Source organism: Pinus tabuliformis, chromosome 5_1 (assembly GCF_031772625.1).
Source record: "Pinus tabuliformis cultivar Carrire ecotype Pingquan chromosome 5_1, CPIR1, whole genome shotgun sequence".
Lineage (NCBI taxonomy): Eukaryota > Viridiplantae > Streptophyta > Pinopsida > Pinales > Pinaceae > Pinus > Pinus tabuliformis.
In genome coordinates, this window is record NC_142305.1 from 701,509,182 (window position 1) to 701,581,270 (window position 72,089).

The window sequence follows — 72,089 nt, forward strand, 5'->3', positions numbered from 1 at the left end:
AGTATGTTGAAGGCAAAGCATTTGCCAAATGATTATTGGGCTAAAGTTGTCACTTGTGCAACATATATCTTGAATAGGTGTCCAATCAAAAGCATCCAGAACGTGGTTCTTGAAGAGGCATGGAGTGGAAGAAAGCATAATATCACTCACATGAATGTCTTTGGTTGTGTGGGATATGCACATGTCCCGGACGAGTTGAGGAAGAAGTTGGACAGCAAGGGGGAGAAATGTATATTTTTTTGATACAGTGAGCAATCCAAGGCATACAAACTCTACAATCCATTAACAAGGAAAGTAATAATCAATATAGATGTGCAGTTCATAGAAGAGGAAGCATGGGATTGAATTTTAGAGAAGACAGTCAATGTGAAAGCATGTATACCACATGAGGACAAAGAGGAATTGACAACAACAAACAATTCCTCAATCTACTCCTATTCAAGCGCAACAAAGTAGGCAGCAAGCAACACCATCAACAAATAATAGGACAACATCACGCAGTCAAGCAAGTGCTTCTCCAACCACGCCGCAAAGCACAACACCAAGTGACATGTCAAGCCCATCTTCAGTAAGCACAATAAGACCAAAATTCAGAAACTGAAATGAAATTTATGAGCAAGATGATGTTGATAGTAGCGTTGGTCTGAATTCATTATTCGCTTTGTTTTGTCATGTAGATGACCCAATCCACTATGAAGATGTAGTCAAAGGAGAAAACTGGGTTGCGGCAATGGAGGAATAAATAGAAGCAATAAAAATGAACGACGGATGGGAGTTAGTGGACTTGCCACTAGGAAAACATGTCATTGGAGTGAAGTGGGTCTAAAATACCAACAGTAATGTCGACGGTAAGATTGAAAGGGACAAAGCAAGGCTAGTTGTCAAAGGATACAAGTAGCAGCATGGAAGAGATTATTTAGGGACATTTGCATTAGACGCGAGGATGGAGACAGTGCATATAGTTGTGGTGATTGTCGCGCGACATAAATGGAAAGTGTATCAAATGGACATAACCAACGTTCTTGAATGGAGTGCTGAAAGAGGAAGTGAATGTTACACAACCGCATGGTTATGAAGTATAGGCCAAAAAGACAAATTGTATCGGTTGAGGAAAGCTCTTTATGGGCTGAAGCAAGCACTGCGTGCATGGTACAACAGGATAGATGCTTACTTGTTGGACAATGGTTTTGAAAAATGTGATGGTGAGCCTACTCTCTACATCAAAGAGAATGATGGTAAAATTCTCATTGTTGTCTTATATGTAGATGATTTAATTTTTACAGGCAGTGATGATTTCCTCATCGCTGATTTCAAACAAGTCATGAAGAATGAATTTGAAATGACTCACTTGGGGTTATTAAGATATTTTTTGGGCATAGAAATGAAGCAAATAGAAAATGGCATGTTATCTCTCAAGAAAAGTATATGGCGGATATTTTGGAGAGGTTTAAAATGCAGAACAACAAGCTCGCACCAACTCCAACTATCATGGGGTTGAAGTTGAGCAAAGAAGATTGCATCAATTCGACATTATACAAAAGTATGATAGGTAGCTTGATGTATTTGACCACCACTAGGCTGGATATAGTGTATGCAGTGAGCTTGATGTTGAGATTCATGGAGAGACCCAAGGAGACACATTGGCAAGTAGCGAAAATAATTCTGAGGTATGTCAATGGGACAAAACAGTATGGCGTTTTGTACACCGAAACAGAAGATTTCAGGTTGGTTGGTTACACCGATAGTGATTGGGTAGGAAATGTCGATGACAAAAAGAGCACGTCAGGATATATTTTTCATTTAGGTAATGGAGCCATTTCATGGGCTTCCAAGAAGTAGCCAATAGTTTCATTGTCAACAGGAGAAGTTGAATATGTCGCCGCAGGTGTAGCACCCTGTCAAGCGCTTTGGACGAGACAGATGTTGAGGGATCTTTTCCACGACCAAGAGGGAACGACAACTATTTTCTCCAACAATACATCTGCAATTTCATTGTCAAAGAATTCGGTCTTTCACAAGAGGACCAAGCATATTGATACTAAATATTATTTTATTAGAGAGTTGATTAACAATGATGAAATTGTGTTGCAGCACTACAGGTCACAAGAACAGTTTGTTGATATTTTCATAAAGCCATTGGCACGTGAAATTTTGTTTATCTCAGAGATTGTTTGGGAATTGTGAATGGCGACAATTGTTATTGAGGGGGAGTGTTGGAAATATTAATTCCAACCACCGCCTTAAACACACTAACAACCACCATGTTTGCCCAGTTAACTACTGCATGGTTGTGATTTTGTTTGCAAGCTAAAGGATTGAAGTCAGAGGAGAAATACAGCCCTGACCATTCCGCAACACAACTAGAGGAGTTCAGGCATTTAATAAATTTTGGTAAATAGATATGGGCAAACATTTACTCTGCTATAGTAGAAGTACAATACAACCCTCACCATTCGGCAACACAGCTAGAGGAGTTCAAACATTTAATAAATTTTGGTAAATAGATATGGGCAAACATTTACTCGGCGACTGTTTCCCACACTCCACAACACGTGCAAGTTCAGAAAATCATTTACTATGTAAAATCACCCATGTTGGGTATTAAATGTTTTCTCTATGATGTAATTAATGTCAAATTTGTATGTTAATATAAATATACATTTACTTCGCAACTATTGTCCACACTCCACAACACCTGCAAGTTTAGAAAATCATTTACTATGTAAAATTGCCCTTGTTGGGTATTAAATATTTTCTATGTCATGTAATTAATGTCAAATTTGAATGTTAAAATAAATATGGTTGTAAAAGTCACATGTTGGGCAAGTTAGATAGCGAAAGTTTGTGAGGTAGTGAGGAGAAAATCGTGGAGGAAATATTGGTGGGGTGTGAAAACCAATTTTACCGAGTTTTACAGAACTTACTCTGCAACCAAGTAATGAGTAAATCTCACTGAGTTTGTTGTGCTTTTCACTTGGAGTGATTTCTTTATGTTTTGACATATAATATAAAGTGTAGTCAGTTGCGTTATGGTTTTAATCTTATGCAAGTAAATTTCCACCTCTTTGTGTAGTTACGTTATCCTGGCCAACCCAAGATTTAGGTTTCAACCACTAAAGTTAAGCTTACCCATTTCTGAGTTCCTTTGCCCTCGTAATTTTTTTCTTACAATACCGTTATTGACAATATTGTTTAAAATACCAAAATATATAGTGCAAATTATTGAATTACTGGACTGTCAACTCACCGATCATTGTCAACTCAGGGATCGTGGTTTGTAAAATGAAAGATCAAGCCCTCTGTCTCAAAACCACTCTGGAGCTTCGCCCAGAGGTAATTTCCTGGAATCTTAGGTAATTTCATTTATTCTCTCGGATGTGGTTTAAAGCCTCGGATCTTTTTCTTCGAGGATTGTTCTCCACTCTATGATGAAATGTAAACCTGCTGTGGTACCATGTAAAGGATATACACACAATTAGAGATATGAATGAAATTGATTGGAAACGCACTCATCATTAAATAGATTTTTCACGTAGATCATAAATGTTCCAAAATCATTTAAGAGTGATCACTTCTAAAAATATCTAATATTTAGATACATTTTTAAAAATTTCTAAACTGACAATATCAATTAAGATAAGACGAGAGATTAATTTAATATAAACTTACAATATCGACTAAGATGAAAAGAGACATTAATTTTAACATGCCTGTCTCGAGCTGGAGTATAGAGATCAATTTCCATAGCTACACATTAGAGTAGTGCAAATTGAGATGGAGTTGAAAGCTAGTCGGCTTAACTGAGAACCTAGAGCCAAGAAGAACTCATTGTTTTAAATGAAAGGAATAAGCCTAGCAAAGTTTTCTCATCAATAACACTGAAGCGTAAGAAAACAACTTGTAGGTATCTTTCAGGTGATCGAGGTTGTACATTGATGAAACAGAACGATCCACTGATTGTTGATAGCTCTATGAAAACTTACAAAAATGTTTTTCATTCTGCAAACGCGGGGGACAAAACGATGGCGACAAAGCAGAGAGCCTAGATGAAGTGAGTGTTGTGACCCGTGGAAGGGAGGTTTTCTCAAATCCGGGCCGTGACACCTGGAATAACTGTTGTTAGTGTAGACCAGTGTTCTTGAAATGACTGGCTAGCCGCAATTCCGCAGTAAAATGGCAGTGGCTCAAACTGAAAGATATATAAGCTACAAACCCCTAAACATGGTTCCCTTATGGCACGTGATAGACTTCTGCTTGAGGTATCAAAGTGTCTGCAAAAAGAATTGTAGTGTACCAAGGATAGAGATTATCTGCAGGAACTGAAATTACATTTTGCGTATACCTTGTGTAAAACAGACGTATTATCGTGGGATCTAAAGATCTAAGTGTGTTGATAACCAATTATAAGAAAACTAAAAACTCCATTCTTAACTGTTTATCAAAAACAAATTTCAATCCGTAAATCTTTTAACCAAAAAAATACATAAGAGAAAATATCCGCGCAGAACTGAATCTGATTTGCTATACCACAAAAGGATTTTGTGATCTCATATCATATAGATTCATAACTGTAGGAATTTACAGGGTAAGTTCCTCAGAAAGAACACCAAAAGGACACCGCTCACAACCAGATCACAGATCAACACACCAGTATTTTTGACGTCGTTAAAACCCTCAAAGAGGGAAACAGTCCACGGCCTGCGCCAACGTGGCTACTACAGGCAATTTATTAATCAAAGAATGAAAATTTACATAAGCTTCTCTCATGCACGGATTCCCCGAACAATGACCCTCCATGCGCTTTAAATAGAACTCATGGACCAATCGGGTGTCAAGCCACGGATCAAGTGTTGGTAATACCGAGGAGAGAGTGAACCGTCGGATCACTACATATCGTGACCATCGGATTGTAAGTTACAAAATGTACAACGGTAAAGAAACACACTTTACCTAACTCTATACCTAACTCTATACTAGACCAAGTTGAACTTAACTATATCCTATGTGTCGGAATATCCTAACATCCCCCCTTAAGAACAACTTGGGATAGGATTGAAGGATTTACAAATATGACACAATAGGAGAAGGAAGGAGGCACTAGAGCCTATCCCCCCTTAGTGACAACTTCCTGAACTCCAAGCATATATCGAAGTTTAGTGAACTTCGCCTCTGTGAGAGCCTTTGTGAAGATGTCTGCAACCTGATCATCTGTTGAACAATATTGCACTTCAAGAACATGGTCATGAATGAGCTTTCTGAAGAAGTGCATGTGTAGTTCAATGTGTTTTCTGTGCTGATGCTAGACTGGATCTTTGCATAGCTGAATGGCACTTTGATTATCACACCAAAGTGTGGTTGAATGCTGCTTCTCAAAGCCAAACTCTGATAGGATCTGACGAAGCCACAAGGCTTCCTTACTGGCTTCCACGACACCACGATACTCTGCTTCTGCTGACGAAAGAGAAATGGCAGCCTGTTTCTTACAAGCCCATGTAATAGGTCCTAAACCAAGAGTGAAGACATAACCGGCAGTAGACTTCCGATCATCAGGGTCACCAGCCCAATCAGAATCAGTGAAACCAACTAATAGAGGAGCTGCTTTGGCACTGTAATGAATCCCAAACTGTACTGTACCTCGAACATAACGAAGTATTCTTTTAGCTGCTTTCCAATGACTTTCACCGGGGTTTTGCATAAAACAAGCAACAAGGCCAACAACAAAGGAAAGGTCAGGACGAGTATGGGTTAAATACAAAAGTTTTCCTACAAGTTGACGGTATAAGGTAGCATCAACTTCAGAAGAAGTACAAGAGACTGAAAGTTTGACTCCAGACTCAAAGGGAGAAGGGGCTGGCTTACAGTCTTCCATGTGAAAATGACGAAGAATATCACAAGCATACTTGGACTGGGAAAGGGAAATACCCTCCTTGGATTGCAAGACTTGAAGACCAAGAAAATAGTGTAAGTGTCCTAAGTCTGTCATTTCAAATTTCTTTTTAAGGTTGGACTTCACATGGTTTATAAGGTTGGGATCACTGCCAGTAAGAATAAGATCATCAACATAAAGAACAAGGATGATAAGAGAGTTGCCCACTTTCTTGGTGTAGACAGTATTGTCAGAATAACACCTAGAAAAGCCAGATTCTAAAAGAAAGCTATCCATTTTGGCATACCACGCCCGAGGAGCTTGCTTGAGACCATAAAGAGATTTCTTAAGTCGACATACAAGGCTGGAGTCTGTTTGGATGAAGCTAATGGGTTGTTCCATATAGATTTCTTCATGCAAGTCCCCATGCAAGAAGGCAGATTTAACATCCATCTGATGGACTTCCCATTTTAAAGAGGCAGCAAGGGAAAGAACAAGGTGGATAGAGTTCATTTTGGCAACAGGGGAGAAGGTTTCAGTGTAGTCAATGCCTTCAACCTGTGAAAAGCCCTTAGCAACAAGACGAGCTTTATGTTTATCAACTTTCCCATCTGGTCCATACTTGGTTTTGTAAACCCATTTACATCTAACAAGTTTGTGTCCCTTTGGTAGAGGAACAAGATCCCATGTATCATTTGTCAACAATGAATGATATTCTTCATTCATAGCTGCTTCCCAATGTGGATGGCCTGAAGCTTCTGCAAAAGTTTCCAGATCATGATTTACTGGAGCTTGAGCCAGTAAAGAAGAGGCTCTTTCAAACTGAGAACGTGTACGTCGCTAATCTATAGGATCACCGGCAAGATCACCTACTGCATCCCGAGTAGCATGAACCCATCTTGGAAGTTGAGGATCCTGAGAAGGTGGGGGAGGATTGTCATCCTCACTTTCATCATCTGAAGAAGAAATGTTTTCAAAAGTAGAAGAGATAGGAAGAGGTGGCACATCCGCCGGACTAGGCTCGCAGGCCGATTTATTTTCATCAAATTTTACATCTCTTCTAATGATAACATTCTTGGACTTAAATGGAATAAGTCGATAACCTTTTACATCTTCAGAATATCCAACAAAAGTACATTTCTCACTCTTAGGTTCTAAAGCTTTATGCTTTTCATCAGGAATATGGGCCCATGCTTCACTTCCAAAAACACGAAAGTGACTTACATCTGGTTTAATGGAACTCCAAGCTTCTTCTGGAGTCATATTCTTTAGAACCTTAGTAGGAGTGCGATTGATTATATAATTTGCACAATTAATTGCTTCGGCCCAAAAACTAAGACTGAGTCCTTTAGATTGCAGCATACAATTAGCCATTTCCTTTAAGGTGCGATTTTTCCCTTCAGCTACACCATTTTGTTGTGGAGTGTATGGAACAGTATGTTGCATTTGAATTCCATTTTCGATGCAAAAGTTGATGAATGTGTTTTTAACATATTCTCCACCATTATCAGTTCTTAACTTAAGAATTTGATGTCCAGATTGTTTTTCAACAAAGGCTTTGAAGGCCAAAAATGTGTTAAATACTTCGCTCTTGAGTTTTAAGAAGTATACCCAAGTGCGTCTGGAGAAATCATCAATGAAAGTTAAGAAATACTTGCAGCCAGAGAATGAAGCAACAGGAAGTGGACCACATAAATCACTGTGCACAAGCTGTAAAGGGGCTGAGGCGTGCCAAGAGGCACGTTTTTCAAAACTGTCCCAATGATGTTTTCCGAGTACACATCCGGAACAAACACCATCTCTGCAAGATACCATAGGAAGACCTGTCATCATATTTTCTTTACATAGATGCTGAAGGGAGCGATAGTTTAAGTGACCAAATCGCTCATGCCAAAGTTTGCTCACTTCATCATTATGAGCAACAAATACTGAGGGAAGATTTGATGACCCAAAGTTGTGAAACTTATACAACCTTGTGGAATCATCAGCAATACTAGTAGCTAGAATCTGTTTAGGATCTCTTAGATCCTTGATTACAACATCATGAGGTGAAAATTCAACAATTTTACCTTCACCTGAATGAGTTATCTGATATACAGATAGAAGGTTGCAGGATAAGGTTGGAACACATAATACATCATTAAACTGACCATTGTCTAGATGAACAGTTCCAGTCCCTACAACATTAAGATATCTATCATCACCAACATATATATTTTTGGTGTTACAATCGTTTAAAGAAGAAAACATGGCTTTGTTTTTGGCCATGTGATAAGAGGCTCCAGAATCAATGAGCCACTCACAAGAATGAGAAGAGGAAGATACATTTAATGCATAACCAGACTGAGATGATTGACAACGACATGCAGAAAGTGCCATTCCTGAAGATGAAGTTGAAGAATGCTCCACATGGATGTTATGTTTCTTCATTGCGGCTTCCAAGGCTTCCATCTTCTTAAAGCATTTAGATTCTAAGTGGCCATCTTGATTACAAAAGTTACAATGTCTATCAGTCTTCTTCCATTTGTTTTTATTGGTCCTATCATTTTGCTGAAATGATCTTTCATTTTGAGGCTGAGTTTGCTTAGGACCCTTGTTTGGTTTAGGACCATTCTTTTTAGGATATGACTTCTTAGGATTCTTTGAATTTGGTTGCTGTTGGGCGGCTAACGCTTTCTTGGAAGAGTTTCCAAGATTAAGAAGACTAAGGTGTAAGAGTTTTTCTTGTTCTCTTATTAAAGAATCACAAAAAGAGTCAAAGGAAGGGGCCTTGTAGTCTTTTCCTTGACAAATGAAAGCTTCCCTCATAGAATGGAAGGTGGAAACAAATACAGAGTAGGCTGGTCCCAACTTAGTAAGGATGGAATAAATAAGGTTACTATCTTCTTTCTTAACCTTAACACCTTCCAAGAGATATCTAAAGGTCTTGAATTTGGACAAGAAATCTTCAATGCAAGAAAAATTATTAGGATCCAATGTAAGCAACTCATTTTCAAGTTGATGGGCTCTAATTTCATTTTTAATCCCAAAAACTTTAGTGAGTTGTTTCAATGCTTCATGAGGAGTCTCAAGTTCTGCAATATGGAATCTAAGATCAGGAGAAATAGACATCCCTATCAAACCACGTGCTTGATCTTGTCTATTTTCCCATTTTGCAGCCTTGTCTTCATCTTTGGGTTTCTTCTCTTGGTCTGTGGCTATTCTGTAGAGACCTTTACTTCTAAGTAAATCTTCCATGTAGGCTATCCATTGGAAGTAGTTAGTGCTGTCAAGAATGACTTGGCATGGACTTTCCATTTTTTTTTAAAAACTGAAGCTGAAGATGCTGAAAGCAAGTGTTCCAATGGATAGATCTCGAAAAATTAGGCGGTTTTAAAAAAAAACGGCTCTGAAAAAGGCTTCCGGATGAAGAAGTTATGGCTTTTTGAAAAAAATTGTTGAAGTTGCCGGCAAAGTGCGCGAATGTGCGGAAATGAAAAAATCAGCCCCCACAAAATGGAGACTTGAACCCAAGACCTCTACTGTCTTAAAATAGCTTTGAACCAATTGATCTATACAAAAAATTTGAGAGAGAGAGAGAGAGAGAGAGAGAGGGGGGGGGGCCTTGGTTTGTGTGCTTGCCTTGAGAAAGCTCTTTTTCCCTACAAAACACAAAACACAAAACCCAACACGGACATGCAAAGAAAACGAACCTTATGGCTCGAAGTTAGCTTTAGCCAAAAAATTAGATATTTTAAAAAATGAACCTTGCAGCCCAAAGTTAGCTTTGGCCGAAAAACTAAATATTTTTCTCAATGTTTCTGATTTTCCGAGATCACACTAAGGTGCAGGGAAAAGAGCATACGCATGAGAAAAATCCTTCCTTTCTGTTTCTGATTTGCCCAAATCGCACAGAGTCGCAGGGCAAAGAGCATACGAAGAAATGAAAGGTATAGATCCGATTAAAAAAAAACTAAATAAACCGAAACCGAAATAAGCAGAGAGAAAATAACAGTAAACTGCAAATAAACACTGTATACCTCCAGATCTTAAAAAAGACGCAGCTAGGGTTACCGGAAACCTTTTCGCGTGAAACGAAAGGGGTTCCTCACTGGAACAGATGCTCTGAACACAACAGAGCAGTCCTCTCGGCCCGAAAGCAGTCAGAAACAGCAGATCTAGGAAACAGCAGTCGGATGCAGTTCTACCGGCTTCAGATTTGGATCACCAACGGACGCGGCCCTCAAATAGCTCTGATACCATGTAGGAATTTACAAGGTAAGTTCCTCAGAAAGAACACCAAAAGGACACCGCTCACAACCAGATCACATATCAACACACCAGTATTTTTGACGTTGTTAAAACCCTCAAAGAGGGAAACAGTCCACGGCCTGCGCCAACGTGGCTACTACAGGCAATTTATTAATCAAAGAATGAAAATTTACATAAGCTTCTCTCATGCACGGATTCCCCGAACAATGACCCTCCATGCGCTTTAAATAGAACTCATGGACCAATCGGGTGTCAAGCCACGGATCAAGTGTCGGTAATACCGAGGAGAGAGTGAACCGTCGGATCACTACATATTGTGACCGTCGGATTGTAAGTTACAAAATGTACAACGGTAAAGGAGCACACTTTACCTAACTCTATACCTAACTCTATACTAGACCAAGTTGAGCTTAACTATATCCTATGTGTCGGAATATCCTAACAATAACCGGATCATGAAACATTATATCTATTACAATGACAGAGTATTAGTAAATTCAGCATAAATATAAGTAACTAAGATAATGAACCAAAAATCAGGACTGAACACTTCTTAAGGTGTTCCATAAACAAGCAAGTCATCCATATATGGTCTGTGATAATATTGAAAATGATCATTACCTGAAGTCTCACTGATTATCCAGAGGTCCTAATCCAACGCCAAGCCTTTTTAAGAAAGTTGGTCTACTTCATGATTTCTTTCTCTGTAAACATGTGAGGATAAATGAGATTCGATGAGAATAATTCTCTATGTTAGGACGAAGCAAGATATTGTCACAAATCTAAACACTGGTGAGACTCCTTGCAAATTTATTCCAAACACCAAAACTCCACATACCGGAGTTGATGATGAGACTTGCCTTTTTATTGCTTGTATCTTCCTACTTCTTTAGTTCAAAACAAGCATAAAATCCACAAAGACATTTTAATGATCACCTCCCTTTTCTCTGGCTAAAAATTACGCGAGATTATTTGTATCTGCTCCCAACCCCTTTTTTACTCTGAAACTGAGAGGAGAAGAATGAAGCCTCCTCCACAAACAAGACCGTCTTGTTGAGAGGAACCGTCAAAATACCCAAGGGATACATTGAACCACCTCTTCCTGAATCACTGTTCTGATGGGTAGCTCATCTTTGGATTGAGGGAAGTGTGCTAAAATACCTAACCTTCCCATGCAATTCTTTCTTCATGGATCTGCTAGATATGACGTCAAAAAGACCAGCGAATTTCCATGATCTCTTTCGTGTAATTTGCTTCCATGAAATAGACCAGCAAAATTCGGACTTTTATCCTGTAATTTGCTGGACTGAAGCAAAATTGCTTATGCTATTCGTTTAGCGAGAGGCCTTTGTCAATATTTGCGTTTGTTTCATCAATGTATAACCTCGATCACAACGTATCCACAACCGTAAGAATAAATTAACTGAATAGACAAAATTAGAAACTGAAAGAAATAATTAACTATGCAAATATTGATGCTTATTTCCAGTAATGAATCTTCATCAAAATGTAGGCTTCTTGTAACACACCATCCTTGGCGCCATATTTTCTATTACACATTACATAACGTATAAAAATAACTCACTATCATTCTTTTTACTAAATTTCATTAAAACTAATTTTAAAACGTTGATAAGGCTTTGCCCTTCCTTGATAAGGAATTCAAAACCCTTTGCCTATCCTTGATAAGCAATTTAGGTGACATGGTGAATGCAGTGACTATAAACTCGAAGGCATTAAACCACATTAGGCTTCGGCAATTCTTAAAAATTATTTCAATTTAATAATAATAATAATATTTCTAAATCAGAAAATATTAAATTAAAGAAAATAATAAATAAATAAATTTATAAAAATATTATTTAATAAATAATAATTCAAAGGGAAAAGTTTTTTTCGACCAATATTCAATAAAATAATATTATAATTTGTAACATAAATATTATGAAAATGATAAATTTTAATTTGAATATATATATATATATATATATATATATAAACTTATTGATATATTCTATCACATTATATGTGGAACTAATATTAAATATATTAAATCTAGTGGAAAACCATTAAAAATATATGGTCAATTTTTTTGGCAATTCAATTCTATTTTATTGCAAATAAGCTTAATTGTAGTTAATCTATGTGATTTTATTTTTATAATTTTTAATTATTTCATTAAATTCAAAAAAAATTAGTAATCCTAACAAAGGCATGAGTCAATATACCAAACAAAAATTTTAAGATGACTTTTACTAATAATGACTACTTTAATCCAACAACTTTATATATATACAGTATATATATGTATATAATGATTTACTAAAAATAAATGAAATTATACAACAATACTATAAATAAAAAATATCTTAAAAAAATAATGCAAAGTTTATAAATAACACAAAAACCTCTATGGTTTTTCCTTTTTAAAAATATTTTCAAATTTCATATTTAATAAAATATTAAATATGGAAATGTGAGACATTTTAAAATTTTAATAATAATAATTTTTTTTTTTTTTTTCTTTATCTTTTTATTATGTAAAAATATATTTAAATTTTTAATATTGAATAAATTTAAAATTATATTTTTAATTCAATTTCCCTAACCTTCCTTGGAAACTTATATTCATCTCTTCCTTAAGAAAACGGCCACATCAAACTTCCGACACATGAACCCCCTCCCCAGCATTTCTGAGGATTAAATCATTACTACATCATTTCTAAGAATTCTTTTATCAAATCATTACTACGCCACTTCGCGACAGCAAATATAGTTTATGCAGAACCATCTTTACAAACCGATATTAAAAAGTAAATATCCTTGCACACAGAAAAAGGAATTATATGAATCATTGGCTGAGTATATTGCGTAAAAATTAAAAAGTATATACAACTTTCTCACTCCAACATCATGAATCCGTTAAAACTCGTAATATTTTGAGCAGAGCTTGCACGCACTCTCGTTGGCCACAGTAAACTAAAACTATACTGAATCATGATGTTAAGTGCTGGTTACCTCGGCACACGTATGAAGGAAAGTTGCCATAGAGGTTTTCGCATAATGAAACATTTTCTTATGCTATAGCTTCCTTTAACATTTTACTATCAAAAGTTTCAGCTTTAACGTTTTACTATCAAAAATTTCTTTGAAGTCTTACTAACCCATACCTTGTGTTTAACAAGAATATAAGCGAGCGAATAAGGATAAAGTATGCGTTTCGATGAAAGTTGACCTTTTTTCCTTACCACAATATTATTTTTTTGGAATGTAATTTCAACTGCAGCACCAGTTGAAAAGAAATCGAACAATCCCAGCAGTCCATCTGTTTTTATTCCAACGGGTATTATTTGTTTCTTATTCACCCCACCGCCATAAGTGTCTTTTCGCCCTTTACCTGTTTGTATTCCCAAAGGAGGAGGAAGATCAGATCCGGGCTCTGTGCCATAACTGCTCACCAAACAGCATTAAAGAAGAAGCAAAAAAAAACTGCGTTGCTGTAACACGAGTTACAGCAAAGTGATTTTTTCTGTTTTCGCTGTATTGAAACAGAGTATTATTTTGATCAGTTTTTGATCCTGAGGAAAAGTAGAGTATTATTTTATGCTCTGGTCTTGTGTTTTTGAATTATCAGAAATCCCGAAAACAGAGTATTACTCTCTGTTCATATTTCTTTGTTTCAGAATTTATCAAAAAATTCTCAACAGTGGAAACAGAGGATTTTTTCCACTGTATTTTGTTTGGAATAACCAGAAATTCCCGACATGGTATCAGAGCTAGTCCAGGCTCTTTGAAGACATCAAAGAAGCTGAAAGAAGATTTCTTGCTGCAGCAAATTATCCAGCAGAGCGAAAACGCTGTCAAGGTAATTTTCAGATTAGTTTTTTGTGTAGCTGCTGAAAACAGTTAAGTGAATTTTTTTTTACACAGTCAAGTATTGAAAGAATGGCCAGCACCAGCGTGGGTATGTTTAATACTCAACTCCCACTATTAAATGAGAAAAATTATGACTATTGGGCAATAGTTATGAGAGTTTTTCTTTTCTCAGAAGATTTATGGGAATTTGTTGAAGATGGTTTTGAAAAACCAGCAAATGATGATGAGCTTAATAGCTTAACTCAGGCAGAGAAAGAGTTGTTGAAGAACTATAAGAAGAAGGATGCTTTGGCCCTCTACTTCTTGTATCGAGCAGTGAATGAAAGTGTTTTTCCACCGATAGCAGCAGCCAAGACATCGAGAGTAGCATGGCAAACTCTCAAGACAGCCTATCAAGGCATGGAGAAAGTGAAGACAGTAAAACCTCAATTCATTGAGGAGGAAGCTTGTGATAAAAGCTTAGAGAAAACAGTGAATGATAAAAACTGTTTGTCTCGTGGTGAAGGTGATGAGGAGATGGCTGAAGTACATCCCCAAATAGCGGCGCCAACACAAGGGCAGCAAGTCGTACCCTTGAGGAGAAATGAATTTGCTTCTCCAAGCACACCACAAGAAGCAACAAATGAAGGTACAAATTCTTTGTTTGCTTTATCTAGTCATGTTGATGACCCTGTTTATTTAGAAGATGGAGTTCAAGATAGGAAATGGATAGAACCCATGAATGGGAGAAAGGAATTGAAGTTCCTTGAAGATCTATTTAAAGAATATGGAGTTCGATATGTAACTCTTGCCAAGATGGCTGAGATGGGCTTCACTGCCAAAACCCTTGTCAATATGACAGAGATTGAAGATTTGATGATGACCTTGGAAGAACTGTATCATATGAATCTTCCTATAGGGGAGATATATGGAATTAAATCTGTCATAAGAGCAGAGAAGGAGCAGGTCACTGATATTCTGACCAAACCATTGGATCAGAAAAATTTCGAATTTTTGATGAAGTGTCTGGGTATGACTGATAACCCAGCAGTTGAAATTAAAGGGGAGTGTTGGAATGTAATTTCAACTACAGCAACAGTTGAAAAGAAATCACACTTTCACCTGCAAACAATCCGAGCAGTCCATCTGTTTTTATTCCAACGGGTATTATTTGTTTCGGCTTATTCGCACCACCGCCATAAGTGTCTTTTCGCCCTTTACCTGTTTGTATTCCCAAAGGAGGAGGAAGATCAGATCCGGGCTCTGCGCCATAACTGCTCACCAAACAGCATTAAAGAAGAAGCATGGCCGAGAAGGAAAGTACCAGCCTTGAGCTAGCCGCAGCATTTATCAGTCTTGGGTTTCCACATAACCGACTCAAGAAGCACAGCAGAATGTCAGAAAGATCAGATTTTATTCATTATGAGCAGCAGAGTACAACAGAAACTTCATCAGCAAGTTAAAGCGGTGATGACCCTTTCCCGCACTATAAAATGCAGACACAACAGTGAAGAAAGAACATAGAAGCAGAAACAGAAATAGAAATAGAAACAAGGGAAATATATAGAGAGTAGATGAGAGCACGCAACAGCGTGAAGAAAAATATTTCCAGAACAGTGAAATGCACAGCAGTGCAGATTTGAATGTTTTTTGTTTTAAGATTGTTTGCTGTGAGACAGAGATGCTGAAACAACAGTGCTGAGACAGCGGTGCTGAGAGAAAGAGTTCTTGAGACAACAGTGCTGAGACAGCTGTATATGCAGCAGCATAAATGTATTGAAAGTTTTACACACGACAGTGTAAAATATCAGGCAGACACAACAATGTCAATTTGGACAGATTGAAGTGCCTCTGAAGCAGGCATGTTGGAATTCCTCTGTTAAGAGGTAAATGTTATTTGTGTGGAATAGAAGTGTTCCTTTGGTGAATCCCTATGTCAAGAGGAAGATGCTTTTCAGCATAGATCGGTGAATCCCTCTGTTGAGAGGAAGATGCTCTTTAGCATAGATTGGTGAAGTTTTTTAACAACAACTCATAAATCTCTCTGTGTGAGAAGAAGACAAATTTGTATCAGTTGATTTACTGTTTATAAATAGAAGTTCCTTTTTGTGTGTTGCTGTTACACCGTAAGTCGAAAAATACTTGACGTCAAAAATCTCCGTTGCTGTTACACCGTAACTCAAAAATACTTGACGTTAAAAATTTACGTTGCTGCAACACCACGAACAGCGTTGCTGCAACACAAGTTACAGCAACTGAAAAAAAACTGCGTTGCTGCAACACCAGTTATAGCAAAGCGATTTTTTCTGTTTTCGCTGTATTGAAACAGAGTATTATTTTGATCAGTTTTTGATCCTAAGTAGAGTATTATTTTATGCTCTGGTCTTGTGTTTTTGAATTATCAGAAATCTTGAAAACAGAGTATTACTCTCTGTTCATATTTCTTTGTTTCGGAATTTATCAGAAAATTCTCAACAGTGGAAACAGAGGATTTTTTCTATTGTATTTTGTTTGGAATAACCAGAAATTCCCGACATATTTATGGAATTTAAAAATTTATATATATGGCCCTTCTTCTGCGGCTTTTCTTCTGTGGTGAGCGTGACTGTGACCCTTTTGTTTTTTTTGTGGCCAGCATGACTGCAGCCCTCTGCGGCCAAAGGGAAATAACTCTTTAACATTTCTTCTTTTCATAGTTATTACTGCGGCGATCTAGGGTTTCTTCTGCGGCCAGCGTGAGTAATCTGCATCCCTTCTGTTTCTTCTGCAGCCAGAGGGTTTCTTCTGCGGCCTTCTGGCGAGATCTTTGGCCAGTGGATTGCATATTCCAGATTTACAGATCTGAGACATAGATTTGAACAGCCTGTGTGGCTCCCTTTTATAAAATTCTTCAGAAACATTTTTATACTCAGCAAGAGAGCATTCTCTAGATGGCTCTGGGGGGCAAGCTCCTACCCATATCATCAGTGAAGCCCCAGCTCCCACTATCCAGGTGGACCAGGCCTCACTCGATGAGGCTTTGAAGTTTTATGAAAGTGCCATAATCTGCCGATTCAATGGTTTTTGGCCATCGCTGATAGCTCTCCACAATTGGATCTCGGAGGTATGGAAACATGTCATTCCTAATGCAATTAATATCTACCCCTGTGCTAGGGGTTTCTTTATAATAGATTTTGAAAACCCTGAAAGCAGACAATGTATTCTAGATTCCGGCCCTTGGTTTTGGGAAAACTTAGGCCTATTCATAAAGCCATGGAACCCATCATTCGATCCCTCAACAACAGTCATAACCTCAGCACCAGTTTGGGTGAGATTGCCAAACCTACCCTTGCATCTCTGGAATTCCTCATCGCTAAAATCCATTGGAAATGCAATTGAGAAATTTTACTGCAGGTGCCCAAAAATAGAGGAATATGTCAGAACCACCTATGCACGCATCTATGTGGAAATGGACTTCAGCGCCAGATTCCCAGCTGAAATACACCTAACAAGTAAAGACTATGTGTGGAACCAGAAACTCAATTATGAAAGTGTCCTCTTTAGATGTCGATTCTGCTTTGAGACAAGTCATCTAGCCAAAAATTGCCCAAAAGCCTCCCAGAAAAATTTTGCTAGAAAAAATCACCACAGATCTACATGGTGGGAAGGAGCACAAAAAGAACACTACACTATCATCAAAGAAGAATACTCTCAAGAAAACTCTAAATCACAAGAAATCGGGCAAGAAAGAAATAACTCTCAAGACAAGCAGGGAGAAAGCCCTTCCCAACAACAAAAAAGTGAACTCGACAACACGTCAAGCATCAATAGTTATGAGCATTCGAATACCGCAGAAAATAAATCTTCATTTTGTAGCAAAGCAAATCTCCTAGACCAAACTTCTTTTTCGACTATCTTCAAAAGGACGAACACAATACATCACGAAGCTAAGACACTAATGTCCCAAGAACCAAAAGAGATGAAGGAGATGCAAGATAAAGGAAGTTGGAAGACTGTAGAGAAAAAAAGGAAATCTACAACACCAATCTCGCCAAGAAATACAAGGAGCCAAACAATTAAAAACTAAGAAAATTATAGGTCCAATAGACCAATTTGGTCTTAGTGGACGTTAACCACCACCACCACCACCACCATCATCATAATATAATATATTTTTTAAGTTAAATTAAATCAATGAATTAGTTTATAATATTAATTTCAATGAATTAGTTTATGTATTAATGTTTATGATATTTCACTTTCCCTATAGAAACCAAATATTATTTATGGTAAAAACAAAAAAGATTCTTAGGATTTTTTAGTTTCTAGAGTTTTATTAGGCTTCTTTTTAGGGCTTTTACCATCTAGGTTTAACTTGAGTTTTCATGTATACATTAAGGGGAGAAAGTAATGTAATATTATTGTTAAGCAAGGGGTAGTCAAGAATCCACAAAAAAAACACTCATGATGAAGAAGCAAATTCCAAAGGTAAAGAACTAGCATCTAAGGAATCATATGTATCATTTGGAAAGGTAAATTTTTAGGGTTTGTTTAAGAGATCCACATGCAAGATGAAGATTTACAAAAAAAATCATGCATTCTATAAGCAACAATTACCTCTAAATACAAAATTGTCTCAACAAGAGTATCTGCAAATGTGCAATGTGTGCTAGATCATGTGGTCATTGGCAAATATGGCATTTGGCCAATAGAGCTGGTTTTGGAGGCTTGGATTTGGAAGAACTCTCAACGAAAAGGTTAGATCTTAACTAGGATCAAAAGTATTTTTTATAGCTATTTCCAACATGTCCTCTAAGATGGCTCCTACTTTTTTAAAACTATTGGCTTATACATTAATTTCTTGGTAAAAAAATTTTGTCTAGATAATGACTTTTTAGCAACTCAAGTATAGTTGTCATTTTACTATCTTCCCCAAGAGTTCTGGGATCAAATGACATTGAACAAACTATTACCATTAATATCGAAGGGATTATGTCATTGACACATACACACACATGCACATATATATAGGTGTCAAAGTATATTAAAAGAAAGGTTCTCATGGAAAAGGTGAAGTCAAAATAAAATGTGAAATGGTGGTTTTGTTTTAGAGGCTGCAACACCCTAAAAATTTTTGGCCCGTACTAAAATTTCGGAGCCTACAGTGGATCCTGTGATCAAACATTCCTTAGTCACTTATTGGTAAGCTAATGACCTCAAACTCCCCTTTTCGATCTTAAGAGTTGTTCACGTTTTTATCTTTCTACAGTATGTGTCATCTTTGGGGGATGGTGATTCTCACTTGTTATGCAAAGAGAAGTTTGTTTTCTTCAAGGGAAAATATGCCCAGCCTCCCTTAGCATTCAAAACTGCACAGTGGTTTCCTCCAGTGTCCTTCCCTCAACCGGAACCCACTGTCTCTAGAAATTGTGCAGTTTTGTCCCTTAACTGCCTAGTTTTCCTTGCATCTTGACACTCCACAGATGTGTCCTCCCATGACCTCATCTTGCAATAGTACCTTGCATCCTAGAACTACGTAGTTTTGTCCCTCAGCTACTCAGTTTTCTCTGCATCCTCAAACTGTGCAGATGTGTCCTCCCAGGGCCTCATCCTACAACAGTGTCTTGCATCCTAAAACTGTGTAGTTTTGTCCCTTAGTTGCTCAGTGTACGTTTCCTAACGAAACTACGCAAATGTGTCTCTTAGTGATCACAAGAAGGATGATATGCTAGAGGACTCTCAAGGAGATGAAGAAGAAGATAAGCAGACCAAGGAACCCACCGTATGATAGAAGATCCGGACCACATGAAGACTCCATCTGATGCACAACCCTTGGAGGGTAGGTAAGAAAAACAAAGCACATATTTTCAAATACACCTCTTAGTGTAACTTGAAGGTTTGCTTATCATTGTCATATCATTTTATCTTTAATGATGTGCATGTTGCAACATCAAGCCATTCAGAGGAGAAGACAAAGCACACCTGAGAGTACAACCATCACTTGGCAGCGTAGCAGCTTGACATGGACACCACAACTAACCAGTACATGTCAGCAGTGTCGTGTCAAGTTGTGTCATGAGTTGTCAAGGCCACATCATCACTGTGGGCCACATCTGTTGTAGCTAAATGTAATGTAAAGTGAAAGTCCAATGGACGCACACAAGAAGTTGAAGAGTCATAAGAAGCTCAATGGTCATGAGGGTAGTCCAAGAGTCACAAGGGTCAAACATCACCCTTGGCTATATATACCTCTCCCATTGTATGAGCAAGGAATTTTCACCTTGGCTCCTCCCACATAGCCTAGAGAGTAGACAATCAGTTCTTTGAGGAGCGAGGAGTGGCTCCAATGTCCCACTGCTTGGGCTAGTGATGCATGGTGTACATATGTGTCTTGGGACTTTTTCTTAATTGAGAAGTCTATTAAGGCCAACACATTGTTGTGCATGTTTTGTAGATGTGCGTAAGACTATTCTTTCAACATTTGTAATGCATGCTTGTTTCACCTGTACTAAGATAGTTGAACTACTTCGATTGTTTTAGTACTTACATTGTTGGGAATGTGCTATATTGGTTATCACTGTTGTCTCATCCATGTGGACTATTCCACGGGATATTAGGCAAACCACCTTTGTGTATTGGTTATCACCATTGTCACATCCTTGTGGACTACTCTACGGGATACTTGACAGACCATGTTTGTTTTCTAGTTATAAAGACCATCACATCCGTGTGGACTACTCCACTGGTTGGTGTATGTGTTGTTCCCTTCACTTCGGTTTTAACGATCGTCACATCCATGAGGACTACTCCATCGGGTGGTGTACGTGTTGTCCCTTGCACTCTAGTTTTAATGACTCCCACATCCGCTGTGGAATATTTTGCTAGATGTCGAACAGACCTTTCTGGTTCGCGCATGTCTCTTCCTAGGTGGTACTAATACCTCTCACGTAGAGGCTCAATTTACTCTCCCCCTTTGCAGTAAGAGAACCGAGACACAAGTTACATTACACACTCACCAGGCACACTTACCTTGTTGTTTGAAGATACCAACGTAATTCTCTCATGTTCTGACAGCTAGAACCAAGACATATCTCTAAGTATATGGCAACTATTCCTTTATACCAGATTAGATTCCTACACCAAATGGTGTGAGCTCTAGTTGGGACTTCACACCGGGGAGATCTCCTAAATGTTGGCGGGTCCAACACTGTCAACATTTTTTGTGCTAGAAGGAGGGCCAGATGACAGGCTGCAACCGCAGAGTTTGGTTTGAATCTCTTATTTTACAATGGCTCTTCCTGAAATCATAATCCCGAGATGTTTTCAAAAGAGCTTAATTGTACCATCCCTGCAGAACTCATTCATGACCTGTCTGAACTTAAGTTCGATGGCAAGGGTGTATCAAATTTTCATGAACATCTCTTTTAATTTATCCATCTCTATTTGTGTAACAAAGTAGAGTCCAAAGATGTCATGGCTAGATTACTCACCCTCACATTCTAAGGTCATGTTAAGAAATGGTGTCATACATTACCCGTTGCTTCTATCCATTCGCTCGCTCAGCTTCCTAAGATGTTGTGTAAATATTTCAATAAGTAAAACCACCAAGATGTATATAAAGGAATTTGTCGTTTAATAATGGAGCCTGATGAATCAGTTGAGGACTTTGCTGAGTGGTTCCTTCACCTCTGTTGCAAAATTCCTAACCAATTTTTGAACTTGGATTTCATGAGACAAGAGTTCAAATGCTTGGTTCATGTTTCCCAATACGGTGAACCTCTTGATTTCTCTTCTTCCCCAACTCTTATGTATCATGAGGCACCTCAGACTACAGAGGGGCAACTGACCACCCCATTTGTTCCTTTTCCTCCTCCTTTTCCGGTCCCGATGTGGCTGCCCCCTTGCTATGATCATGAAGCTGAGAAATCTATGCATGAAGTCTCGGGAACGTCTTCTCATCCATCTCCCGCTTTAGTGAAGGATGTTCTGGAATGGCTTAGGAAGACTACAGCGAAGACTCACTCATCCATTTCGCAAGAGGATGTCATTGTGCATAAATAAAGTCTTGAATCTGATCTTCATCTCTACCATCATCTATCATCTACAAGCCATGACTCCTTATACCATGACTCACTTGATCAATTTGCTTCACCAGTGTCATAGCACCATTTACCACCCTTGGTATTTGTGATGCTTAGTTTATGGCCTAGGGCAAACCCTCCTTCTAGACCTGGTCCAAATATTTTAAAAATAGTGTTTTATTCCCTGTATGCTACTTTGTCCTGAGATAAAAGTGTGTACAAGTGGGTTAGTCAATACCCAACCTGCGTATATGTGTTAAAACACTTAAAAAATTAAATTTCCTTAATTGTGGGTGGAGTTCACGGGTTTTACCTATTGATTACTTCCTAGTGCCCGTGGCCAACTATTTCCCAACTAAAAAACTAATTGGGAGAAGAATAAATAGACTTCTATGGGAAGAACCTAAGGAGGGGAAGAGATAGAGTTATTATATTGAGATTATCCCTGACTAAGTCTGAAGTATCCCTGTGCTTCTTGCATTTCCCCAAGTTTCAGGAAACCCTTGTTCCCTTGATGATAGATATTCTCCCTCTTGCTTGAGATATCATGGTATTGGTTATGGAAGGAGGTTGTTGAAGAGTGGAATTGGACGGACATAGAGGACAGTTCCGCTTGGCGCCGGAAGAAGAAGAAGACTCAGGTGAATTCTCTCCGTGTTATTTATAGTTAACTGCAATAAAATAAATGTTGTCTTATTTCAAAAAATAACTTTGTTTATGCATCAAATCGTGTTGTACTTCATGTATGAATGTTACTTTGATGTATAACTAATCATTATTTTATATGATATAAAGTTAAAATTTTGTGAATATGCTTTACCTATATACTGCTATTTATGTTCAAATTGAATGATTTTCAGGTCTGAAGAACATCGGGAGTTGCAAAGTGATCCAGGTGGATATTGGTGGCCACCTGCCAAGTCCACCTCGACACCCACCATTGTCTTTCTCAGCATTTTCAGTTTCCTTAATTGTAGCACAACTTACTATTTTTAGCTGTTTTTCAGGTCCTGAACTTCCGGAGCCGTTTTGAGGCCCTAAACGACGTTTTTTGGGGAATCCAGGGGCAACATGGGTCCATGGGATGGACCGATGTTTCCCATCCCAACAACGATAGTGCTCGGATAGATCTTTCTAATGAGCTATTGTACGCGTCAAACGGAGATCATATGCCAAAGTTACGACCCCGGGAAGTTGGTGTATCAATTTACCCCAAACGGGGCCCACAGTTTGGCGTTTCATCTCCTAGGGTTAGGTTTTGGAATGTTAAGGGTTTTTCCATTGTTTCTCAACAATAAATAGGCCTTCAGGCCTCATTGTAAGACAGTTCAGAGGGATGTAGCCATCACATCTCTTCTCAGAGATAAGCTACCATCGCCCTAGCTGGTTTATTTCCATTTCTGGTTGTAAGCATATTTCAGTATTTTCCATTAATGAAATGAAGTATTATTTCCGCTGCATCTTTGTGTATATGGTTATCTTTGTAATTTGTTGCGTTCCTGTTTAAATCCGGATCAGTGGTATCAGAGCGGTCTACTTTTTCTCTATTTTTCTTTGCATGTCCCCAACAAGGTCGGGATATAAGGAGTTAGGGCTTGAACTGGTTGAACCTTTGCAAGACCAGCCTCGCAAATCCCGACGGCCTCCCATGGCAGACGAGAAGAAAGACGAGGGGGCAGGAGATCCCATCAAAATCTTGCTCGAAGAAGCCCTCGAGCGACAACGGAACGCGATGATGGACAGCTTTGCCCAGATCCTTCAGCGGCTACCCAGAAGCGGCGCATCGGCTTCCAGCAGCTCCTCTGGAAACGCCACACCCTTTAAGGTACAAGTTAATTTTGAAATCCCCATATTCGAGGGTCAGATAGATGCCGATGCCATAGATAAATGGTTAAATCTGCTAGAGGGTTATTTTTCTGTTCATGAATTTTCGAGTCGGGAAAAGATTGTTTTTGCTCTTCTCAAAGCAGCCTCCCACGTCAAGGACTGGTGGGAAACCTGCTGCGAGCAGAAGGATGAAAGTACTGGCTCACTATTTTCAGCCGCACCCACCTGGGATTCGTTCCGGGATGCCATCAAGGAGCAGTACTACCCTGTCGGAAGCTATGAGGATGAATACATAAAGTGGACCACGATGCGGCAGGGAAGGGACCAAGACGTGCCGTAGTTCACCAATTTTTTCCATACCCTTCGCACAAAGTTGGGTATCAAGGATTCGGAGCAACATTTGATACTCAAATACCGTGGCTGCCTGCACAAGTACATCCAGGAAGAAATACAATTCCTAAACATCCCCTCGCTTGGCGCAGCATACCGATATGCCGTCAAGGTCGAGCAGAAGTTTAAACAAAAGAAGCGAGACTTTGGATCTGCGAATCCAAAGCAGGGGAAAGGTGCCCCTAAACCACAGAACAAAGGACAGAGCCAAGGCGGGACAGCCCAAGACAACCAGCCGAAGCTGCAAGCAAAGAACAACGCCGCGAAGCCGAGAAAGGACACTGGAAAATGGTGCGATTTCCATAAGAGCTCCACTCACAACACAAGTGAGTGTCGGGCCAAGCAGTCACTGGTGGCAGAGCTAAAGGTTTCAGAATCAGATGCATGTTCCGACTCTGAGTCAGAACCCGATAAGGGGTATGAAAAAGGGAAGCAGATCATTGATGCGGATCCCAGCGCCACTATTGCTACCGCAAAGATCCAGAAAAATGAACCCGAAGATCCAGAGGAGGAGGAGCATCTCTTCCACTCCCAGATGTGGGTAAAGGGCTCCCCGATACAGTTCATTGTTGATAGCGGGAGTCAAAAGAACCTCATTTCGGCAGAGGTCGTGAAGCGGTTGGGCTTACCGACCACAGCACGTCCACAACCATACACCATTGGGTGGCTTCACCAAGGACGAGATCTTCGCGTGAGCCAGCAGTGTCGCCTTCCATACAACATCAATCCCTTCACGGATGAGGTATTGTGTGACATTGCTCCCCTTGAAGTTTGTGATGTATTACTAGGACAACCATACTTGTGGAAGCGACATGCTGTGTATGAATCAAGGCCCCATGCTGTTATTATTACATTGGGAAATAAGTTGTTCAGGATACCAGAGGTAGCACCACCTGCCGCCATCTCTTTGATTACTGCAAAACAATGCAGTAAGATCATTTCCAAAACCAGGAAATTTGTTTTCCTGATGATACGCCCTCAAGGGAAGAAGAAGACAGTGGCCGCGGCCTCCAAACGGGGTCCCTCGGCACGACAGCTACAGATGGACAAGATTGTGGAGGAGTACGAAGACATCTTCACCTCCCCGGCAGGGGTTCCTCTGCACTGTCAAGTCAAGCACTCCATCGATCTGACCCCAAGTGCGCCGCTACCCAATGGACCAATTTATCGGCGCTCCGTTCTGGAGAACAATGAAATCAAGAGGCAGATTCAGGAGCTCCTGCAGAAAGGTCACATCCGTCAGAGTTCATCGCCCTGTGCGAGCCCGATCGTGTTGGTACAAAAGAAGGATGGGACGTGGAGACTCTGTATTGACTATCGGGCGCTGAACAAGATCGCTATCCGTAATAGGTACCCGATCCCGCGGATTGATGACCTCCTAGACCAACTAAAGGGGGTGAAATATTTCAGCAGGATCGATCTGAAGTCAGGATATCACCAGGTACCAATCGAACCCTCAGATGTGTGGAAGACTGCCTTCAAATCCAAGGAGGGCCTCTTCGAATGGTTGGTCATGCCTTTCGGATTGACGAATGCTCCTGCAACCTTTATGAGGCTAATGGATGACATCTTGCGGCCATTCACCAACTCCTTTGTAGTAGTATACTTGGATGACATTCTGATCTTCAGCCAGAGTTGGGAAGAGCACCTCCACCACATCCGACAGGTTCTCCAAACACTACGGCAACACAAGCTATGTGCCAATTTGGAGAAATGCACTTTTGGCATGACCGAGGTTCAGTATCTGGGATACATCATTGATGAACAGGGGGTGCATGTCGATCCAGCCAAGGTCCAAATCATTCGGGATTGGCCCTCTCCAACCACTCTAACAGAGCTCCGCAGCTTTCTAGGTCTTGCCAACTTCTACCGCAGGTTTGTGCTGGGGTTTTCTCATATTTCTTGGCCCTTGAGTCAAGTCACCAAGGGAGGGGCGAAAGCAAAATTCTTTTGGTCTGAATCTCAACAAAAGGCATTCAGGGAGTTGAAGGATCACCTCTGCACGGCACCAGTGCTCGCGTTACCAGATTTACAACAACCATTTGAGGTCGAGACAGATGCCTCTGACTATGCTATTGGGGCAGTCCTTACTCAACATGGACATCCAGTGGCATATCACAGTGAAACGCTTTCAGACACAGTCCGGAAGTACCCCACTTATGATAAAGAGATGTATTCCATTGTACAGGCCTGCCGACAATGGAAGCATTACATTTTGGGGAAGGAAACGGTCATCCACACAGACCACCGACCCCTGTAGTTCATACAGACCCAAGGGAAATTGCAGAATGATCGCCATCAGAAGTGGTCTACATACCTGCAACAGTTTCACTTGAATATCAAGTATAGAAAGGGTAGCACCAATAATTTTGCAGATTGCCTCAGTCGACCACCGATCATGGCGCTGACCACCGTGCTCAACTCTTATGGGCACGAGACTTCTGATTGGCCACTTCTCTACAAAAGCGACCCAGAATTCGGCCACACATACCAGACACTCTTGGAGGGTCAGCATGTTGCAGATTTTCACCTCCAGGATGCCCTATTATGCCACCTCGGTCACCTTTGTGTTCCTTCAAGCGAGCGTGCCAAGATGATTTGGGAAGCACACTACAGTCGGCCTGCTGGGCATTTCGGGGTTGAGAAAACAGTGGCAGTACTGCAAAATTATTTCTATTGGCCGAATCTTCGACAGGATGTTGGGAAGTACATCCGATCATGTACTGCCTGTGTCATTTCCAAACCGACCATTAAGAAGCAAGGCCTCTATACCCCGTTGCCTACCCCTAGTCGACCTTGGGAATCCATCTCCATGGATTACATGTCAGGCCTTCCTTCCACTAAGCATGGAAATGACTGTGTTTTTGTGGTCGTTGACAGGTTCTCGAAGATGGCCATTATGGTGGCCTGCAAGAAGAATATCACAGCAGAAGCCACTGCTAAACTCTTCTTTGAACGAGTGTGGGTGCACTTTGGGATCCCACAGTCTATCATCTCAGATCGGGGCAGTCGGTTTCTCAGCACATTTTGGTCCAGTCTCTGGTCAATGCTGGACACCAAACTCACGAAGTCCACAGCCTTCCATCCTCAAACTGATGGCCAGACAGAGGTTGTCAATAGGATGATTGTGCACATTCTGCGCATGTATAACTCAAAGCATCCACGCACATGGGACGAGAGCCTCCCCTATGTTCAGCACAGCTACAACCGAGCTTTTCATAGCTCCACTGGCCATAGCCCTTTTCAGGTGGGTTTGGGATTCCAGCCACTATGCCCCATTGATGTGGCCATGCCACTTGCAGCTACTCACATGAATTCAGCTCATGTCCAATCTGAAACAGATAAGGCCACCAGCTTCATTGAGCGCATCCAACATATTCGCCAGCAGGTCCATGACATTCTTGAGAAATCAAATGCCAAGTACAAGCAGCGACATGATCAACATCGGGTGCCACACAAGTTTCAGGTGGGCGACAAAGTCTGGTTGCATTTGCAAAAGGAACGCCTTACTGGAGCCTATCGGAAATTGAGACCACTCCGATATGGTCCTTACACCATTACTAAGGCTCTGGGAGACAATGCATTTGAGCTCAGCATTCCCCCATTCCTTGGCCTGCACCCAGTGTTCAATGTGGACCCCTTCGGCCATACTTTCCACCATTGCTAGACACATCCGACATTGCAGAACAGCTCAAACCCACAGAATTAAATCCAGATTGCATGGAACAAGCTACAACTGATCGAATCATGGACACACAGATCAAGAACACTCGCCAACAGAATATCCAACTGTATTGAGTTGTCAAAGCAGGCCAACTCCTTCAGTAGGGCAAGTGGCTCACCAGGGAACAAGTTCAGCAGAAGTTTCCTCATCTCATGGAGGAGCTCAACGCAATGGGGACCATTGCTTCCTAAGGGGGGAGGAATGATCCAGGTGGATATTGGTGGCCACCTGCCAAGTCCACCTGGACCCCCACCATTGTATTTCTCAGCATTTTCAGTTTCCTTAATTGTAGCACAACTTACTATTTTTAGCAGTTTTTCGGGTCCTGAACTTCCGGAGCAGTTTTGAGGCCCTAAACGACGTTTTTTGGGGAATCCGGGGGCAACATGGGTCCATGGAATGGACCGATGGATGTTTCCCATTCCAACAACGATAGTGCTCGGATAGATCTTTCTAATGAGCTATTGTACGCGTCAAACGGAGATCATATGCCAAAGTTACGACCCCGGGAAGTTGGTGTACCAATTTACCCCAAACGGGGCCCACAGTTTGGCGTTTCATCTCCTAGGGTTAGGTTTTGGAATGTTAAGGGTTTTTCCATTGTTTCTCAACAATAAATAGGCCTTCAAGCCTCATTTTAAGACAATTCAGAGGCATCCATCACATCTCTTCTCAGAGATAAGCTACCATCGCCCTAGCTGGTTTATTTCCATTTCTGGTTGTAAGCATATTTCAGTATTTTCCATTAATAAAATGAAGTATTATTTCCGCTGCATCTTTGTGTATATGGTTATCTCTGTAATTTGTTGCGTTCCTGTTTAAATCCAGATCACAAAGGGTCTGAACCCTACGGGACCTACTCGAATGAAGGACATCCGGGTACGGTCGCTCTTGCATAGTTTGTTTATATAAGAATTTTGCTTGAGTTGTATGAGTGTTTATTACTGTAGTTTTCTCTTGCTCTGTTGGGGTTCCAACTCAAAGACCTAGGGTACCTATTCCCGTAATAGAATTGGCGACTCCACTGGGGATAACAATCTTGTTATTCCTAGTTTGGGTTGTTCAGTGTCAATCAGGGCTTAGTCTTTGGTTTGCTTTCTATACAATCTTATTTGTTCCAGTAGAGTCTCAGACATTAAGTCTGATCTTTTTGATCTGGCTTTTCTTTTTATTTTTCTTGCAAAGCTTTGTATACGCACTTTACTCTGTTTACAGTAGCATACACAAGCTTGTTTCTGTGAAGAGGACTCATGTATACACGAGTTTCCTTTATTAGAAGTGCATGTACATGCCTCTATGCTTGAACACAGTCGTGTATACAAATTTTTGCATTGTTTTTTCAAATCACTTTGCCTAGAAAGATTTGTTGCTTGGTCTGTTTAGTCTCTGAGTGGTAAATTTCTATCTGAAGAATTTCATTATTTTGCGAGTTTACTATTTTTAAGTCTCTTCCGCATTGAAAAGATTTGGCCTAGGTTTTCTTTTGAGTGAGTTTATGCTTTGTTTTTTTGTTAAGTTATGGTATGTTCTATGCTTATAACAGTTTACTTCTTTTTCTTATTATATTCCACATATTAGAAATCACATCTACATAAAGTAAAGTGCAGATAGAACATTAAATGATTGATAGAAAACAAGCCAATACAAGAGACACAAGATGTGGCGGCTAGCCAGAGACAAACCCCACAATGTGTGTAGAAACCCTTTGATCAAATCTTATTTTATCTTCAATAATTCAGCAGAGAGAACTAGTACAATAAATCTGAATCATATCAATAGTAGCAAACCCTAGATCAACAACATTAGCATTAGCACCTTATTTATCAAACTAGGGCAGACGATATCTCACAAACCGACCGTCGGATTGACTTCATTCCACCACCAAAAGTTACGGCTTCCAGAGGAGGTTTAGATAAACCTACAGTGTAGTGAAGATGAGGATATCTTCTAGGAGATGAAGGTCAATCTTTATTTCTGCAGTTGTAGCTTCAATTTTAGCAGTTTCTGGCTTCAAACTACAGCAGTCGATATCTTGCAAACCGTTCGTCAGATTGACTTCATTCCACCACCAAAAGTTGCTGCTTTCAGAGAAGGTTCAAATGAACCTATAGCATAGTTCAGATGAGGCGATCTTCTAGGCCATGTAGGTCAATCTTTACTTCTACAATTGCAGCTTCAGTTTCAGCAATTTCCGGCTTCAAACTATGCCAGTTGTTACCCTGTAAACCGTTCATCGGATTGACTTCATTCCACCACCAAAAGTTGCGGATTCCAATGGAGATTCAGATGAAACTACAAAATGGTTCATATGAGGAGATATTCTAGGTCACGTAGGTCAATCTTTAGATCTGTAGTTGCAACTTCAGGTTCAACAGCTTCTGGCTTCACATGTGTGAGAGAGAGACCCATTTCTGCGCAGTAGAGAAGAGACTCATTTCTGTGTAGTAGAGAGAGAGAGAGATGTGATGAGAAGAGAGAGTGAAAATGAGGAAAGGTCCTCTTATATTTATACACAACGTTGGTGTTTGAATAGATGTGAATGTTGGGCTTCTGAGCCTACATGAGTTGTAGGTCGGCTTGATAATAATTCCACAATTAAAATAAATTCATACCTCCATGAACACTTATCGGAATCGGATTATCTTTATATCAATCCTACACCTCTCGATGAGGGGAATCTAATAAAAATATTATCAGCCATGAATAAGATGACCCACATGAAGTTTTTCCCTGGTTTCCAATTTTAACACTCCCTCTCAACCAGGGAGAACTTCATCTGCAATCTGTCTATCGGTCTTTACTATTCATCCATCAAATGGACTACCCTATATAGCCTGACCCTTGCCCTGCTCTGCTCTATTCTGCCTATTTTGCTTTGTCTTGTTTTGCCCTATACTGATCGGTATTATTTTGCTCTGTTCTGCTCTGCTCTTACATTGTTCTGTTCTGCTCTACTTTTGTCCGAATTATGAAGAAGAAGAAATGATCGAGGATGTATCATACTGACTCAAAATTAGTCTCAGAGTATGTACGACTGGTCCCAGACCAGTCTCAACCAACCCAAAGTCAGCGTCATAGTGAGTACAACTCCACTAGTCCTGGACCAATATCATCCTCCACTGACTCAAAGTCAGTCTCAGAGTGCGTACCACTAGTCCTAGACCAGTCTCAGCCGACCTGAAGTCAGCTTCATAGTAAGTACCACTCCTATCACTAGTCCCAGACCAGTATCGCAGTCTAAGAGAGTGTACCACTAGTCCTAGACTAGTCTCAACCGACCCGAAGTTAGCGTCATAGTATGTACCACTCTCACTGGTCCCAGACTAGTACTACACTGAGACGAAGTCAGTCTCGGAGTATGTACCACTAGTCCGAGACCAGTCTCAACCGACCCGAAGTCAACATCATAGTATGGTACAACTCCTACCACTAGTCACAGACCAGTATCATTGATCCCAGATCAATGGAGGTCATCCTAGTGTAGGGAGTATGGTAGATACAACGATGCATCCATCGGTACTACTATGGTCCCTAACTTCATTTCCCTACTCATTGATCAGATGAGAGGTACTTCCCATGAGTCCCAGACTGCATGGGTAGGATGCCTCAACAGGAGAACTAATCAATCCTGTCCTCACAAGAGAACACATCAATCTTGCTACAATCGCCATGGAGAACACATCAATCCACGCCGCCATGGAGAACACATCAATCCAGGGCTCACAGGAGAACACATCATTCCTGCTACAATCGCCATGGAGAACACATCAATCTAGGCCTCACAGGAGAACTAATCATCCTACTACACAGGAGAGCGAATCATCCTGTTCCACAAGAGAGCGAATCATCTTGTCCCACATGACAGTGAATCATCTTGTTCCATTGCGCACCACCAGGGGAGGGTGAGTCACCCTTGTGGTTGTATGTTGTTCCAGTAAGAACTGCAAACCCTCAGAGCTCCCAGAGCTCAATGTATGCAACATGCAAGACCCTTGTACAAGGGTTTCTTGCTGACTCCAAGTCGTTTGGGAAAATCACAGATTAGATCTTTCCTCAGGGATTTGACAAGGTGTATCGACCTGTACATCATCTTAATGCGATGGAGCCTCCTTGCTCATTGACTTACTATATCCCAGATGATGTCTATCTACTAGAGCAATCGAAGAATATGAGATTCCTCAATAATCGAATCCCACCTCTGGTTGTTACAGAGAATCACAATGGTATGTGTTCAAATAGCTCACTGAAGAGCTTCTCCAACTAGGCAGCTTCATATGAGATCATACTCATAGATATGTATCCGGTCTCAGTGGTGTTTATGGCAACTGACTTTTGCTTCTTGCTCATCCATTATATCGAAGCAGAATTTAAAGAGAAACAACACTAAAAAGTGCTCCAGTGATCCTCCACACCACCTGTCTAATCAACATTCGAATAATCATGCAGTTTCATATTTCTAGTAGTGTATCTCAATCCATTAGTAATTGTGCCATGAAGATATCTTAGAAGATTATTGGCATCAGTGTAGTGAGGCTCAACCAAATATGAGCTCACAGTGCTAACTGCACAACATATGTTCAGATGGAGGTTCACCAAGAACATCAACACGAATGAGTTTTTGAAACTCAGAGGCATTTCCCAAATCTGGTCTGACATCACTACCATATAACTTCTAAAAGTTAAGATCCTCGAGGTAGTCACAGGTTTGCAGTCCATCATACCAAATCTTTCCAATATCTTTACCACATATTTTCCTTGAGATAAGAAAATTTCCCTTGGCTTCTGCCATACATCAAGTCCTTGGTCCTTCATTTCAAATTCAGAAGCCAACTCCCTCTTACATTTGTGAATGAGAGGGTCTGCAACTGTTAGAAAGAGGTCATCCACATACAACACTAGTATGAGAGGTTTGTCATCTTCAACCTTAAAGTAAAGGTTAGGATTGGCTTCACTCCTAGTGAATCCCAGCTTCATCAAGTAGTTGTCGATCCTCTCATAACATGCTCAGGGTGCTTGCTTCAGTCCATAGAGAGCCTTCTTTAACCTGCATACATGAGATTTTCGATCATAAATTTCAAAACCTTTGGGTTCCTCCACGTAGACAGCTTCTTTGATCGAGCCATGTAAGGATGCAGTCTTGACATCCATCTGATGTAGGTTCCATCCTTGTGAAGCGGCAACGGCTATGATCGAGTAGATGGTCATATATTTGGCAACAGGTGCAAATATCACATCATAGTCTATACCTTCCTTCTAGGACAAACCACGAGCAACAAAACAATCCCTATACTTTTCCGTACTTCCATCTGCTGCATGGTTTATCTTGTAAAGCCATTTGGAAGTAACAACTGTCTTGTCCTGGGGTCTAGGAACTACTTCCCAGACATCATTCTTCATGATAGATTCATATTCTTTGGTCATAGGATCCTTCCATACTTGATGCTTGACGGCGTCTGAGAATGATGAAGGCTTATTTTGTATGATCGTGCTCATGATGGTCAGGTATCCCTGATACCTATTAGGTTTCTTACTTTCATGAAAGGTTTCTCGGGGTGCAACATGTCCTTCAGAATCATGAAGTAGACCCCTAAGCCATGAAGGCCTCTTCCTAGAAGTGAAAGGCTCATGTGGAGGAGGATCAATCAAATCCATGGGTTCTTCTATATCAGGCATTGATTCATCATCCTTTTCTTTCGGTTCCCTGGTGTTGGCTTCTTGAGAGCTCCTCAAAGTCAGAGGATTGTTCACCTTGCTAAGAGCCATATCTTCATCAAAGGTGACATCATGACTAATTACGACTTCCCTTTGACCAGCTACATAGATTCTATAGCCTTTAGTATTTTCACCATAGCCCACAAAAATTCCCTTCTTTCCAGATGCACCCAATTTATTTGTTTTCTTTTTCAGCACATGAAAATATACAGGGCTTCCAAAAATTCTAAAATGAGAAACATCAGGTTTCTTACCAGTGAACTTTTCTTCAGGAGTCTTGGAACCCAATGCTTGATGAGGGCATCGATCTTGTACATATACGGCAGTGTTTGTAGTTTCAGCCCATAGAAACTTCAAAAGTCTTTGATCATGTAGCATGGCCCAGATAGTTTCCACAATCGTGTTGTTCTTCCTTCCCACCACACCATTCTACTCAGGAGTATGTGGTGTAGTAGTCTCCCTCTTAATTCCAGCCTCAGATATGCCTGAGTGAACCAACTGTAATATATCGGAGGTCTTGCTTTGGCTTGAGGGGAATGGTCCCCTTTTGAGCTTTCCTTTGGCACATCCTGGACATACACCTTCTTTCTCTACTAGGAATTCGAGCATCACTGTTACCATCTGTCTTACATTGGGTAGAGATTTCTAATGAAGGTGGGAAAACCTCTGATGCCAAAGTTCAGACTGAAGCGTTGTGTCAAAAGACATGACACCTAACGGACTTCCATCGACCTTGTAGCCTTTGTCTTCCATTGCTGAGATGGACACTAGGTTCTTTTTGAGGTCAGGTGCATTTAATACATCCTGGAATTTCTAGCCTTCTTGAATGGTTGTCCTCTTCCTCGATCCCCAACTCTCCTCTTACCTTTGTTGTTGAATTTTTCATTCCTTTGATTTGCCATCAAAGGGATTTTGATCATCATGCCAGTGTGAGTCCTTTCCATCAGGGCACTCCCTTACATAGTGACCTTCTTTATCGCAGATGTAACATCATCCTTTTCTTCCACCCTTAGGTCTAGCCTTTCCTTTTGATTTAGTTCCGAAATTATTTATTTTCTTAACATGAGAAGAAAACGCAGCAGGAGGACCTTTAGGCATGGGCATTTCTTGCTCTTCTTCCCTTGTTTCTTCTTGAACGCATCTAGCCATTAATTCCTCAAAACCACGAATTACATTATAGTTCAGAATAGTAGTCCTGGACACGTACCATTCAGATGGTAATCCTCCAAGAGTTGTGAGTGTCATTTCCCAGTCTATTGTAGATTTCCTTGGAGGTGTCCAGTTCAGAGATGTAGGCCACCAAGTGCTAGTCGATAGAGTCCGGGATGATCTTCTATTTTGACTTCTTCGGTTTTCCCTTTCTTCCATGCAGCAGCAGATGCATTTGATGGAGGCTTAACAATATTGCCTCTTACATGGTCCAGCACTCTTGGATCTTCTAGGGTTAGATCGATAGACATCTTCCATGCGTGATAGTCATCCTTCTTACGAAGCTTGCCTTCGGTAGAGTGTTGAGGACCCCATAGTTCTTTTAGGATAGCCTCGCCAATCTTCTCTTCGGTGATTGCTCTTGCTCTTGCTTGGGCTTTGTCTTCACCTCAGCTCTGATACCATGTTAAGTTATGGTATGTTCTATGCTTATAACAGTTTACTTCTTTTTCTTATTATATTCCACAGATTAGCAATCACATGTACATAAAGTAAAGTGTAGATAGAACATTAAATGATCGACAGAAAACAAGCCAAGACAAGAGACACAAGATGTGGTGGCTAGCCAGGGACAAACCCCACAATGTGTGGGGAAACCCTTTGATCAAATCTTCTTTTATCTTCAATAATTCAATAGAGAGAACTAGTACAATAAATCTGATTCATATCAACAGCAGAAAACCCTAGATCAGTAGCATTAGCATTAGCGGCTTCTTTATCAAACTAGGGCAGATGATATCTCACAAACCGACCGTCGGATTGACTTCATTCCACCACCAAAATTTGCGACTTCCAGAGGAGGTTTAGATGAACCTACAACACAATTCAGATGAGGAGATTTTCAAGGCCACGCAGGTCAATCTTTACTTCTGCAGTTGCAGCTTCAGTTTCAGCAGTTTCCGGCTTCAAACTAGGGCAGTCGATATCTTGCAAACCCTTCGTCGGATTGACTTAATTCCACCACAAAAAGTTGATGCTTTCAAAGAAGTTTTAGATGAACCTACAATGCAGTTTAGATGAGGAGATTTTCTAGGCCACACAGGTCAATCTTTACTTCTGCAGTTGCAGCTTCAGTTTCAGCAGTTTCTGGCTTCAAACTAGGGAAGTTGATATCTTGCAAAATGTTCATCGGATTGACTTCATTCCACCACCAAAAGTTGTGGCTTCTAGAGGAGGTTCAGATGAACCTACAACATAGTTCAAATGAGGAGATATTCTAGGCCAAGCAGGTCAATCTTTTAATCTGCAGTTGCAGCTTCAGGTTCTATAGCTTCCGGCTTCACATGTGTGTGAGAGAGACCCATTTCTGCGCAGTAGAGAGAGAGAGAGATGTGATGAGAAGAGTGAGTGAAAATGAGGAAAGGTCCTCTTATATTTATACACAACGTCGGTGTTTGAATAGATGCGACTGTTGGGCTTCTGAGCCTGCATGAGTTGTAGGTCGGCTTGATAATAATTCCATAATCAAAATAAATTCATATCTCCATGAATACTTATCGGAATCGGATGATCTTTATATCAATCCTACACCTCTCGCCAAGAGGAATCCAATAAAAATATTATCAACCATGAATAATATGACCCACATGAAGTTTTTCCCTGGTTGCCAATTTTAATAGTTTTGGCACACAAGACTTCGTACAGAGGTTTTTGATTGTTCTAGCCCTCTAGAACAGGATATTGTTTTCAATCTCAGTGTCAGTCTCGGTTTTTTTTCTACTTGCTTTGATTTCCGTCATTTTGTGGCCTTATAGCTTTTCTTTCCTTTTTGGAAGTCTTTTTAACGAATTTGAAAGTATTTATTTCCTGACTTCTTGGTCAGTTTTCAAGCTCTTTGCTGCTGTTTGGGTCGTTTAGTACAAGTTGAAGCCTTTTTGTTCAAGTTTTCATTCGTTGTCGAATTTGTAACTTGCAAAGACTCCTTGTGCTCTTTTTTCAGTCTTTGAGTTTTAGTAGCATTTAGAGTGCTTTCAAAAGGTTGTTTTGATTATTTCTTGAAAAGGAAAAGATCTCAAAAAACATTGTTTTTGTTTTATTTTGCCAATTTTGATTTTGGTTTCTTTTGATTTTTTGAAAGTGAATTGTGATCTTTAGGGATTTGTCCTTGTTTGGAGAGAATTTTGTATTCAAAATTTGTATTATTTTCAACACTTAAGTTGGCTTATTAATAGTTATAAACAATTGCTTTCATTCTTTTCTAGAGTAATTTAGGATCTTGCATCTTCATTACACCTTGCATTAGGGTAGTTTTGCATTATTAAAGCATCAATAGTCTTTTTAGTTTTCGTATGTGTGAAATGTATTTTAAGAAAAGAAAAGATTTTTTTTTTGCTTTATAGAAGTTTCGAAGAACCCACGTAGAGATCTCTTTTCATCAAAGAAAAAACGATTGCATTCATGTAGTTAGTTTTTCGTTGATTTCTTTTGCGTCATACAAACAACATTGGTTTCATTTCCATCTATACCCCTGACTTAAAAGAACAACCATTAAAATCAAGTGCTTAATTAAAATAAACTAGAACTTTTGTATTGTCATCAGAATATACCAACAAGTTTAGGTTTATTAGGGCCTTGGATTAGGCAAGAGGAGAGTTAACTCGCTAAGGCCGCTCTAAATTGTAAAACATAGAAATTTGATAATGAGCAAAATCCAATAGCATTAGGGAGACCAGTAAATCTCGGTGACTGGGAGTAAAGCACGACGGTTAGTGAAGATAAGGATGAGAGATACTCCCTCTCTTACTTGTCGGATCCTACCTCACGATTGTTTCGCCCAGCTTCTGATACGAGTTGGTGACCATAGTTGCCTATCCTAGGTATCACACAGGTGGCTGCGGAGGGGAATCTCATGCCACCTGAGGTTGAGGTTGCATCATGTTCAGAAGTACTTCTAGAGGACACCCTTGTGAAGCTTGGGGGCTTGCACCAGCAAAGGCTGTTGTCTGGAGGTCAGTGTAACTACCTATGATACCTTCGCTAGTAGGCCTGGGGCGTAATTACCCAAGTCTATTTTCAGAAGACCCTTATTATTAACTTTCTTGTATTTTGGTGTGCAGTCCTAATCACCCATAGCGGAAATACTTGGGAGCTGTTTGATTGCTGATATCTTAAGGGACATTTTAGTGAGTGTTCTGTGCTCCTAGTCAGCCTAGCTTTATAATTTTCTTGAGTCTTTAAGTAGATCTTTTAAATAATTCAAAGTGGCTGACTGACCATCTCGACAGTCTCAGAGACTTTCTGAGCTTTCACCTATGAGTCCAGAGCCTTCTCTTAGAAGGCGTAGGATCGATTCTGCCAATGGTTTCCAACCAGCGGCATGTTGGAAATAATACTAAGAGGGGGGTGAATAATTATTATCAAGCTAAATATTCCCTTTTTTCAAATTCAGATGATATACGCTACTTCAGTTAATTAAACCTGTGTATATACGCAATTATGCAGAAGGAAACCCGCGTATATAATGCAAAATTTTTAATTTAATTTATCTTTCTGATGTTGATTGTTAATTTGTGTTTCAGAAGCAAATAAGTAGTAACCAGAAACAGTAAAACAGAGCAGAAAAACAATTGCACACAAGAACACAAGATATAAGGTGGAAACCCAATGTGGGTGAAAACCACCTGTTGCAATTCGTCTCTATCTTCTTTAATTAGAAACTTCTTTTAAGAATTGTGCTAGTGCAGTCCTTTACCAGTACGTAGGCTACAACCTGCAGAGAGCTACAACCCTCTCTCGTTTTCCAGCTTCTCCTGGAAGGGAGCTACAACCCCCTTAGCTCTTGCACTAGCCAAGATACTAGTACGTAGGTGCTGGCCTACAGAAGGCTACAACCTTCTCTTTCTTTCAGGGACCACGTTTCATAAATTTTCAGACTGGATCCACAAACAACATCAATCAAACATCAAGAATTTCTGCATCAACCAATCACCTTTTCACAAATCAAAACTGAATCAACATAAACACTTCTCTGACGAGTGTACCCAGATCATAGTAACAGTAACCACACAACAAATCTGAACCCAAAACACTACAGCAATAAACAGAAGTAGAAAAATCACAACTCAAAATATATACGCTACTTTAATAGCCTGTAACCTGCGTGCATACGCTTCTGCGTATGGAACAACCTGTGTATACGTTGTTTTCCTTCACTGAACCAATGTATATACGCACCTTCGCTTCACTGAACCTGTGTACAGATCTATAAAGGATAATTCGCTCTTTTAGATATAAATAACCCAGATTGTTAGTTTTATAGATCAAGCAAGCACCACAAATAACAGATCAAAATCATACAAAGACACTATCATTCGAGCTTAAAGATTATGATCCATCAATAGAACTTATCCTTCTCTTTGCGCTAGGGTTCCTCCTTCATTCAGATCCAGATCTGCACCATAACCCAATTACTAGTATTCCAGATCTAGCACTTTATCAGATATTCAATAATAATTCAGATGATCCCTTGCCACATGATCTCCTTCCTCTTTTATAGTTTTAGGCCTTCCACAATACCACGGTCCAAAACCATAATAAATCAATACCATGGACCCAATACTTGGGATCAACACGTTTGACGAGGTACCATGGTCCAAAACCATAGGTTCAAATACCAAGGACTAACTATCATGGACCAAAGGTAAGTTCTCCAACATATACGCGTTTTTCCTTGCATGAAAGTGCATGTATATGCACACGCGCCTTTGAAATGTTTAACCTCTGTGTATACACGTCTTTGTCTAGATGAACCTGCGTATATGTATTTTCCTTCATTCTGAAAGTCTGAACTGAGATTTGTTACCAAAGAGAGTTGCCATCAAGGACAACACCTATGTCATAGCTCCAAACTTGTGCCATAATGCCGACAATCTTTCCCTTTGGACTTGATGGCAACCCAACATCCTCAAAGTCATTCTCCCCCTTTGTCATCAAGGGCAAAGGGTTGTGCTCCCCCTGAGTACATGCTGAAATTTGTGCCCTGCTATGCTGACCATGCTCCCCCTGACTGTAGGCAAGATCTGCAAAAGATGTTCTTCAAAAAGAACCATGACTTATACATCATAAAAGACCTTCCTATCACCAAAAGACTCAATACATACATCCATCACCCAACAAGTGGGGATCATCCACCCAACCAAGTGGGGATACATTAGAAATTTACATATGACAACCAAGTTCATTACATATTCATCCCAGGCATAGTGGGGAAACCAAAATAGGCCGTTACATGACCTTGACACCATAAAAGAGATATCACAAAAGAGATACATGACATAGAGACGAAATATCTAGAACAAGACTTATGAAAGTCACCAATAACTGATAGCAGCAGCATCTGTCAATCACCATTCAGATCAGCAACCAAGATTTCCTTTTGTTCTTCCTTTGCCTTTGTTCCACCTGAAACCAACAACAGTTGTGAACTAGAACCAAAAGCTTCTAAGATAATGCCAACAATGCATTATTAGAAGATTATCTGCTCCCCCTGAACCTGTGCCGAATGGTCTTCGTCAGATCCATATCAAAATATCTTCAACTAGAGCCTGTCCCTACTGATATCCATCAAACCTCCATATACGCGACTGTCTCTGCACAAACTGGCGTATGTACGCGGATCCTCCTCAAGCAACTCGCGTACACCCATTTTTCTCTGAAACAGACAAGTTTTAACAGCAAGATGATGCATCAACTACTCCCAGCTTCTGTCTGAGGTATTCAAATGTCTCCCTAGGCAGTGGTTTGGTGAGAATATCAACAACTTGTTCCTTAGAAGGAACATACTCCAATTTGACCTTTTGTTCCAACACTTGTTGCCGGAGAAAGTGATACTTGATCGGTATGTGCTTGGTCTTTGAATGCATGACTAGGTTCTTTGAAATGTTGATTGCACTTGTATTATCACATAAGATGGAGATAGGTGGTGTACAAGTGATTTGAAAGTCTTGTAAGGTTTGCATCATCCAAAGAAGTTGAGTGCAACAAGATGCAGTAGCCACATATTCCGCTTCAGCTGTAGATAAAGCAATTGAACTTTGTTTCTTTCTGAACCAAGATACTAATCTGGAACCCATAAAGAATGCACCACCACTTGTGCTCTTCCTGTCATCCACGCTTCCAACCCAATCTGCATCTGTATAAGCATGAAGAGTGAGATCTGTATCTCTAGGATACCATAAGCCATAATTTTGAGTTCCTTGAAGATACTTGAAAATTCTCTTCACTGCCTGAAGATGAGTTTCCTTTGGATTTTCCTGAAATCTTCCAACTATTCCCACTGCGTGCATGATGTCTGGTTGGGTACCTATCAAATAAAGTAGACTTCCAATCATAGATCTATAGGTTGGTTGATGTACTACTGCTGATTCATCATTTGCACTGAGACTGCATCCTGTAACCATAGGGGTACATACTGGTTTCGAATCTTCCATGCCATACTTCTTCAGAATCTGCTTGAGGTACTTGGTTTGAGACAAGAAGATACCACCTTCATTTTGTTGGATTTGCAATCCAAGAAAGTATGTCAGTTCTCCAAGCAAAGACATTTCGAATTCTTTCTACATCACCAAGGCAAAGTTTTGACTCATAGTTTCTTCATTGCTGCCAAAGATAATATCATCTACATACACAACAAGTATTAGCAATTTGTCATTTTCAATTTTTATATAAATATTGCTATCTACTGATCCTTTTGAAAAACCTTGTTGATGAAGGTATTTGTCCAAATGATAGTACCAAGCCCTTGGAGCCTGTTTAAGACCATAGAGAGCCTTTTTCAGTATGCATACAAGATTTGGATCATTCCCAAGAATGAAACCATCTGGTTGCTCAATGTAAACTTCTTCTTCTAAATCTCCATTCAGAAAGGCTGATTTTACGTCCATTTGAAATACTTTGAACTTCTGAAAGCTTGAGAGAGCAAGGAACATTCAGATGGCCTCAAGTCTTGCAACAGGAGAAAAAGTTTCTTCAAAGTCTATTCCTTCTTGTCGAGCATACCCTTTACACACAAGTCTGGCCTTCTTTTTGATTACTTCTCCATTTTCATTCAACTTATTTTTAAAGATCCATTTTGTCCCTATGACATTCTTATCTTTTGGTCTAGGAACCAACTCCCAAGTGTTGTTCTTTTCAATTTTCTCAAGTTCTTCATCCATTGCCTTGACCCAACATTCATATTTGCATGCCTCTTTTACATTTTGTGGCATAGTGGAGGAGAGCAATGCCAAATAGCTTGAGGCTTCTGCAATTGTTCTTCTTGTTTGTACACCTACCTCTTTCTGTCCCAAAATCTGAGATTCTGGATGATTCTTCTGAACGTACCTGGATGGAGTCTTTTCTTCTATCCTTATCTGTTCCTTTGATGCCTCTTGAGGTTTTTCTTCATCATCAGTCTGATTTGGAGAGTAGTCTTCATCCTCTTCAATATTTTCACAATTTACTTGCCTAGGAATGTATCCTTTTTCATCAATCACTACATCAATGCTGTCAACAATTCTTCCAAGTCTTTTATTGTAACACTTATATGCTTTGCTGTGGGGAGAATAGCCAAGGAGAATGCCTTCATCTGCTGTAGGTTCAAGTTTACCAAGTTGTTCATCATTATTCTTAATGTAGCATTTGCTTCCAAAAATTTTGAAATGCTTTACCGAAGGAGTCTCACCATACCAGAGCTCATGAGGAGTTTGAGTGTTGTTCACTCGGACATTTGTTTTGTTGAGAATAACAACCGTAGCAAATGCAGCTTCACCCCAGAAGGTTGCGGGAGTTCCAGACTCATCAAGCATAGCACGAGCCATTTGTTGAACCGTTCTGTTCATCCTTTCCACCACTCCATTTTGCTAAGGAGTCCTAGCTGTAGAGAATTCCCTTCTTATTCCATGTTCTTCACAGAAATCGAAAAATTAATTTGAGGTAAAATCCCCACCTCTGTCAGACTTGAGACACTTAATTTTGTGATCTGATTCATTTTCAGCCAAGGCTTTGAAAGATTTGAATTTTTCGAATGCTTCGTCCTTGTGTTTCATAAGTCCTAACCAAACCATCCTGGAGAAGTCATCAATGAATAATATAACATATTCTTCTCCTCGAGGTGACCTTGTCCTAAATGGACCACATACATCTGTATGAACTAGTTCAAGAGGCCTGCTGGCTGAGCCTTCCTTCTCAGGGAAGTTGGTTCTAGTTTGCTTACCAAACTGACATGATTTGCATATGGTGTTGTCTGGAATTTTGATATTTGGGAGACCACAAACTGCTTGATATTTGCATGCTTTCCTTATTTGTGAAAATATTAGATGCCCCAACCTCTGGTGCCATAACCAGTGTTCATCATCCTTGCTCAAATAGCATTGTTGTTGTCCTTCTTCAAATATGTATAATTTATTTGGAGTTCTTCTGCCTTTGATCACTGTTTTTCCTGTATCAAGATCACGAACACTACATCCATTTGATCGAAATATTACCTCAGTTCCTTGATCACACATCTGACTGACACTCAGGAGATTATGCTTCAAGCCATCAACATACAAAACGTTTCCAGCTTTGACCCTTTCTTTCAAATGAGTAGTGCCTTTTCCTTTTATGACTGCAGGGGTATCATTTCCAAAAGAGACTTTCTTTCCCTTTTCTAAAACACTATATGATTCAAGTTTTTCTTTATCACCTGTCATATGCTTCGAACATCCACTGTTGATGTACCATAGATTTTCTTGTCCTTCTGCATAAAAAGCTATCCCACATCTTTCTGGTTGTGGTTCCTTCATTCTCCATGTTCTGGCATTCGGGGTTTGTTCCTTTTGAGTTGTCTTCCGAAACCTGCTCCTACATTCAGACTCTTCATGACCGAAGTTATTACAAATAGAACATTCAATTTCACTTTCAAGGGCGGAAAAATTGTTATAGGTCCTCTTTGTGATTCCAGCCATACTTCTTTGTTTTTGAGCTTCTCTAGTCATGATTGTCTTATAGGCAACACATTGAGCTGCTTTGTGACCAAAGTTATGGCAAGAGAAACATTGCCCATTGAAGAAACTTTTGCGATTATCAAATCTATCATCCAACCGATTGTAGTTTCTACCAACATCCATTCTTGAGGCAAATTAGGAAGATTTTACCTATGGCTGGTTGTAGCTTCTGTTTGTCCTTAAGGTAGTTTGCCCCCGATTTTCTTGATAGTCTTTGTTCGTTTTTGAGGTAAACTGTCCCTGATTTACCTGATGATTTCTATTAGGCCTTTGCTCGCTCCTCCTTGCTACATCAAGATAACCTTTGGAGGTGGATGCTTGAGATGCTTCTCCATTATATCCCAGACCTGTCTTGATTAGTGGAGAACGCTGCACATTGATAATCTCATCCAGAGTTTCAGATCCTTTAACAAATTTAAGATTAAGAGCTTTTGTTGTCTCAATCTCTTTTCTAAGACCAACAATTTCACATTCCAATTTTTCAATATGTTTTTCCCTTTCAGCCAGTTGACATTGCAGAGAATCAATAATCACATTTTTCTCTTCTAAGAATATTTTGAGATTAGAAATCTCTTCATAAAAACCTTCTTCATCTATAGCATCCATGTAATCATCATCTTCAAAAACCATTAAAAGTTTATAATCATTACCTCGTTCATCTTCGTCACTGTTTGAAAGTCCATCACTATCTTCATGAGTGTAATAGCTTTTCTTGTTTGCATTCTATTTCTTGTTCCATCTAATAGGTTCCTTCCCCTTGTCAATCTTATCCTTATGAGGACGTTTGGCAGCATAGTGACCGACTCTTCCACAAGCAAAGCATTTGAAAGGTAACTTACCTCGGAATCATCCAGCACCCCGTTGAAGATTTTTGACAAAATTTGATTCTTCTTCTTCTTCCTCTGACACGTGTCCTGACTCATAGTAATCTCCTTTGCCGGAAGCCTTCAACGCAGCTTCTCTCCTGTCTGATGGACCTCCTTTTCTCATTTCATAAGCAGTTAGAATTCCATGCAGCTGTGACATTTTAAGGTTTTGTAGATTCTATTTTTCTTCTATTGCAGAAACTTTAGATTCAAACCTAGGTGACAAAGATCTTAGAACTTTTTCAACCACAACAACCTCTTTTATTTCTTCACCCAAGTTTTTCATACAATTAACAATCTCATCTACACAAAGAAAATAGTTAGCCACACTTTCATCATTATACATTCTGAGATTTTCATACTAAATTCTGAGGGTTTGAAGTTTTTCTCGTTTTACCTGATCATCTCCTTCATAGCTCAGTACAATCTTGTCCCATATTTCTTTTATGGATTTAAACTGCATAACCTTGACAAATTCTGATTGAGATAGGCATCCTAATAGAGTATTGACCACCTTTGCATTTGTTTCATATTTCTTCTTCTCAGCCGGATTTGTAGGAGTTGCTGATGGAAAAGTATACCCTGTTTCTATGATATCCCAGACTTCTGTACCAAGAGATTGAAGATAGGCAGTAACTCTTACCTTCCAATATACGAAGTTTGTCCCACCAAAAATCAGTGGCTTGATTGATGCTTCCCTCTTGTAGTTGCTCATGATGAACGATCTTCCTTCAAGCGATCAAGCTTCTTCTGAAGGACCTGCTCTGATACCAATTGTTGGAAATAATACTGAGAGGGGGGGTGAATTAGTATTATAAAGCCAAATATTCCGTTTTTTCAAATTCATATGATATACGCTACTTCAGTTAATTAAACCTGCGTATATACGCAATTATGTAGAAGGAAACCCACGTATATAATGAAAACTTTTTAATTTACTTTATCTTTCTGATGTTGATTGTTAATCTGTGTTTCAGAAGCAAATAAGCAGTAACCAGAAACAGTAAAACAGAGAAGAAAGACAATTGCACACAAGAACACAAGATATAAGGTGGAAACCCAATGTGGGTGAAAACCACCTGCTGCAATTCGTCTCTATCTTCTTTAATTAGAAACTTCTTTTTACAATTGTACGGGTGCAGTCCTTTACTAGTATGCAGGCTGCAACCTACAGAGAGCTACAACCCTCTCTCGTTTTCAAGCGTCTCCTGGAGGGAGCTACAACCCCCTTAGCTCTTGCACTAGCCAAGATACTAGTACGTAGGTGCTAGCCTACAGAAGGCTACAACCTTCTCTTTCTTTCCGGGACCACGTTTCATAAATTTTCAAACTGGATCCACAAACAACGTCAATCAAACATCAAGAATTTCTGCATCAACCAATCACCTTTTCACAAATCAAAACTGAATCAACATAAACACTTCTCTGACGACTGTACCCAGATCACAGTAATAGTAACCACACAACAAATCTGAACCCAGAACACTGCAGCAATAAACAGAAGTAGCAAGATCACAACTCAAAATATATACACTACTTTAATAGCCTGAAACCTATGTGCATACGCTTCTGCGTATGGAACAACCTACGTATACACTGTTTTCCTTCACTGAACCAGCATATATATGCACCTTCGCTTCACTGAACCTGCATACAGATCTATAAAGGATAATTCGCTCTTTCAGATATAAATAACCCAGATTGTCAGTTTTATAGATCAAGCAAGCGCCACGAATAACAGATCAAAATCATACAAAGATACTATCATTCAAGCTTAAAGATTATGATCCATCAATAGAACTTATCCTTCTCTTTGCACTAGGGTTCCTCCTTGGTTCAGATCTAGATCTGCACCGTAACCCAATTACCAGTATTCCAGATCTAGCACTTTATCAAATATTCAATAATAATTCAGATGATCCCTTGCCACATGATCTCCTTCCTCTTTTATAGTTTTAGGCCTTCCACAATACCACGGTCCAAAACCATAATAAATCAATACCACGGACCCAATACTTGGGATCAACACGTCTGACGAGGTACCGTGGTCCAAAACCATAGGTTCAAATACCAAGGACTAACTACCACGGACCAAAGGTAAGTTCTCCAACATATATGCGCTTTTCCTTGCATTAAAGTGCGTGTATACGCACACGCGCCTTTGAAATGTTTAACCCGTGTGTATACGCATCTTCGTCTAGATGAACCTGCGTATATGTCTTTTCCTTCATTCTGAAAGTCTGAACTGAGATCTGCTACCAAAGAGAGTTTCCATCAAGGACAACACCTGTGTCATAGCTCCAAACCTGTGCCATAATGCCAACATGGCAGTAGGCGCATCGGAGATTGATCCTCGGCTTGGTGGCATTAGTTCACAAAAAAGACCTGGTACCAGTACAGAGTTAGAGAGGAACACACCAGTTCTTTCTCGAGTACTCTTCCATTCAGAAGATTGTATTGAAGTAGAAGAGCTTTCAAAGTCAGTTGTGGCTCCGAATTATCCTCTCCCTCCTAATCATCCAAAAGTTTTGTTATATGTTGGAACTCCAACTCATAGGCCTTCGAGCCCACATTTACATACATCTATCCCTTTGATGACCACTGCTGGAAGCATGGCATCCACGACGAGTTTTGCGAGCATCCATACTCCCATATTTGTGCAAGGGGGAGGAACTATTTCCATCCATTCTAATACTCCCAACGCGACTATATTTGGGTCCACTTCCATTCCGTCAATGAGTGGAAGTTCTCAAGCTTCTGCATCCAGTTTTGGATTCTTCCCTTTTGGAATGCCATCTCAAGGTATCCCTTCAGTTCCTTTAAACATACCATCAACTGCCTCGACATCCATGATGAGTGGATCAACTTCCTTTCAGGGTTTTCCATTTGGAAGTGGTCGTATACCAAATTCCAATCTGATAGTAGGGTCAATGCTTTTTCCTTTTACAAGTCAAGGTAGTAACCCCTTCCAGAGTTGGACAAACCCTACGGTTAGTGGGATAGGAGTTGGGAATCAATTTTTCGGCCAATAAGAGAATGTGTTGTATTCTTCAGTTAATTCATTTCAAATTTTTTCACCCTTTGCTAACAGATGGAATCCTTATTAGGGGCTATCAGCTCCTTTCAATACTTCGTTAGGGGGTAACTTCACTAGTTACAAAGGATTTTTGGCAGGAGTTGGTAAAAATTTGAATTTTGCTGGACCACAAGGATCACCTTTTGGTTCAGTAGGCTCTATGAGTTAATTCAGGCAACTTGGTGCCTTTCAAAATCCAGGTCATTCTTTTCAGAACTTTGGGAACCCCACCCATTTTGGATGGAATTCCCAAGGTCCTCCATGACTTCCTTTTCTGGCCGCGCTTAATTTTCCAGACTTAACTAAATTGATGAATGATCTAATTAGGTACAATCCGACTTGGCCTTCGGTCCCAACTAAACTTCCATCAGATATTCCAAAGTTCGAAGGGAAGAGTGGTGAAGACCCGGGAGACCATGTGACCACATTTCACTTATGGTGGTCATCCAACTCCTTGGTAGAAGATTCAATCAGGTTGAGGCTATTTCAATGCACCCTAATCGAAAATGCAGCCAAATGGTATATAGAGTTGCTAGGGGGCACCTATACTTCTTTCGCTGATTTGGCTAATATTTTCTTGAACCATTTTCAGTTGCCTGTCTGCTATGAAGCTGGAACCGAGCTTCTGGCCAACTTTCATCAAGACACGACAACTCACATTTCGGATCATATCCACAAATGGAGAAGGAGAAAAAGGCTTATCAAAGCCAAAATTCCACCAGAGTTCTGTCTCGAATGGTTTCTCAAATGATTACAACCTCATATCTCAAAGGATGTTTCTCTATCCGGTGTTTATTCGAAAGAGCAGGCCATTTTTCAAGCCCAGTAATTAGAACTGATATATTCTCAGTTTGGAACTCTTCAGAAAATCCTACCTGACACTCCTAGATCTAAGGTTGATTTAGCCAAACTAAAGCCAAGCCCTCACACTGATGGTATAGTTGGATCAATTGACACAAATACAGTGAACCTTTTGAACCAATTGCAATAGTTGTCTCTACAAACTGCTTCTTCTAACCAGGCAACACTATCTACACCTTTGCCTTCTCAACCTACCTCTATAAACATCGTCCAGGCCTCTAACCCCAAAGGAAATCAACAATCCAATGGGAAGAGGAAGGGACGAGGTAAGAAGAAGAATCAAGAAGGGAAGGGCAATGCAAAGATTCCCGACAACAGTGCTGGTGAGGGTAGAAAAGAGTCCAAGAAAAAGGTTAAATTTCCACGCAAGTTATGCAATGGAGATCATTTGACTCACCTCTACCCTAAGATTCAAGATGCTCAGCACTGGTTAGTGCAGCAAGGGTCCTCTAGCTCCCAAGATGTCCTGACTATCCCTTTCCCCCAAGGGAAACAATTACTTGCTAGCGCGAACTTGAACGTTGGTACCTCCGTAGGGGGAAATGAGGGAGGGGAAAATTCCTCAAATGTTTATATGATGAACTCTCATGTCGACGTTGCTATGCAAGCATGTGATTATGGTGAAATGGAAACATCTAAGGCTAAATCTGTTCCCAAAACCACAAACCCACTTCATATTGAGCGACCCTTTACTGAGTCTATACCTCAGATACTGAAAGGTTCTGCAAAGCGGTCGATTATTAACCCTAATGCTAGGGCAACCCAAAACTACTCGATTGTAGAAGATCTAGCTCAAAGTCCTTGTGCTATGTCTGGATTGGAGGTACTCAAGTCATGTCCTGCTCAGAGAAGCACTTTGCTTTCAGCAATCGGGGCAGTGGATCCAAAGAATTCTTTAGTGCTCACTTTTGATATGCTGAATGTCAAAAAGAGACTTCCTCACCATATGGCTTTCCAGATAAGGTCCACGTACTGAAAAACCAATATTTTTCGAACAATTATAGATGAGGGAGCTTCCACATGCATAATGTCAATGTCATGTTGGAAGGCTATTGGATCACCTTCAGTTGTTCCTTCACCGACTCTCTTGACAACATTTGATGGACATTCTCATAGGCCACACGGAATTATCCCAGACTTTCCTATATGTGTTGGAGGAAAGGTCGTTACTATTGAGGTAGAAATTGTTGATGGCAACCTGGATTACAACCTCTTCTTAGGAAGGAATTAGATTTACGAGATGGATGCCATAGTTTCATCCTTATTCCCCATCCTCTGTTTTCCTCATGAGGAGAGAATTGTTAAAATTAATCAGTTAGATTATTCTCCAGGTGACTCCCGTGCAACATCAGATTCTACCATTACATTGTTGGATAACCCCCATCAACCTATTGAGAATTTAGGAGTTGGGATGTACTCTTCATTAATGGGTATATTTTACCTTCCCCCTCCTACAGCTAGAACCAATGCAATTTCATCCTCCAAGGGGCCTTCACGGAAAGAGTTCTTTCGAACTCATTATTTCTCAGACCCTTGGACCTTACCTTCATCTACGACCACATTAGATGGAGGGCAGGTTGGTGGAATGGCATTTCCCATGTCTAATTAGAACTTAGCTATCAATCTGTCATTAAATTTACAGACAACCATCCCACTACTTTTTCACAGTAGGAGTTAGATGGTGATGTGGCTTCAGCTTGGACCCTTGACTCTACTTTTGCTCTGGATTGCTTAGATACAATTTACCCTTTGAAGAAGCAAATTTGGAGTCAATGATGGGTGTAGATCGACCATGGGAAGATTTACATCATCGTTCATATTTTTTTCCTCCATTGCATGAAGTCGAATCCCGGTTCTCCAATTTGCTTACTAGTGATGTTTGTACAGTTTCAAACCCTTTGGCTCCAGCATAATTATTTGCCGAAGGTAATATGTTGGTTATCTCAAAAAATGTACCTATAAACATCTCTAGGAATCCTAACGTTATAGAAAATGTCTTCATCGAAGCTGATTGTTTCCCTGAAGAAATTCAAATTTACACCGACCTCTTTAAAGTGTTTCGAGATGTGTTCACTTGGTATTATGAGGAAATGCCTGGAATTGATCCATCTATAGTCCAGCATGCGATCAAGATGTATGAAAACACTAAACCTATTCATCAGAAGCTTTGATCGGTTAATCCTTGGAAAGCAGTAGCTATTAAAGCTGAAGTTGGAAAGCTACTTAAGTCGGGTTTCATATACCCCATTCCTCTAACGGAGTGAGTTTCCAATCTAGTCCCAGTAGATAAAAAGCAAGGAACAATTTGAGTATGCATCGACTTTAGGGATTTGAATAAAGCTTGTCCAAAAGACAATTACCCCACGCCTTTTATTGATCAAATTGTTGATGAATGTGTGAGTAATGAAATATTTTCGTTCACGGATGGATTCTTTTGTTACAATTAAATTACTATCCGTCCAGAGGACTAGCACAAGACAACCTTTATTTGTCCCTGGGGCATGTTTGCATATAAGAAGATGTCTTTTGGTCTTAAAAATGCTGGAGCTACTTTTCAGCGGGCCATGTCTTATGCTTTCCATGACATCAAACATGTTATCAAGGCATTGGATGAATTAGCTGCTCATTCTCGAAAGAGAATCGATCATCCCAGCCACCTTCAGTTAGTTTTTTAGAGATGTCGGTTTTATAAAATCCGATTGAATCCAAATAAGTGTGTTTTTGTGGTCACATCTGGTCGGTTGTTAGGATTCATCATATCGACTGAAGGGATTCAAGTTGATCCTTTCAAGGTTGAGGCAATAATTCAGTTGTGTCCCCCGTCTACAATTCGTCAACTTCAAAGTCTCTAAGGAAAGGAAAATTTCTTAAGAACATTTATAGCAAATTACGCTGAGATTACCAAAGGATTTATGCATTTGCTTAAGAAAGGAGTTCCATTTTTATGGGATGAATTTGTGCAATGATCTTTTGATGCCTTGGAGAAGGCATTAATCTCTGCACCATTGTTGCGTCCATTGGATTATGGCAGAGATTTCCTTTTGTATCTCGTTGTGGCAGAATCAACCATAGGTATGGTTCTGGTTCAGGAGGATGATTCTCTCAATGAGCATGTAATCTACTACTTGAGTCGAGGCTTAGTAGGTCCTGAACTATGCTATTCTTCTATCGAGAAATTGGCCTTGGAAGCTATCCATGCTGTCCAGTGGCTTCGTCATTATATTCTACTACGCAAAACTTTCTTCTTAGCGGCTGTCAATCCTTTTTAGTTTGTCCTAAGTAGGCAAGTTATTGGTGGAAAATACAATTGATGGATTGTTATTTTGTAAGAATTTGATCTCGAGTTCTTGTCCGCCAAGTCTAAGAAGTCATTGGTTTTTGCAGAATTAATTTCTGAGCTGCCTTGTGAGGAAGACATTGTTTATGAGGAAAATTTCCCCGATGAACATTTATTCCTCATTTCTTCATAAGATCCTTGGGATAGAGATATCATCATATATCTTCATACTTCGAAGTTCCCACCTGCTTCCTCCAAGGATGAGCATTGAAAGTTACGTCACCTTGCTAAAAACTATGTTATCCATTGGTGATACATTATATCGCAGAGGGGTTGATTCAATCGTTAGGTGTTGCTTAACTTTGGAAGAAGCAGAGTCTATACTTAATGATTGCCATAGTGGAGCTTGTGGTGGTGATCTATCAGGGCTTGCAAAAGCCCAGGAAATTTTGTGTGCCAGCTACTTTTGGCCTTCAATTTTCGAAGATTGTATTGAAGCGGTCAAACGTTGCCACCCTTGTCAAATTTATACTCAAAAAATACACACGCATCTAGCTCCACATTTTCCTGTTATCATTGTCGGCCCATTTACGAAGTGGGGCATTGACTTTACTACTTGTAATCCGCCTTCGGCAGCGAATCACAAGTACATCATTGTGGCCATAGTCTACTTTACGAAGTGGGCTGAGGCCATGCCTACTTACAAAATGATAGTGAAATAGCAGCCTTGTTCCTCTTCAACTAGGTTATTTCATGATTTGGTGTCCCGAGAGAGATTGTCACTGACCATGGCAGTCACTTCCAGAATCAACTGTTGACCGAATTGACTATTATTGAATTGAGGATTTTTTGATCCATATCAATTATAAGAAGAGTTTCGGTGAAAATCACATGAAGGAAACCTTTGTCGACGTGTTTCGAACCAACCAGTGTGGTTCATCGTCAGGACAAGTTGAGGAGTCAGATCACGACAGCAAAATAAATAGGGAGAGCAGATCTTCAGACGGCTAGGTTTACCAACAACGGTTTAAAAAGTCAAAAGTAATTATTTCTAATAATAGAATAATGTTCTAATTTTAGAGAATAATAACCAATCAAAATATATTATATATTAGAATGTTATGATGGGAGGCAATACTACATCCATAACACCATGATTACAGTTTTACACCATTGTGAATATGTGAAGGGGAATGAATGTGGTATGTTATGAACATACACTCAACAAATATCCATATTGTATGTCACAACTATATTTGAAACTCCTTCGTTGTACCGGATGGCGAGGGCAGGTTTTGATCCTGGACCCCTAGGCCCTAGGCCTAGGTAGAACAGGATCCTGCAGGCTGACACGCAGGTACGGGTGGTGCAGCGCTGGCGGACTCAGAGGGAGCCGGTTGCTATCGTGGGTCAAGCGGTTTTGGGACGGTTGGGTCAAGGTTTCTTCCCACAGGCGGGCGGTTTATTTTTCGGAAGAGGGCTGAGTGAGCGGTTTCCTTTTGCAACCCGTGAAATTACCTTGGAGCTGTTGAAGTCCCGTTTTAGCTGTTTTGTATGCGTTTTCTCGGTCTGCAGGCGGTTTTTCAGCTGTCTTTCTCGGGCGACGGTTGGAAGGTTATTTTACCATTTACGGACTTTTAGGGTTTTACCATGGTTATTGCAAATGAGTCGGTGGAGCTCGACCCATCGCCAGAAGATTTACTCACGGTATGGGGGAAGGATATCAACGCGCAGAACATTGGAGAGTTGCTTGGAAAGCTTGAAGGGAATGGAGCTGGTTCGGTCTTGGCGGCTGGTACAAGGGCTTCAAGCTTTGCTAGAGGTCTGCTGGACGAGAGCTGGGATCTGTCTGGTAACCTGGGCACCGTTGGCAAGAGTCATGAGAAGGAAACCCCAAATTCAGAGTTGAGCTCGTGGAGAGAAAAAGGCTTTGCTGCGCCGACTGGTAAGTCTTTATCCCCATCTAAGATCTTTTGTCCGTCCGGGGGCTTAGAGGATATTATAAATTCTGTTCAGAACAAAGGGGTATGGAGATCGGTAGGAGGACTCAAACCTTCAGGGAATGAGGTCGGGAGAGGCCCCCATCCGTCGGCTGTAAATAGGGGACTTTTTTCAAAGGACCCTTATCAGGGGATCAGTGGGTCGGAAGGACTGCTCACTGGCGCAGGCGGACAAGCAAACCAGAGAGTGATTTCGTCATCCCTTGGGGTAGGGAAAGTTTGTGGAAAGGACCCCTCGGAGAAAGAAGGGGTAGGCAGCCCAATTGAGGGGTTGGTAGAAACCTCGTTAAAGGATGGGGATGTTCAGGCAGCTAGGCCTGAGTTTGGGACGCAAAGGGATGATGGTTTTCAAGCCCCAGATCTCGGCGATAAGAATGCAGCTCCGGAGGTGAGAAGGGTAGGAGAAAAAAGGAAGAAATCAAAACCGCTGAAGACAAAGTGTTTCTCGGAACTTGTTCTGGGTATGGACATGCAGGTGGATGACGTTCTGGAGGTGGCAGAGGTCACCCTTGTGGGCAGAATCAGAGGGAGGCCCGTTTCAGGCAAAGTCCTCAGGCAGTGGGCGACGAGACAATGGTCGGGCTCCCCAGCGGCCTCGTTCAAAATAAATTCACTGGTTAAAGGATGGTTCATGGTCAGTTTCAACAGCAAGGAGGCCATGGAATGGGTTGAGGGACAAAATTGGGAATACGGGAACAGGCCGGTTTTCTTCAAAAGATGGACGCCGCTTTTCGATGCAGCAAAAGAGAAAGTCGACGAGTTCCCTGTTTGGGTAAGGGCTCCAAGCTTACCTCCCTTCCTCTGGGCGGACTCCGTATTCAAGTCCATAGGGAACTTGTTGGGAACCTATCTGGATGCAGATAGGTCGTATCTCGACACTTACGAGAAGGCAGTGGCAAGGATACTGGTGAGGCTAAATCCCAAGGACGGCCTGGCAAAATCCATCACTCTGCGATATAGGGATTATGTGGTAGAACAGCCGTTGGACTATGAACTCCTTCCGTTCCGCTGTCATAGCTGCCATGAATATGGGCACCTGGCGAGGGACTGCCCGTTGGGTAGGAGGAGGAGGAGGACCCAAAGAGATGAAGAGGAGTGGGATGGGCCTAGAAGGCAGGTCGAGAGATCGCAGGAGGAGACTGCTCCATCTGGGAATCCTGTGGAGGAGCAATTGCAGCAGACAATGGAGGGGAAGCACAAGGACGACGGAGAAGCGAGGATCGTGCCCGAGGATCAACCGATTCTGGACCCTTCTCCTTCTGTTCCGGTCGTGGCCATCGCAGAAGAACAATCGGGTATGCAGTTCTCTCATCATACCTCTGCCTTTTTATCTGAAACTGTTGAAGGGGGGGTTTCTAAGTTAAACAAATGTAAGACAGTTATGCAAAATATTGATAACCTCACGGCTGAACTGCCCACCTTAAATCTGAACTGTGAGGAGTTCCCCCCTTTGGGATCGGGTACTGAGCCCTCTTCTGTTGGTTGTCAGTATAACCTTAGATCTCATAGTAAAAAATCGGGGTGTTCGAAGGAGATTATGGACCCTGTTGGTGGTTTGGGGACTGAAACCCCAAAGTCTTGCCCTAAGAAGGGTAGAGGTCGAAAATCCATGCTTTCAAAAACTCAAGCAAAAGCAGTTTATGATGTAGCTGATGGGAAACAGATGACAATTCCCGGGGCGCTTAGAGCAGCAAAACCCCCTGAGTCGGTTATAAAATGATTTTCCTTTCTTGGAATTGCAGGGGTTTAGCTAGTAAACCCAAAAAACTAGCGTTGAAAGACCTCATTTCTCGTAATAACCCGGATATCGTCTTTCTTCAAGAAACTCTGGGCAAAGGTATGGATGTTGAAGCGTCACTGGGCTCTCTACTACCTGGCTGGGTCTTCATAGCTGCTGATGCTATCGGTCACTCAGGTGGGCTTGCCATGGGTTTTAAGAGGGGAAGACTGAAGGTTTTAAATTCTTGGGGCTTATCAAATGTTTTGGGGTTGGAGGTGGTGTCCCCTGATTTTGACATCCCACTGTTGATCGTAAATGTTTACGGCCCTTGCCAGGGTCGGGTTCCTTTTTGGAACGATCTCCTCTCAAAAGACCTGTTCAAAGATAAAAATCTTATCATTGGGGGAGACCTGAACTTTTCGATGGGAAGTGCTGAAGCCTGGGGGCCTCTTGCGAGGGAGGACCCCCTGACTGATTTCTTTTCTAACGCCCTCCTCTCTCACCACCTGATAGATGTCAATATCATAAAAGCAAAACCAACATGGAGGAACAGAAGAACGGGGGATGATAGAATTGCGAAAAGATTGGATCGGTTCCTTATCAATGAAAGGTTGGCTTCCTCTATTCCTCTGTTCCGGCAATGGGTGGGTGATGGGGGAAACTCAGACCATTTTCCCATTTTTTTGGATTTCTCAAAACCACCCTCAAAACCGGCTGTGCCTTTCAAATTTAATGCCTCTTGGCTTCAGGAGGAATCTTTCATCAAGCTCTTTAATGAAACCTGGAGACATGCGGACCAGGAGTTTTCAGAGAATAAAGCAGGCCGGTTCATGGAAAACCTTAAGAGACTTAAAAAAGCTACAATTGAATGGGCATCAGCTAGAAGGAAAAAGCAAATTGAAGAATTAGTAAGCATTGATGAGGCCCTGGGGGTCCTTGAAGACCCAGCGACTGATGCTTATTCATCCCAGGAGTCGAAAGAAAGAATTCTGGTTCTGGAAAAGAGAAAGGCGAAGATCCTTTTGGATAGAGAAGAGGAGTGGAGATTAAAAAGCAGAGCTATTTGGCTGAAAGCAGGGGATGAAAACACAAATTTTTTTCATAATTTCGCAAAAGGGAGGAGGAATGCAAACACTATCTGGAAGCTGAGGGATGCTGAAGGCAGGGAGGCCTCATCTTTTGAAGAGCTGTCCTCTATGGGGAAAAACCATTTTCACTCTCTTTTCTCTGATCCTGGGGGGATATCTTTGCCTGAAATAATCAGAACTGCCCAGGCTTTCCCTCGTTTTGTGGAGGAGGAAGATGCGGAAGATCTTTTTAGAGAAGTGACAAAGGAAGAAGTAGAAAGTGTAATAAAGTCTATGCCGAAAGACAAAAGTCCAGGGCCCGATGGATGGACCATAGAACTTTTTTCACACTTCTTTGAATCTATCGGGGCAGAACTCACCGAAGTGGTGGAAGAATCTCGAGTAAAAGGAGAAATCTATGGTCCGTTCAATGCAACTTTCATAGCTCTTATTCCAAAAAAAGAAGATCTTGTTTCCTTTGAAGACTTTAGGCCTATCTCTCTGTGCAACACCATTTACAAGATTATATCAAAGATCATTGATGTTCGCTTGAAACCGTTTTTATCTGGCTGTATATCAAAGGAGCAATTTGGTTTCTTGGATGGGAGGCAAATTCATGAAGCTATAGGGGTAGCTCAAGAAACTATTCACAGTATAAGGCAAGCAAACAAGAAGGGGGCAGTGCTCAAAATAGACCTATCAAAAGCATATGACAGGGTCAGCTGGATGTACTTAAAGCTACTCCCGACACACTTGGGATTCCAGGTGGGCTTCATTAATTGGATTATGGGATGTGTCACAAATGTAAATTTTGTTGTCCTGATAAATGGAGCTGCTTCCCAATTCTTTAGAAGTCAAAGAGGGCTGCGCCAAGGATGTCCACTTTCCCCTCTACTTTTCCTTCTTGCTGCAGAAGGTTTGAGCAGACTTATGGCAAAGGAAAAAAGTTCAGGTTTGGTAAAAGGTTTGGAAGTTGTCGTTAACCTGTTCATTACTCATCTGCTTTTTGTTGATGCTATTCTTCTTTTTTCAAATGGGAGCTTAAATGAAATTTTAGAGATTAAGCGCATTCTTGATCAGTTCCTGAAAGCTACAGGGCTTCAAATAAACGAGAGGAAGTCTCAGCTAATCTTCAAAGGCTTCAATAGACAAGAGGAGAATATGATTGTTGCCCATCTGCCTTTCGGAACTTGTAATATGGAGCAGCCATTCAAATATTTGGGTTTTTGGCTCAAACCATCTTCTTATAGAAAGCAAGACTGGAATTGGCTAATTGCGAAAATTGAACAAAAAATTTCTCATTGGAGCTTTAAGTGGCTTTCTAGGGCGGGAAGGCTTACCCTGGTAAATTCAGTCCTTCAGGCTATTCCAGTTTTCTGGGCAGCACTGACCTGGATTCCAAAAGGGATTCTCCATAAAATAAAGCAGATTTGCAGTAGGTTTTTGTGGTCTGGGTCGAAAGAGGATTCCGTCCTTCCATGGGTGGCATGGGATAAGATTGCAAGACCTAAGGACTGGGGTGGTTGGGGTCTGAAAAGTCCCACTGACTTCAGTCTTGCACTAGCAGCAAAATCGGGCTGGAGAATAATCTCTATGGAAAATCTCTGGACGAAGGTTGTTAAGAGAAAGTACATCGACCCTATGCCACTTGAAGATTGGATTAGAATGCCAAACAAAAAAGGAAGGAACTGCTCTGTCATTTGGAAAGCCACTTCTGAGGCTTTTAGGGTAATTGAACAAGGGCTGGCTTGGCGGGTTGGGAATGGAGAGAATGTGAGGATTGGTAGGGACCCATGGGTTGGGTGTAGTGAGGTATATGCTCTTTCTCCTGATATGCTCAATCATCTGGATGATATTGGGATTAGAAACTTAAGGCAGATTGCTAATATGGAGCAGTATTCTATTTGGGGGCAGGCTTGGAGGTCTGAGGCCGACCTAGGAATAGACCCCGTCTGGAGAGATGAATGGCAGTTATTCATTCAAGAGCTTAGAAGATCAAATGTAAGAATATCGGATAGGCCAGACTCTCTGGTTTGGGCTCATGCGGAGACAGGGCTTTATTCGCCAAAGGCTGGTTACAGTTTACTAATGAAGAATAAAGGTTGGAACCCTCCTGTGTGGTGGTCAAAACCCTTGTTCAAACTTAAATGTCCTAAAAAAGCTAGAATATTTTTCTGGTGCGCCTTAAACCATAAGATTCCTACTTGGGAAATCCTGCAAGCTCGGTTCAAGCAAGGTCCTGGAAGATGCCCCCTGTGTTTTTTTGATTCCGAATCCATCCCCCATCTGTTTCTATCATGCCCCTTTACAAAACAGGTTTGGGCTGAAGCGGAAAGACTTATAAATGTTAAAGTAAGATGGGAAGGAGACTGTTTGGCCACAGCTTGGGAAAATTGGTGGAACCACTTTCAAGAGAGGAATTTGAGGAATTTACCACCCATCATCTGTTGGGGTATCTGGATCGCAAGGAACCGTAGCATTTTTCGAGAACAGGCGACCCCGGGGACCGCTATTGCCATTCAAAGTAGCGCCATTCTTGAAAGCATTCCTGTAAAGGAGGAATCGGCAAATGTTGCCCCGCGGAAGGAACCTCGTATCAGAGAAGGGATTCCGTGGGCCTTTACTTCGGCAGCGAATCACAAGTACATCATTGTGGCCATAGTCTACTTTACGAAGTGGGCTGAGGCCATGCCTACTTACAAAATGATAGTGAAATAGCAGCCTTGTTCCTCTTCAACTAGGTTATTTCATGATTTGGTGTCCCCAGAGAGATTGTCACTGACCATGGCAGTCACTTCCAGAATCAACTGTTGACCGAATTGACTATTATTGAATTGAGGATTTTGTGATCCATATCAATTATAAGAAGAGTTTCGGTGAAAATCACATGAAGGAAACCTTTGTCGACGTGTTTCGAACCAACCAGTGTGGTTCATCGTCAGGACAAGTTGAGGAGTCAGATCACGACAGCAAAATAAATAGGGAGAGCAGATCTTCAGACGGCTAGGTTTACCAACAACGGTTTAAAAAGTCAAAAGTAATTATTTCTAATAATAGAATAATGTTCTAATTTTAGAGAATAATAACCAATCAAAATATATTATATATTAGAATGTTATAATTATTAAATTATTTAATTTCTTTTTAATTTTAATATATATTATCATATAGAAGCGTGAAGGGGATTTTTATTTTAATTTTAAATATATATTAGAGTGTTATAATATTAATTTTATTAAGTATTGAATTACTTAATACAAACTTCATTTAATCCAATGAAAATAAATAAATCAATCAATCAATAAATAAAAGTTCTATTTATATTATTATGTTATAATATTAATTTCATTTGAAAAAATAAAATAATAAAAAATAAAAGATAAAATAAAATAAAATAAAAAAAATAATTGTTTAATTTATATGTTATAATACTAATTTCTTTTAAATATTGAATCACTTAATTTAAAAAATAGGGGGGGTTTTTATAAGTCAAAAAGTCATTCTATTCTATATTGATAAACTTAATCATTTAAACTACTAGGGAATAAATTATTATTGAGTATTGGTTAGAATTAATTTCTAATTCTTAATTTATTTAAAATTTATTCATCGGTCAAGGAAAAAGTTTAATAACAAATAATATCAAGAAAACTTATGAAAAGGAAAAGTAATAAAAATAGAACGAGCGACAGATTTTAAATACTAGAAGGACAAGAACAGGACAATAAGAGAAAACTAAACAAAGGAGAAACCTCAGGAGGATGGAAAGGGTAGTACAAGAAAAAAAAGGGGGGGGAATGGGGGACGGGGGAAAGGAAGGACTAAGAAGAAAGGGCAGGGATCCAACAACTACTGATCTTCCAGCCATCATCTCTATTGAGATTGTTAGGCCTTTTTTCAATTTCAATCGCCTCCCTAAATTTATGGTGATGGAATTGGGCAACCTTGGTAATAACCTTGGCTTCCTCAATACAGACCTGATGCTTGGTCTTTTCCGCATTCTCCGCTAACGCTGAAGACTTTGTTCTACCATGTCTTAGGTTGGCTATCAAGATGGGCTTCCAGTAGGAGCATTCGTCTTTGTATTATCCTCATGCCAATGGTCAAGTCGAAGCCGTGAATAAGTTCCTTAAGACTATCCTACAAAGGACAACTGAAAAAAATTGTTCCAATTGGCACATCATATTGTACCCAACACTCTAGGCACACCGAACCTCAGTGAAGACTACCCCCAGTTTTACTCCTTTTAAATCAGTTTACAAGTTGGAATCTATTTTTCTTATCGAATGTGAAATTTTGTCCCTTAAGCTAGTTGTAGAACTTCTTCCAGAGACGTCTAGTCTCGAAGAACACCTCGTTCATTTGGAACATCTGGATGAGCAGCACCGAGATGCCACCACAATAAACGAGGCCCATAAGAAAAGGGTTAAAACTTAGTATGATAAAGCTGTTTGTGCTCGGGTCTTTTCTGAAGGCGACCTTGTCTTAGTCTATGACCAAGATAAAGATGCCCTGGGGGCAGGCAAATTCAAGTCTATGTGGTACGGTCCCTTTATAGTCAAACATGTTTTGGGAAAAGGGGCTTATGAATTAGTTGATTTTGAAGGGAACAAGCTAGCGAAGCCCCGAAATGAGCTCTACCTTAAGAAGTATTTTGCTTAGGTTCTGGCCAAGCAATTGCTTGTTTGTATATCTTGTATTTTTGTACATATTTGTCGGGAATTTTCTGATATCAACATTTTTTTATCTGCTTTCGCAGGTGTTGATGGATGACTTGATATATTTCAGATTCGCTAATGGTGCTACTCAACACACAGAATCTTGCTTCCACAGCTTGGGTGATTTATTATCCATCTGGCCAATTGATGGTGTCGAGGGGACTATGTATTGGTCCTGCTTCGAATAACATTCCCGAATATACTACTGTTATTAATTTACTATCCAAAGCAATTTCTTATGGGATTGATTCGTTGGTAGTTTATCTTGACTCACAGCTGGTAGTGTCACAATTAAATAACATTTATCAGGTTCGTGATCCTTATTTATATCGCCAATTTTTGAGAGTGAGAGTGGTGCAACAATCATTTGTTTATATTACATATGTTCACATTCCACGATCTAAGAATTAATTAGCAGACTCTATTGCTAATCAAGAACTAGATTGGCATATTAATCATTCATCAAACTAAACAAACATAAAAATTTGAATCTATAAATATATCTCAAAATCGCCTGTATATAGATAAAGTGTTCAAAATATACAAAATTGGGAAAAAAATGCCCTAAAAATTTGGGTTCATGCCCATAATCATGTCCAGTTTGTCTATCGGCCCGGCTCAGGATGAGTGGCTAAAATGTTAACTACTGCATTGGCTACATGCCGAAGTATGTAGACCCAGTCCCGTGTTATCCCTACCACGCGACATTGCATCTCCTTAGGTAGATCCTCTATGGCTATCATAGGTACCTAGTGAGTTAGTCTCATCAAGTTTCTCTGAACTGCATATATGACTCTCTCTGTCTCAGCTGCTTCCTCTTCGACAGCTCTTCCACGATGCCAGTGCCTCGGAAATCCATCTAGTCTCATTGGACCCACATCTGGAACATGGTAATTTTTGTCAGTGTTTTGTCTCATCAAAAATATTTCTAAGTTCATTTCATATTTAACAAAAGAAAAAAAAATCTTAAAAATTTACAAAAACTTAAAAAATTGTTACCTATGTCTCCCCTTGCTATGTTTGGTGGCAACACCAAGTCTGGGTCTCCTCAGAAATCAATACCAGAATACGAGTAGTCATCGACTGCAATGATCTGTTGGTCCCACCAGGCGAAAAACTCATCATCGAAAGTCATCCTACGCACGTCCCCGCCTCCTAGGCATTTCATCAAGTCAGCCCATCTACCCATCTGAGGATCTCGAGGGTTGTTGATGGAGACAGATACTTTAGGACATAGCCTAGGTACCTTCTCAAAGAAGAATGAACATAAGATAGTCCCATATCCAAAGTTTTTTGTCTGACCCTTCTGAATAGAGGTCAATTGGTTGTTCATGTTGGTCAGAAGAGGTGTGCAGCAGTCGAAAACCATGGTAAGGAATTCCACTGCTAGGCTCATGGACACTCGTGAACCTTGATGCAGTGAAGCTGATCCATTTACCCTCGCAATGGTAAATAGCAAAATCCTCAAGGATAAACTATCCACGTGTTTGATTAGAATCTGACTTCCAATCTTCTCTAGGTGTCCAGGACAACATATATGTCATAGTCTTCTACTAAAAGACTACTTCTTGTCCTGCCAGTCGAATGCACAACCTCCCCTCTTCAGGAGAGACCTGTAATAAAGTAGATGTGTTCAACCTCAATGAATAGAGGCATATGATCTATCATGAAGGAATCATCCTCTACACTCGAATAGTTGATCAACAATTCGAGCAGGCGTGTGTTGGCTTTCATGTTTGGCATTTTGAAGAATTTCAATAAGCCACACCCTCTCAATGCATCTAGTGCATTTTAGTCATTCATTACCTCATTGTCAATTGTGGTATGCTCTCTCTCTCTCTCCATGTGATGATCATCCTGAAAAGAATTGAGTTTCAACCGTTAGTTTTTGTGTTTAAAATTTTAAGTCGCGTATATGCGGGTTCCCTTTACAAACAGTCGCGTTTAGGGCCGTCGTATACGCAGGTTGATCACATCCGACCTGAGTGTACACAGAGTTGGATTTTTTGGCATAAATTCCCATGGTCAAAACATGATGAAAACTTCTAAAAACTATCTCAAACTATTACAAGCATAATTTGAGGGTTACCTGATAACTTTGGTGCGATTTGAATGGTCCAATAGTTCAGAGGCAAGTTTGCTCCTTTTTGATCCACAACTCTTTGCTCCAAGAAGAAATAAAAAAAACTGTGAGTCCAAAATTCATTATATAACTTTGACATTGCAAAATATTTTTTCAAAAATTGTTTTTTTGTCTCATGGATTTTTTGACCTGTCGGCTTGGATTGTCGAGAATGAGTTATGTTTTAGGATATTTTGGAGACTTCTTCGAGATGTTATTTCGGTCCCATGACCGCTAACCCGTCATGGTAGGTATCATTCACTTACTGGCATATAGGTTAGGGAAAACCATTTCTTCCATTGCATCTTGCATACTAGCACCCGTTCAACGATACACTAGCCATAGGGTCAACCCCATCGTATCATGGTTAGAAAACCATGTTCACTTACTGATTTTTTAAATCATGATGTGATGGTAGAGCCATCCTTTACATGTGCATCTTAGTTAGAACCTCGCTGACATTGGTTTCCCATGCCGCTATATTGAGTAGGCTCGGGAGTCCTCTCTAGTCCCGCCATGACTTATGCGTTGAAGACAAATTATCCTTTCTTCTACGCTTATTTCTGGCCTTGTACCCTAGAGGCTCCTTTGTATTGAGCTGTACTGCTACATTTCATTTTGACTGTTTGCACCTTTTGGCCTTGAGCCGGCTTCACTTGGACTCGTGTTTAAGCCACATATCTAACCATATCTTCTGCAAAATCAACCATGCAATCACTTAGCTTTTGCAACTTGATGCATCATTTGACCCGTGGAAGGAACATCTCCTTAAGTGTCCTTGACTAGTTTCACCTCCCTACATTGAGCATAGGATTGTTCCCATCCCAGGAAATAGATCATTTGTTTCTCTGATACTCATTCTTTCCGCTATATTATAGCATTCTTTTATTCTTTTTCAAGCTTAAAGAAAAAGACAAAAAAATTATATATTCCGAAAAGAGCGGGAATGGGACAACATTTCCATATTTTGTTAGCAACTAGAGTCAGTCGTGTCGCCCTTGAACAAGGCACTCAAAAGAAAGTCTCTCCTCCATTTTGGGTGGGATTTAGTTTGACTTAGGTATGCTTTAACTTTGTTATTGAGTCAGTTCTCCTCCGATTGGTTACCTCTTCCAATCATATGGAGAGTTTTCTTGTGCCTCCTACATGACAAACTTATAGAGTTATCATATGCTGCCATATAGTGATCATTGAGTTGTGCTTTTGTTCAAGGGAAGTAAGCTTGAGTCGACCTCTCTGCGGTGTCTCTTGACCTATTTTTCAGTCGGCCATCCCTGATTGTCAGTGTCATGTTTGTTATCTCATCAGTTATTTTGGTCCTTTGTCCATGCCGGTTTGAGAAGGTCTCCATTAAATTATTATTGGCGGGTCTTGTCCTTATCGAAGACAACATATTGCTCTAAGGGTAGGCGTAGAGCCACACCCTGGCCCTATTTTCATTATTGATAGGTCACCTTGTGCTCAGCATCGATCAGTATTATGGGTGTTTGACTAAGTGGTTCCCCTTGTGTTGGACATCAGCTTTCATTATCACAAATTGGGATTTGTGTAGTGCCTTAGTTTCCATTTGACCCTATTGGTGGATTCCTCACCTTTGTGTTAGCTTTCATTATTGGCTAGTTCAGAGGGTTTCTATCGTGTGCTAGCTACATCTTGTGTATGCCAGAAACGTGCTTCGGTTTGGTTACTACATCTTTTTCATCCAATTCCTTCCACATTATTGGCCTACAAGTTACACTCGCACTAGATTGATGAAGGATACCTTAATGCCTTCCTTCTAGGAGATCTTTTCCAATTGACTACAGCTCATTTGCTCTGGGATAAAGATCTAGAGTCCATTTGGCAGTGCCTTGGGCTTTGTAGTCATCAGTGGCAGATTCCTTCGCTATTGACAGTGGGAAACAATCATTTCCCCTGATTGATAGATTCTTCCAGGTGTTCGACTTCGACTCATTCATTCACAATTATTAGATTGTATTGGGTACCTTGACTCTCATTATCATTATCGGTGAGTAGTCTCACATTTGTTAACGGTATACATCAATGACTGGTAATCAAATGATTTCTCACATGGTCAACCTCAGATCATTTATTCCCATTGTGTAGAAATGTACCACGGCAGTCAGTGAAGACCTCGAGTTGCATCAACATGTTTTGGTTCACTTGTCAGTTGCTCCTGTTACTGCTAGTTGACACCATCCACTATATATGTTGCAGTTCTTCACAACGACATCTAATATGCTGGCATCTGAGTTGTGATGTAGTATCATTTTATTCCATCATGTTCATTTGGTACTATTGGGATCAGTTTTTGACATCAGTGGTCAACTTCATCTTTTAGCTTCATTGATCATCTTCTTATATGTGATATTCAGGCATGTACTTTTTCAATTATGATCAGATGATCCATTATGTACTTTCAATTCTTTATACTTGTATACATATTGGACCCACTCGTACCTAATATACAGACATGCTTTCTTTCTTTGAGCATGGGTATGCCCGCCTCAGACGGCAGTTTCTTTTTTATCTCTTTTGATGGCTTGGTAGGCTGAATTCTGGTGAAGTCCTTCTCAGTCTCGATAGGTTTCTTTCCATATACTTAATACATTTCGGCCATCATGTACCCCTTCTGACCTCATATCTTAGGGGCATCTATTATAGCACCATTTACCACCCATGGTATTTGTGATGCTTGGTTTACGCCCTAGGGAAACTCCTCCTTCCAGACTTGGTCCAAATATTTTTAAAACAGTGTTTTATTCCCTGTACGGTACTTTTCCTTGAGATAAAAGTGTGTACACGTGGGTTAGTCAATACCCAACCCACGTATATGTGTTAAAACACTTAAAAAAATTAAATTTCCTTAATTGTGGGTGGAGTTCACGGGTTTTACCTGTTGATTACCTCCTAGTGCCCGTGGCCCAATTGTTTCCCAACTAAAAAACTAATTGGAAGAAGTATAAATAGACTTCTATGGGAAGGCCTTAAGGAGGGGAAGAGATAGATTTATTATACTGATATTATCCCTGACTCAGTTTGAAGTATCCCTGTGCTTCATGCACTTCCCCAAGTTTCAGGAAACCCCTGTTTCCTTGATGGTAGATATTCTCCCTCTTGCTTGAGATATCATGGTATTGGTTACGGAAGGAGGCTATTGAATATTGGGATTGGATGGATCCAGAGGACAGCTCCGCTTGGAGCTGGAAGAAGAAGACTTAAGTTGATTCTCTCCTTGTTATTTATAGTTTATTGCAATAAAAGAAATGTTGTCTTGTTTCCAAAAATAACTTTGTTTATGCATCAAATCGTGTTGTAATTCATGTATGAATGTTACTTTGATGTATAAGTGATCATTAGTTTATATGATATAAAGTTAAAATTTCATGAATATGCTTTACCTCTATATTGCTATGTATGTTTGAATTGAATGATTTTCAGGTCTAAAGAACATCGGGAATTGCAGAGGGTCTGTACCCTATGGGACCTACTCGAACGAAGGATATCTGGGTACAGTCACTCTTGCATAGTTTGTTTATATAAGCATTTTTCCTGAGTTGTAGGAGTGTTTCTTACTGTAGTTTTATCTTGCTCTATTGGGGTTCCAATCGAAAGCCCTAGGGTACTTATTCTTGTAACAACCAGCCAGTTTTTCGCATTCTCTTGATTCTCAAGTTGCTAGCTCAAATTGCAATTAGGGGCAAGGTAGTCACATTACACAGGTAGAGGAGAAGAAACGTGAGTACACTATCAATCTTCCCTCTCTGTTTCAAAATTGTCTACATCAAAACAATGAGCTTCCATTCTTGAACGATTCTCAATTCGCTAATCTCAATGGAACATCCTATACAATCAATTCTTTTGATCAACCTCTAGCCTTGGGCAGTCATCACTCCCATGATTCCATATGCCGTGACGAATGTCCAATAACATCTTGCGATCTTCCATTTTCTCATGAGGACTCTAACTCAGATCTGGAATGTGCTCCGATCAAAGAAGACGTCCATATCAAAACTTCCTCTCCACCTCACTTTCCCTTGTGTCCTACCATTTGTAATGCATCTACATGCAGCAGAGATGCTCCATGTTCCCTTGATTCTTCATCTGATGATCTATCTTCTTGATTGACACAAGACGATGAGGTTGTCCATGATCAAATTGAAAACAGTCTAATCACACATGACTCTTCACACCCTTCATCATCTCTTATTTACATGAAGTAAACTCATCAAATCAGCTTGCTCATGTGAGCTCACTAATTCATTTATCTTTGGATGTACCATTAGAAGAACCTCCTTAACTAAGAAATCTGATTGTTGCTGAAACCTGTGACAGAGATGGTTTCCATGAGGAGAGCAGTTATGAAATTAGCAACAACAACCACCCTCAAGCCATGCATGATCTACTTCAGGTTTTAAAATATGATTCTATAGTTCTGGAAAGTTCCGAGACATGCCAAGGAGTCGAGGCACTTCAAATTTTTTTGATGGTTATGTTAGGACATTATGACTCTGGTAAGGCCCCCGATCCAAATTAGATCTGGTTTCTCATGCACAATCCATCTATCTGCATGGTTTCGTTTGGTGTGGATCCCCATGTAAAAAATGTTTGGTATTCCGAATGTGATCTCTCCAATTTTTAAAATTTCACTTATGACCAAATTCATGAATTTGTTACAATGCATCCATCTTCATGCACATCTCTCACATCAAACTCTGGTTGGGAACGCTCGTCTCTCACGAAGTCATGGAATTGTGAAGTTGATCATCTCAAAGACTATCTTTGTTCGCAGTCATACTTATCAAATTTTCCCCTTCATGGTCAGCTCCTCGATCTTCTTGCAAACTTTGTACCATAAATTTGTCCTTCATATCTAGCTCACAGCGAACTTGGTTCCATTGTTCAGAGCGCTCGCAATATTGTTCACATGGAATTTTCTTTGTTCATTGCAAACTGGGAATCTGACGTCTCAATTAGTTTATCTGATCATTTCTTTGTCTTGGGTGACTGTCATTTGTTTATCATTTTCCCATCAGCACATCCAATGACAATGGCTTTGCGCTCTATGATCTTAACCATTTAAAATCTCTCTCCTCAGACTTCTATCAAGTAGGCGAGGCACTTTAGCCTTCGCTGATGGCTATGGCAGGTCCGCAATGTCTCAGCATGACTGCCGAGAATGATCATATGTATTTTTCTTTACAAGATTTCCAACATAATCTCGTCTCTCCAATTGAAAATTTATCTTTTCAAAGATCATGCGGCTTTCGAGATAGACATTATGAATTTTACGTTCTAGTCATTAAATGGATGGAACAATCTTACTTGGCAAGTTTTGTTGTAGGAAGCAAGTTTCAATCCTTCCTCACGCTTGCTAAGATGTTCAGTGTAGACAAGGATGCACCTATAAGAGGCTTCCAAGGTTTGTTAAAAAGTGTTATCCATCAAAGAGGTAAGCATGTGAATTAGGTAAAAGTAGTTGTTGTGACACGTCTTTTTGCCCATAGGTAAGACCTCCCTTCCCATGTGAATTTTTTTCAAGTTTTTCTATTTTCTATTGCACATCACTGTTTATCTATTTTAATTGTTCATATCTTTGTGGATGTAGGTTGGGAGCGACTACGGTGGCTTCAATGGAAATTTAATTACCCATAACTTCGCCCATTTAGCTATTAGGATAGGAGTAGGATTAGTTGCATCGTAGTTTTCCTTTCCTTACGCTCATCTTGCACTTGTTCCCTTTATTTATTTCTAGTTTTCTTATTCTGGTTTCACATCATGTTCTCTTTAGTAATTTTTTTCTCTTGTCCTTCGATTTTGGTTTTATGGTTCTATGTCTTCTTTATTTTGCTTTGTTTCCTTCCTTGTTTGGTTTTACTTTTGTTTTCACTACACAAATAAATGTTTTGCCTAGACTTGCACCCTAGTTTTTGAAGGTGTATGTCGCTGATGTTCAAAGAGTCTTGTGACACTACAGACCTTGGCCAGTCTTGTGTCTGTCTTCCTTGTGCTTCGCTGTAACTTTTGGTCGATGAAGTCTTGACGGAAAATACGATATGTCTGTAAGGAGAGCTTTGGTCCAACCATGTACCTATGTCTAGTCTGGGAAACCCCATGTCTGTACTCAATTTTCTGCTTTGGTGTGTTCAATCTCATCCAACTAGTAGAAATGGAGAAGGGGAAAAATCTAAACAAGCAAACTTGAAACAAAGGTCTTTACATAATTATTAGAAGGAACAACCTCTCTTGCTCTCAATAAGTCGGGATCCCTCTTCCACCCAAAAAAAAATAAGTGTCGATGCACAATTCTCTTTCAAAAATAAATAAGGCGAAAGAATAGAAATGCTTTCTATGCAGAGAGGTGAAGTACGCAACTCCACCAGGGTACTGTCCAGGCATGATGGCAATGGATCAATGCTTGCATTATTGCATGAGTCTGTCGGGGTACTATCCTTTTTTTTTTGTTGAATTCATGATTTTGATGCTTACTGCCTTTGATTTTACTTGCACTTTCATTCACCATGCAAAATTTATCTTACTCTTTTAATCTTAGTCCTAATTACAAGCATTGATATAGCTTCTGGAGTCAACCCTATGTGGTTTTTATTGTCTCTACATGGGTTTTCATGTCTATCTGGCCATGAGGTTGAGACTTGTCTCTTTGTTAAAGATTCATCACAAGATTTCTTCGTTCAATAAACCTTATAGTTTATCCTTATGAACTAATAAATCGATCTTAGCACAAATAGTTCCAAGGATAATGTGTGTGAATTTCTTTCCTCAGGTATCTAGTTGAATTGTGCGACTTCATTTTGCTTTTCAATATATCAATACCTTCTTTATGATTCCTATTATAGGTTCCTTTTACTAATTATTTCTATTTTTTCTCTTGTTGCATTTCTTTTAGGTATAATTTATCCATGGCTCGCTTGCATTCCTAGGGTCACAATTGATTTCAACAACTGATTTCATCTTTTCTTTGGCCTACAATTTGACCTTGTCTTGAACTCTATTTTTTCTATGACTACACTGCCAACTAACATGTAGTCTTGGCCAGAGTTTTGATAACCCACTACATATTTTCCATAATTTTTTTTCTTTCTTATTTATTTCATCCCTACTAGGGTTTGACACAAAAAAATAGCCATGAGATTTATTGTCTCCAAGCACTTTGGATTTAGCTTCGAATGTAATAATTTACTTGTTACCATATTAAATTTATACAAGTGAAATTTTTATCCAGTTTGTAGTTTGTGAACTCATTGAACATGTGAAATATATTTGTATAATTTATGGTTGAGAATAATGTATAAATTTTCTTAATACCACAGAGACTAGTAGTTATGCATTTGGATTTAGTTGTTATTATTATTTATATACTTCATAGCTTTTGTTATTTAATATTATTTTCGATTCTTTAGAAATTGTGGTAGGTTTTTATATACTCGAATACATACTTGTTCATTGATTTAATGGAATTTGAGCAACCTTTTCATAACCATATATTCCTGAGTAGTTACTTTCATATCTATTTTCTATCATGCTTATCTTTTCTACTCATCTTGTGTAATGGTTTTTGCTATGATATTCAACTGAATTAATTTAGTTTCTCTTGTGCAACTCTAACCAAAGATATACTTTACAGTCCCCTATGATCTTATCATTCAATTGAAACCAAGTTACTAATATTATTGCTATTTTATAATGATCTCTATTTATGACCCTCCCTCAATTCCAACCATCTCGATAATAGTAGTCTATACAAACCTTGTATATTCTATCAATTTAATCTCTATATTTCATTTTAATAACCCTTTTTCACTCATCTTCTTATGAGTAATTCAACATTCCTTACCCATATATGATCTCCTCCAAGATCCATTTTTATCATTGCTATGAGACTAAGTTTGTATATTCAATAGAACTTTTTTTGGGAAATATGGATATTAGTTCCGCACATACAAGCCTATAATAACACATAGGGCTCTATTCATCTTCTAACTAGTTTTACGAGAAGAATTTTCATTTGTTTGTTGAATAGAAACAACATGGATGTTCCATGCTTCCTTTCCAGGAGTTAATATAGTTACCTTCTACTATGTGGATATATCATTTATAAAATTTGACGAGTTTGATATATCATTACTATTTAGTAACAAAAATGTTACAGTGATACAATTTATGCTCTTTTGACCTGTCACATGCTTTCAAAAAAACCAATATTCAAGTATAACTACACAAAATATAAAGTTTCAGATACCATAACCATATATTTGTTTTCCAGTGATAACCAGAAAAGACAGATCTCGATATATATATATATATATATATATATATATATATATATATATATATATATATATATATATATATCACATATTTATTTTAGATGGTTAACAATTATCCTTCCAACATAATCTAGAACCTTATTTTTTCACTTGTATATTTTAACTCATAACCAATGTTTCTTTGTACAATTTAGAATTAATATCTGATATTTTCTAACACAATTAATTTAATCTAAT